The sequence below is a fragment of the Gossypium hirsutum genome, chromosome D11 (assembly GCF_007990345.1).
Source record: "Gossypium hirsutum isolate 1008001.06 chromosome D11, Gossypium_hirsutum_v2.1, whole genome shotgun sequence".
NCBI lineage: Eukaryota > Viridiplantae > Streptophyta > Magnoliopsida > Malvales > Malvaceae > Gossypium > Gossypium hirsutum.
In genome coordinates, this window is record NC_053447.1 from 26,759,264 (window position 1) to 26,824,101 (window position 64,838).

Genomic DNA, 64,838 nt, shown 5'->3' on the forward strand with positions numbered 1-64,838 from the left:
AAAGGCTTTTCTTTTATATTTCGCCACAAAGACTTTTCTTTCATATTTTTCCACAAAGGCTTTTCTTTTATGACATGTTTATGATATGGATTTGCCTAAACTCACGTTATGTGAAGTTTTCCTATCAAGGTTATGGGACACGCAGAGAACCCCATTAGATAATCATCACCCTTAGTTCATTTTTGATTTCGTGTTTAAAGTCTTGACTATAACAATCCATTTTTCAATGGTGTCGAAAACGATGGTTTCAGGACCACAAATTCGACGAGCGAATTCGTATAATTAGTATTTAAATTATATAAGTCAATAATTCTTTTTGTATTGAATTTTGATTTAAGGAATTTTAACCGATTGAATTAAAATTTAGTATAAATGGTTCGGTTCAAAAGTCAAGTGGTTATTGAAAATGAGGTATTAATTTTGATGATTTATTGCTTAATTACGGTAAAATGATTAAATTGTAAAAGAGGTAAAAGTTAATTGCTATAGATTTAAAATAGTAAAGGAACCACAATTGTAATTTAACCATGGTCAAAAAGTCCAAGCGGTGGTGGATATGATTAATCTACTAACTTTTGTGTTATTTATTTATTTAGTCCTAATTATTTTAGGGTTAAATTGAAATAAAGTTTAATTAACTAATAAATTAAAACAATTGATGGACCAATTTTGCAATTAAACCCTCCTTGAATGGTAAATATACCATAGGTGATGATTGTGGACGGTAATGGGATTGAAATTGTTAAAATTGAATAGAAATTGAAAGGGTAAAATGGTAATTTGATAATTAAACATAATGTAAATAAAATAAAAGCTAAAATAACTATTATATTTTTAACTTTCTTCTTTCAAAAACTGAGTAGTCATGGGACGAGAGGAGCAAGCTTTTGGCCAAGCTTAGGGTTTCTCTTTTGATAGGTAAACCTTGCTCGTTTTTAGTAATTTTTATGTTATTGAGCTCGTTTTAGCTCTATTTAGCTAACTCGAGGACTAATTTGTAAAATTGTCAAATTTTTTGGATTATGCCATTTATGAGTTGTGAAATTTCTTGGAATTTTATGATAGATCATTGAGTTTGATTATTAAATAAGACTATTTTGTAAAGTAGTTTTTAGTAATTTTAAGGTTGTAGGACTAAAATGTTAAAGTGATTAAATTATAAGGACTTGATGTGAAATAAAAGCAACTATGTGCTGAAATGGGGTAGAATATATAGTTCTATTGAACTTAAATTTGATTAAAATTGGTTAAATTGCAAGTTTTGAGCTTAGGGACTAAATTACATAAAAGTAAAATGTTATGGGTAATTTTGTAAAAATGTCAAAAAAATTATTTGCATAAAGTAGTTAATTATGTTTTTGGAAATTGATAATTGAATGAAATAATTATTTAAATTAAGGACGAGCTGATAATCGAGAAAAAAATAAAATTTCTAAATAGTCCCTGAACTTTCATTATTGCTGCAATTAGTTTGGTAAATTCATTCGGTTTAATTTTATTACATTTTTAAAGATATTATATGAACCTAATTACATAATGTTGGATTATATTGATGTGTGTAAATGAAATTGGAAATAATGAATTGATGCAGCATCGATCACTGATTGATATACTCTGAACTGTTATCGCAAATCAGTCCTGTAAGTTTGCACAATAAAGTAATTGATTTAGTTGCTGTTCTGTGAATTATTGAATAATTTAAGTATATTGTATTTAAATTTGCTTGTATAGTAAATATTAAATTGTAAAATTGAATCAAATTGAAATGAAATTATAGTTGAGGGTCATGATTGGAAGTGAGGAAAGAATATAATTGAATTCATGTGACAAAGAAACGCTTAAATGATTATATGATATGATAGTTATTATTTATGTTACGAATGAATCAAATTGATTGATATATGACAATTAGTAAATTGAACTAAATTGCATTATTAGCTAATTCGATGTTATGTTTGATAAATAAGAACTATATGGATGTGTGCTCGTAATGGTATAATGTAAAGAAAGTTAATTGAAATGGACATGGTATATGACCCGTATGAACCTCGTAAATACTTGGAACACAAAGGACAGGTCATTAGGGGTTATACAGTTTCGGGTGCTGTCTTTAGATGTTCTACCGATGGATAGTTCTTGTATTTGAGCCGTTATTGCAAATTGGTTCTGTAAGTTCGATGTTCGTATTATATATATATGGTTATATTTTATTTTTTATTATTGGATTTACTCTTTTAGCTTCAGTATTATAAAGTTGAATGTTAATTGTCGGGAATATATAATAGAATTGAGTTGTTATGGCGGAATGTTGTATTGGGCCTTGGGCCTAGCAGGCTTTATGTTGGTGTATTATATCGGGCCTTGAGCCTAGCAAGCCTCGTGTCGGTGACTTATCGGGCTTTGAGCCTAGCAGGCCTCGTGCCGGTGTTTATCGGGCTTGATGCTTAGCAGGCTTCGTGCCGCTTTAACAATTCGTATTGGATATTGTTGACCTGAGATCTTACTAAACGATTACTTGGAATATGAAATAAACTAATGTACTGTACAATACTCACTTATTGTGGGCTGTGATTGACTTTAACTTAGTTATTTAATCATATAATTTGATCTGTTATGTTTAAATTTAGTAAGACTATCATTTGATTTAACGAACTTACTAAGCTTCAAGCAAGCTTACTCCTGTTTTGCGTTTGTTTCGTAGATTGGATTTTGTAGTTGGGAGATAGAATCGACTTGAAGAATCACATTATCCCGGGGACTCTTTGTAGTAGATTTTGTAAACATCTTGACTTATATGGCATGTAATAGGGTAAATGAATATATGAAATGTTTCTAGATATGTGTTGGATTGGGATGACTTGGTCTGGGTTCCTATGCAGTTGCAAAAAAATGAGATAGCGTGATTTTGGTCATTTTTGGGTGCATATGGCCCGGGACACGGGCTGTCACACAACCGTGAGTCACACATGGGAGTGTGCCCTGAACTTGTTAGTGCAGTTGTCACATGGGCTGGCATACAACCTATGACACGGCCGTATGACCTAACATTAAGTTGAACACGGTCTAGCACACGGCCTAAGATACGATCGTGTGAGGGTATTTTGAATGTTACACGGGCTAGCACACGGTCTGTGATACGATCACGTGAAATTATTTTGGAGGGTACATGGCCCGTCACACGGTTGGCCACACGACGATGTTTGGAACCATGGTCTGGGCTGTGTCACATGGTTGTGTGACCCCTATTTTGAAACTTTTAAATTTTTCTTTAAACTTTTTGATTTATTTCGAATTGGTCCCTAATTGTTCCTAAACTAATTTTAAGGCCTCGTAGGCTCGTTTTAAGGCCCATAAATGTACATATTACTCTGATTCGAATTATCATTAAATTCTGTTAATTAAATAGGCAACTTGATGCTATCTGTTATTGATTATTTTGGATTGCATGGTAATATGTAGTAACCTTAATCCAGTGACAGGTACGGGTTATGGGTGTTACACTGATGGACCCATTTAAATAATACAGTGGAGACAGACACAAACTCTTAACAGAACATACTACATAGCATACATCTGAGACACACATTCACGATCATACTTCCCATCACATTACTTGAACTCGTTGGATCTATACAAGATATATCCATCATCCGCAGCAAACAAACGCACAACCATAGATATCCTTAAATAATCTCTTATATAGTCACATACATATCATACCATAACTTTCAATGTTTCAACATCACCATTTTAACTAGTTTTCTGCAAATATTCTGTTAAGTATAGTACACAAACAAGATTCAGCACAAAGACTCACTTGGCAACCACAAATAGCTTCTTGAACTCTAGATCCAATAAGGAACTGTAACATCTATTGCTTATAAAATAGAAAAACTCTATTAAAACTCATTCGTGACCTTTACCACTAGCACAACCTAGATAACCCTTATATAAAGCCTTACTTCTTCATCTTACTATTCATACACTTATTTAGACTTAATCTTTCATAACTTTAACATATGAAGCCACAATACTTACCTTGACATGGAATATTGAGTAAGAAAGATCCCGATTTGTAGCTCCAACTTAGAGGTAATACTTTAGGTTTTTCTTAAGACTAAGATAATAGTGGTTATTGAAGAAGAAAGAAGAAAACTCCCTCTTTCATTAACCTGATTATCCATTAATGTAATCTAAGTCCTTGTTGGAACTTGATAAGTGCCACATCCCTATTGCATAGTCTTTTCCAAAAGTTTACGACTTTTCGAGAAACCTAATTGAGTACCCTTTATTCTAACTATCCAGATGTATATTCAATTGGTTCCTAACCAACTTATCTTGCAACTCAACTTGCACAATGCGATAGACAAAAATGGCGCGTATCCCTTCCTCAGACGTGAAATCAAAGCACAAAACCTTTTTATTTATCTGACACCCTACTCTAATCAACATAGGTATTCTGATATTAGACTACCATTAACTTACACTCGTAAGGGATACGCCCACTCTGTAAGCCAGAAGATGGTCATAGGCGGATACCACTTTGCCAATTAAAATATTTCAAGCTAAACACCAAACCTTGTACTCACCAGAATTGGGTTGTTATAGTCTATGTATGAAGCCTGAGACAGTGCTATAACTTTGTTATTTCAATCCCTCTTCATGCTAAAATGTTTGGTAATAACATGCTTTCATAAGAACATTCACTTCCATTTAGTAATAAAATTTATCAATCATTCAGTTTCACCATCAATACAGTGACATTCCAACATGCCATAGTTCCATTATCATTCATAAACAATTTTCTAGTGCATGTGTAGCAATCCTTCATTCAGTATATCTCACAGCATTTTACCCAAACATACATTTCATTTTCATTATAATACATGCTCAGACAGCTAACATACATTATATTACAAAAAAATTCATATTAATTCATACCAATACGAGACATTCAAACATTCAATCACTCATGCAACCTTGCAAACATGCCATTTAACTAGGGCTTGAAACGTACTTGATTCGACCACCTTAAAATCACTTACTTAGCCATTTAAATAAGTTTGACCAACAAGCTTAACCATCATTCTGAGTATTAAATATTATTTAACATTTAAATTTTATAGGTTAGAACTCACACCTTATTTTTGCACAATCGTAGCACTACTTGCAAAACCCGCAATTCCTCATTTAGACTTAAACTGAACCTAAATTAAAATAAAATATTTATCAAGCCAAAACACTACCAAATCATCCCTAAAACACCCTCTTAAAGTTTTAATCAATTCAGCGTTACCGTAATAATTTTCAGATCCAAATTAGCTAACTACTAATACTGATTTGATGTGAAACGTACGCGCGAACGAGATCTCTAAGCACTGCATATCTGGGAAGTTTAAATCAACACCAAAACATAATTAATCCCCAAAAATCAATAACCAAAAATCCCCATTTAGACTTTAAAGGAATTAGCTAAAGCAGAAATTATTAACAAAGCGAAACAAGGCAAAATCTCGCATAAGTTTGCACTACCCATTACACAGATTTGAGTTGTCGGATGAAAGTTTTAGTTAATTACTCAATTAGGAATGCCTAAATAAAATACAATTAGAGGTAAAAATCCAAAAAATTAAAATAGTATGGCAGCAGTTGAAGAGAAATGGTAGTACTAAAATAATGGTGTTTTAAGGGGGTGGCAACACCACTTGAAGTGACAGAAAGGACAAATCTAGGGCGACACAAAGAGGGAACTTTGTACAGCCAAAAAGAAAAATTTTAAGGGTTGGAATGATGATATATTGGCTTTATAAACAGTAGCAAAAAATTGGCACACATAGAACAACAACATAGAAAGAAAAATAGGACTTATCGACACTGATACGAACAAAGGGAGAGAGGGTGAGAATGGACAATAAAAGAGGCTGTTAGGAGCGGGAACAAAGGGAATTTTAGGATAGGAAATAGGGCTGGTTTAGGAGTTTTAGACATTCAATAGGCGACACAACTGTGATGAAATCCTAGAGAAATTAAGAAACTTTGAGAGAAAAAATAAGATAGGAGAGAAGAGCGGCTAGGGTAGGAGAAAAATTGAATTAAAAATTAAAAAAAAAACTGAAAAAGTGATATTTATACCTAGGTTAAAAGGCATGGGCATCACAAAAATAGGGGGAAGGCAAAAAATTAACAAAATTAAGCTATTTTACAAGGGAAGGGAATTGAACTTAGGTTTCTAAGTGAATTACGCTTTCTCCTTGTTTTCTTTTATCCACTAGGCCAATTACTAATTATTGAAATAATTTTATCAAATGTAAACAAAAAATTTAGGATGTTATAGGTTTGAAGCAACATTTGCAAAATAATAAAAAATGGTGTAAATGAAGGAGTTTGAACTTGGGTATCAAGGACAATTTCAGCAACACTTAACCAATAGACTAGTCACTCATTTTTTCCCTAAAAATGCATGGATAATCTAAAAAATTAAGGTTTGACCTCTCTCTCGGTTCACAAACCTGATTCTACTAATCCCTGATTTTTGAGATGTGACACCAGGGATGTCTCGGTATCGCAATACCCATTACTCGATGTCGTATGACCGCCTCTGGATTTACTAACATAGAGTGTGAATAATGCAACTAAAGATATGGAATTAAGGTGGTGTCTGCAAGTATACGAGTCAGGTTATAATATAGTTACAACAAAGTAGGTGAGTACTTCAAGGATCGTACCCAAGGGACGCAAGTACTAGATTAATTCTAACATAAACGCCAATAGATCTAATTAGTATTTTAAATAAACTATATTACGAATAAACATAAATAAAAGGGTTTTTGGTTTTTATAATTAGAGAACTAAAAATAACATAAATAAAAGGAGTTTTCAGAAAACTAGATTATAAACTGAATCAAATGTAAACATGGGTGATTAGCTCGCTTTGGTAGTCATAATCAACTGTCATCTGAGTTTTCTTATTCAATCAACTAGTCAATACCCCATCAGGATCTTTTGATACGTCCATTAAAATACTGAGTTGGTGATCTGCCGTAATTTGGTGTAGCATATTAAACTAGTTTTCATATTTAAAGAGCTTGAATACAAGCATTTTATGATGTTTTAGTTAAGTTTTCTTAGTTTTATTTCTATTCAGTAAAATGTTCAAATTGAGTCTTTAATTGATGTTTGGGACCGAATGAGGTTTGAGGGTAAGCTTACGCACTTTGTGAGTTTGCATGAAACCATTAGAAGGTGTACTAATCAAATACTGGTCACTATAATGCAACACGGATGACTCAATGTTGCAACATAGAGAGCAGAATGGAGAAAGCTCAAGACTGCCTTTGATGTTGCGACACAGACTAAGGGTGTCGCGACATACCTTTGAAGATAGATGAAGAGGAGTATACTGATTGCTATGTCACAACACAGGTCATGGTGTGTTGTGACATCGACTCTGTGACAGAAATTAAACACAAAGCAGACACGTTTTGGTCTGCACAATAAAACTAAAGCCTGAGAACATCAACTAACCTAGGGTTAAGGACGACGACCACTTGAAGGTTATAAATAGGCTCATTTGTCACTTGTTATGGACATCATTCCTTTAGCCTAGATTCTCTATGTAAAATTTAGTTTAGTCTTTTTCTTATTCTTAGGTTTTAGATTTAATTCAGTTGTTCTTGTTGATTTCAAGAGATTTGAATTGTGGAAGCATTCAAAATTTTTGGATTTACGATTAATCTCAATACAATCAGGCTCTTTCATTTACTATATCTTGTCGGTTTAATTAGCATGCTTTCTCTTTACATCAATTCTATATTTTCTATGAAAGCCATGAGGAACTAATCTCTCTATGGGGGATTAGCAAGTGGAGGTATGATCTATTAACTACTTTGTAGGGTTACTCTATAGATCAACTGCTTGCAAAAGGAAGAATGTGGAACAAACCCTAGGCCTAACAACCCTGAAAATTCATCAAGGTGGGAATTAAGCCAAAATTGGTATGACACGTCCATGAACACCTTCATCCCAAGCTAGTCTGGACTGTGACGTCAAAAGATAAGTAGTTCTTGCTGACTCGTTATGTTAGTAGAAGATCGGAAGATCTTGCTAGGGTAACGACTTGTTGATTGATGAGAAACCAAAAACGACAGTTGATGAAAATTATCGAAGTGAGCTAATCACCCATAATCAAGATTTTATTTATTCTCCCTTTCTATCTCTTGAAGTCTATTTCTTTTATGTTATTTTGTCTTTATTATTATAAAACCTAAAAAACCCTTTATTTTATATTTTCGTACTATAACTAATTTAAAAGTACTAATTAAATATTTTAGTGTTTAGGTTAGAATTGATCTGTCACTCACCTCTCTTGGTTACGATCCTTAGAGTACTCACTTACTTCGTTGTAAAACTATATTACAACTCGACCCGTATACTTGCAGATATTGCCTTGTCTTTCTATATTTTATTACAGTTTTCACATTCTGGACGTTATTACATCCGGAGGCGGTTAGTTGGAAAGAACTACTTTTATTCTGACCTCACAGTCCAGACTGCTTCATGGTTAAGGTGTTCACAGATAAGCCATACCAAATTTGGGTTGATTCCCACCTTGATGACTTCCTAGGGTTTTTAGGCTTAGGGTTTAGGTTCTTCCTTTCCTGAATAGCTGATCCGTTAAGAAATCCCTACAAAATAGTTAATTATTCATACCTTCACTTATTAATCCTCCATAAGAGGATTAATTCCCCATTGAATTAATAAACATTATAAACTTGATATTGAATATATCCATAAAAGCTACAACAAGAGTAGAGTTTAAAGAATCCTATTTTTATTTGATATATGAAGTGCTGAAATCCTTAAACGTTTGATTGTGTTTACAAATCAAGTTCTCCGAAGAACACGAATGAAAAGAACTGAAAAGAAGTCTAAACCCTAAGAGAAAGAAAAATAAACTGAAAACTAAATTTTACAAAGGAAACTAATAATATGAAAAACTGTCCTTTAACAAGTGTTTAAGACACTATTTGTAGAGCTGAGGTTGCTGTCGTCCTCAACCCTAGGTCAGCTAACATTCTTGTATTTAACTTTTGATTGTATGGACCAAAACAACTTTGGCTTGTAAGTGTTTCTTGTATAGGATCGATGTCACGACACCCCAGTGCCTGTGTCGCGACATCAAAGGCAGTATGCTCAAGTTCAGGGTAGCATTAAGGGTGTGTCGCGACACCCAATGATTATATCATGGCACCAAAGGTAGTCTCAAGATTTTTGGATTTTGCTTCCTATGTTGCGACATTGAGCTTCCTGTGTTGCAACACATCGATCAATATTGAGTTTGTATGCCCTCTAATGGTCTCATGCACACTCACTAAGTACATTAGCTCACCTTTAGGCCTCATTCAACCACTAAGGTCAATAAAATACTCCAAATACACTTTTTATTTGATTTAAACTAAACAATAAAACTTAACTAAAACATAATGAAAATGCTTATATTAAAGCCCCTCAAGTGCGAAAACTAGTTTAGTCTACTACACCAAATTACGACAGATCAAACTCTCCCACACTTAAGTCATAACTTGTCCTCAAGAGAAGAAAACAAAGACATTAAGTTAAAAGATGACCCTTGAGCAAGTGTAGTACAAACATTGGTTTCAGAGTACGTAACTAGGCATTTCATATTTACACATAATCTTGACTTAATATATGGTTGACTAACCACTTTTGATATCAAAATCTAAGTTCAGTATATTACAAGGTACACAAACATTAATGTTTTCAAATGTATAGATCCATCAATAAATTATACATGTAATTTGATTATCCTAGTAGAATACAAATTGTCGTAAATGTAATTATTTAATATGATGTCAATTCATGTGCTTTTTTATAAATTATACTGGGAAATGAACATTAGTTTCAGAGTACTAACTAGCATTCTTGTTCCCTGTATTCTCTATATCCTTTGGTACATTCAATTGTTCAATTCCTATTTACAGTGTAATATATAGAAATTAGTAGTCTAATAATAAAAAATTTATAATCATCTACTATCATGTCAAATTTATAGTAAATACAATCAACCTATATGCATGCTCCTAACCAATCACTTGTATTTCTACAAGTTCAAGCACACATTTGACAATAGAAATTAAAAGAAAAACGTAAAAAAAATTTAAAACATATTTCCTATGTTACCCCCCACACTTTAGATAACACATTATCCCTAATGCGCTCCACTATAGATAAGGAAAGAAGTTACCCGATTGATTGTGACATTGCCGCAGTGTAATGGTGGGTGCTTCCTTTGTTTGTTAAAAGCTTGTAAATGTCGTGCTTCTTTCATGTTAGGTTCTTGCAAAGAAAACTTGAAACAACAAAGAATATATATATAAATTTACTGTTAACCTACTCTTAAAATAAAAATTATCCAAAATTAATTACAATCCAAAAATAAATATAAAAATTTTGGTCAATCATCCTTCTTGAAATCCATCTCATTCCCTTTCTCTTCACCTTCGTCAACTTCTTGATCCTCTCTTTCCTCACTTCTTTGCTCTTCTGGTTCATGATGGGATTGTCTTGGGCTAAACATGTCTGGCGAATAGTTTGATACTTTCATATTGTTCTGTCACGTATTTTTTTGTTGAAGAACTGGGCCTATTTCTTGCATCTATCTTATTATCCATTAATTTGTGGAATTTACTCTCGTCAATTTCTTTCTTTCTTTCTTTTAGATCTCCATTTTTCTTTTTATTTGAACGAGGCCGAGACGTCCATCTTTTCTTTTTGGTGTTTGTTCTAATCCCTTATTTGTTTTCATTGAAGCTTTGTATATTGCATATATAGTGTATCCTCTATGATAATTTTGAATGGCTTCATGAATTATTCAGTAGTTTTCATTGGATCTACAACTATTTTGCCCAAATTCGACACTAAGTGGGGAAAGAAAACTTCCACTTTTTGGCCGCTAATACATATTTTCATGTAGTGGTAGATCCAAGTCCCTATGCATACATGTTTCTTCTGCAAAGCAGCATATAACAAAACTGCTCGAAAAGTGTTGACGTTAGAGGCATTTCCAATAGTATTCTAACTAAAATAACTAGCCTAGATCAAGCAATATGTTTCAAGGTAAACAAGAACCAATGCAATGGAACATTAAAATTCTAGTTGGAACCCTTAAAATTGTTGAAAAGCTCGTGATTTCATGTGAAGATTCGTTGCAATTCCTTGTTGATGTGGAGAATTTTTCCTATACCAAGTGAAAATAAAAGAAAAAGAAGCAAAATAAGATGAAAAAGAAAATAGGGGTTTTTCAGGATTTTTAGGGTTTAGGAGGTTTTAAAAAGAGTTTAAGGTTAAGGAGTGTTTAAAAACAGGTTAACAGTGTTTTGGGTTTAAATTTTTGGTATTTTAAGGTTAAAAATCAAGTTAAATAAGGTTAAAAATTGATGGATTGAGCGACAGATCAGGTTGACCCTTGCAGAAATTTGCAACAATATCGCGACATCGGGGGTCGATGTCGCGACACACTTTGAACTGTTTGGATTTTGGGGTAAATTGATCTCTTTGTCGCGACACAAAGGTGTGTTTTTGTGACATCAGCTGAGTTGCTCGATTCTCGAATTTGCGAAATGTGCTGCAACACGGAGATTTTATGTTGCGACCCTGACTCTATTTTGGCCCCCTCTTGACTTTCAAAGTGCTCGGTACATACATATCCTACTTTTAAACAATTCAAATTAAAAATAAATCCTAATATAAATGAGTCCTGACGTACTACCCCTCACACTTTAGAGCATACATTGCCCTTATTGTAAAATGATTACAGCTCAAACAAGAAAACTTCCGTGAGAAAGTTGAATCTTTGTTGATGTATTAACCTCGGGGTTTGTTTGCTCCAATTGGATAGGAAGAACCTATAAGAAAATTCTATGATAAGAAATATGAAATATGAAATTTAATATTGAGGAAAATAAATTAATAAATAAAATAAAATGAAATAAACACTACAGTAATATAATAAATAAAACAAAAAATTATAACAAGAAATGAAAGTTGTTAAAAAACTGGGATGATCTGTGTTGCCACCATAGAAGAACTTCCAGCTGGTTCTTGAAACTTTGACTTGACATTTGTTCCTCTGTCGATGTATATGAACCAGTCTCTCTGGTTGATTCCATTGATAGTGCCTTATTTTCAATCGACGTAACATCCAAATTGTGAGCCATTATTACCAAATCCGAGCCAACCCCAAATTATTTTCTGTGGTATTATTGCTTTGAGCTTCCTCCTCTCTCTATTGTATGAGGCTTTAGTTACTTGAGCCTTGTTGCCGTTGTCGAATGATAATGAATCAAATTGCTCAACCTCATCGGTTGTCACATTCTCTACTATAGCCAGAAAGGGTATTGGCTCTTCTACACTTTCATTCAATATCGGTTTAGGCTCCATGTTAGTGGTTAGTTTATCTTTCACTTCTAAATTTACGGTTATTTCTACTACTATGTCAATTGGACCATTAACCATTACAAGCTACAGTTAGTTCAACTCATCCACATGACCTTCAATTATAAGCTTCGGTTGAATCTCTCCATAAATCTCATCATGGTCATCGATGATACCAGGCTTCTCATGATCCGAGTTATGAGCGTCAGACATGTCCTCTTTCCTTAGAGGCAGTGCGTTGGATATTTCTTGCATTATTTTTATCATTTGCGCCATCATATCTGACATGTTTGCTAATACATCAGAGTTGGTCGTCTTGGTGGTTTCACATGAAGGCATTTTATACGAATCATGTAACACCCCTAACCCGTATACGTCGCCGTATTAGGGTTACGAGGCATTACCGAACAAACACAACCATTATTATTATTATTATTTTTACTATGTTTTAAACTTACTAATACAAACTAATTCATAATTTATTCTTGATGTAACCAATCAAGACATATAATCAAGTTTCAATCATACTAATTATCATTTATACAAATAGACTTATACTATGGTTGAATCATTTAAATCAATTACATTGAACATTCAACCTAGAATATATAAAACTAAGTTTAAACATAATGATCAAGCCATGTTTAACTAAACCGAATTTAAGCATAGGAAATAAACCATTAAAACATATTCGTTAATACCAAATTCAAAACAAAAAGAGATAAGCCATTTTCGCATGGCTCATATTCACATATCCCAAAAATTTAAACATATTAACTAGACTATACATGCCATAGGTTTGAGTTCAAAATATATAAAATACCAAAGACGGTCGATAGTGTGATAGATTATGCTGATGATCCCCGAGCTCGTAACGAGTCTCCAAAATCTATAAGAATAGATAGACAAAGATAACCAAAGTAAGCTTTTATAGCTTAGTAAGTCTATAGCGTATATAAAAATACATATAAAAGAATCACATAATTATTTAAGTAAATTTATCGAAATCACAAATATCTAATATAATTACTAACCAAACATTTCTATATTAAGTCATTTTGTTTAAATCTAAAAGAATGTATATTTAACTAATATACATAAACGGACTAAGGTATATACATTATATGCATAAAATCATATTACTAACATAATCATTATCTGCATATACAGATTTTTAGAGTACTTGTTATTCATACTTCATCGGATCCATTTATATATTTGTTCAATTACATATACCAAAAGCATAATTTTTATACTTATAAACTATAAAGGCCGAATACACATATTCACTTATACCCACCTATGCCGAATGCATACATATATACACTCATAAATATCCAACAATTTTCATGACATCCGATATATATATATACATACTCACTAATCACAAAGATTCGAACAATTATATACTCATCAACATCTTGAAACAATATTCATACATTCATCCATTTCATATAAAATCATATCTATATTTATACCAAATGCTTAGAATCACTTAATTCATCATATTCGGATCACCGGCACTTAGCCTGCTAGGCTTATAGCCTGATTCAGATCACCGGCACTTAGCCTGCTAGGTTTATAACCTGATTCATATCACCGGCACTTAGCCTGCTAGGCTTATAGCCTGATTTAGATCACCGGCACTTAGCCTGCTAGGTTTATAACCTGATTCATATCACCAATTCCAAACTTGAAAATACAATGATTCAACCGAATACATTTATATATATTTTTGAGTCTATCATAAACATATATAATTACGTACTCATAATCAAAGCATGAATTTATATTTGTATACTCGTACATATTCGAATCTAATATATATACATCCATAATTTCATTCCTAAATCCATATAAGGTATCATGCATGTATATGCAAACTTGTTCGATCCACACATATATATATATTACACACATATACATATATTCGCACATTAATATAAACACAACCATAACATTTGAACTTTTAATTGAGTCTAAAAATTTATACTTTTATATACATACCTATTCGAACATCACATGTATATGTATGAAATTCACACATCAACTAACATAAATTTTATACTTGTAATTATAACTCATTAATTATAAAATAAATATACTTATATATATATTGATTTGATAACATGAATTTTTGCTAACAGACTTACCTCGGACAGTGAAAAATTGAAATCGGATAATTAGCCGACGATTTTGGTTTTTCCCCGGTCTAGCTCCGATTTCTTTGGTTCTTGATCTAAACATATTCAAAATGAGCTAGTTTAAATATTATTAACTTCAATTTAATCCAAAAACACATAAATGGGAAATTACAAATTTGCCCCTAACATTTTACATTTTTCACAATTTAGTCCGAATTACACAAAACACAAAACATTCAAATTTTGACTATACTATGGTTAGGCCGAAACTTCATTATACTCATACAAGTCCATGCATTTCATTTATTTCGTATTTTAGTCCCTCAAAAATTTATTTTCACAATTTAGCCCTAAATACTCAAATTCATCAAAAATCCCAAGACAAAATATGTTAATCTAACACATATATTTCATATTTCATCAACTAACATCATAAAACTCAAACATCCATCAATGACACATTTCAAAATCATCATCAATTCACAAAATTTAAGCATGGGTTTTGAAGAACACAAAACAACGATATTAAAAACGTAAAAATTATCAAAAACCGAACAAATAACTAACCTTAATCAACATTCAAAATGGCCGAATGTAGCTAGGTTCTTCTTTCTTTTTCTTTTGTTTAGTTTCGGTCATAAAGATGAAGAAGAAATAAAATAAAATGATGATGGCTTATAATATTTTTTATTATAACATAATAATATAATATACATAATCATAACCTTTATAATTAATATTAATAATATAAAAACTATATGCCATCACTTAATGCCGTCCACTAGCATTTAAATGAATTAATTGCCACATAAGACCTCCATATTAAAAGAACATCCACTATTCAGCCCTTTTAAAAATGACTACAAAATTTTTATTTTACGCAATTTAATCCTTTTTTTTAATCGGACACTCAAACGACGAAATTAAATCATGAAATTTTCACACAAGTAAATTCACACATAAAAATTATAGAAAATAATATTAAAATATTTTTAGGACTCGGATTTGTGGTCCCGAAACCACTATTCCGATTAGGGTCAAAATCGGGTTGTTACAACTCTCCCCCTCTTTAGGGATTTTCGTCCCCGAAAATTCTTACCGTTGAATAGGTTTGGATAACGCTCTTTCATCGTATCTTCTGACTCCCAAGTTGCTTCTTCAACTCCGTGTTTATGCCATAATACTTTAACTAACAGAATTATCTTGTTTCGTAATTCTTTGATCTCATGAGCCAGAATGCTAATCGGTTCTTCTTCATATGACATATCTGAGTTAATTTCAATCTCCGTCGGACTAATCACATGTGAAGGATCAGATCGGTATCTACGGAGCATCGAAACATGGAATACATTATGAATCTTTTCTAACTTCGGCGGTAACATCAATCTATAAGCAACCGGTCCAACACGCTCTATAATCTCATACGGTCCAATGAATCTCGGACTCAATTTGCCTTTACAACCGAATCTGAGTATTTTCTTCCATGGTGAGACTTTCAAAAACACTTTATCCCCGATCTGAAATTCTATATCCTTTCTTTTCAAATCCGCATAAGATTTTTGACGATCCGATGCTGATTTCAGACTATCCCAAATCACTTTCACTTTCTGTTCAGTCTCTTTAATCAAATCAACCCTGTGTATCTTATTATCACTGAGCTCGGTCCAATACAATGGTGTACGACATTTACGACCGTACAAAGCTTCGTAAGGTGCCATTTTGATACTAGATTGAAAGCTATTGTTATAAGCAAATTCAATCAAAGGTAAGTATCGTTCCCACGTACCTTCAAACTCGAGAATGCAACATCTCAACATATCCTCAAGTATCTGAATGATTCGTTCGGATTGACCATCTGTCTGCGGATGGAAAGCTATGCTAAAATGTAGTTTTGTACCTAAAGCATCTTGTAGTTTCTTCCAAAATCGTGATGTGAATCTCGGGTCTCTGTCTGAAACAATAGAAATAGGCACACCATGCAATCTCACAATTTGAGAAACATACAATTCAGCAAGTTTATCGAGTGGGAAATCTGTGCGAATCGGAATAAAGTGTGCCGATTTTGTCAACCTATCAACAATAACCCAGATTGCATCTTTCTTGCTCGGTGTCAACGGTAAAACGGATACAAAATCCATTGTGACTCGGTCCCATTTCCATTCAGGTATCATGATTGGCTGAAGCAATCCAAATGGTACCTGATGCTCGGCTTTTACTTGCTGACATATTAAACATTTCGAAACAAAGTCAGAAATGTCTCGTTCATACCATGCCACCAATAATGCTGTTTCAGATCATTATACATTTTCGTGCTACCCGGATGAACAGAAAATCTACTATTATGGGATTCATTCAAAATCATCTGAATTAACTCTGGATTTTTCGGAACACATAATCAGTTTCTGAATCTCAAACACTTCTCAGCATCAACTAGAAACTCTGAATCAACATTTAAGTCACACTGAGCTCGTTTTGCAATTAAATCATCATCGACTTTCTGAGCTTCACAAATCTGTTGAACAAATAACAGTTTTGCTTTCAACTCAGCTACTATCGCACCATCATCAGACATAGCCATATGCGCGTTCATTGCACGCAAAGCAAATAGTGATTTTCGACTTAGGGCATCAGCAACAACATTAGCCTTTCCCGGATGATAGTCAATCATAAGCTCGTAATCTTTTAGCAATTCTAACCATCGACGCTGTCTCAAATTCAAATCTTTCTGAGCCATCAAATATTTCAGGCTTTTGTGATCGGAATAAACATGACATTTTTCTCCAAACAGATAGTGGCGCCATATTTTTAATGCAAATACAATAGCGGCCAATTCCAGATCGTGAGTCGGGTAATTCTTTTCATGCGGCTTTAACTGTCTCGAGGCATAGGCTACAACTTTGCCTTCCTGCATCAAAACACAGCCCAAACCATTTAAGGATGCATCACCATAAATAACAAACTCTTTACCCGATTCTGGCTGAACTAAGACTGGAGCTTCGGTCAAAAGAACTTTCAATTGATCAAAACTTTTCTGACACTTTTCTGACCACTCGAACTTAACATCTTTTTGTAGTAACTTTGTCATCAGGGTCGCAATCACAGAGAACCTTTTCACGAACCGTCTATAATAACCAACGAGCCCCAGAAAGCTTCAAACTTCCGAAACATTCCTCGGAGGTTTCCAATCAAGTATAGCTGAAATTTTACTCGGATCAACCCGAATACCCGATGCTGATACAACATGGCCCAGAAAACTGACTTCACGTAACCAGAACTCACATTTACTAAACTTTGCATACAACTGCTTATCTCGCAAAGTTTGTAACACAAGTCTCAGATGTTTGGCATGCTCATTTTCGTCACGAAAGTAGATCAAAATGTCATCAATAAATACTACCACAAACCGATCCAGATACTTTCTAAAGATCCGATTCATCAAATCCATGAAAATAGCAGGTGCAATAGTAAGTCCGAAAGGCATAACAAGAAACTCATAATGTCCGTACCTCGTTCGGAAAGCAGTCTTTGGCACATCAGAGTCTTTAACTCGCAACTGATAGTAGCCTGATCTCAGATCTATCTTTGAAAACACAGTAGCCCTTTCAACTGATCGAACAAATCATCAATCTGTGGTAACGGATACTTATTCTTTATAGTCACCTTATTGAGTTGCCGGTAATCAATGCACATTCTCATCGTTCCGTCTTTCTTTCTCACAAATAGAACTGGTGCACCCCAAGGAGAGAAACTCGGTCGTGCAAAACCTTTATCAGTCAACTCTTGCAACTGTACTTTCAATTCTTTTAATTCGGTCGGTGCCATACGGTACGGAGCTATCGAGATTGGAGTCGTCCCTGGTACTAACTCAATACCAAACTCTACTTCTCGAATAGGTGGCAAACCCGGTAATTCTTCAGGAAACACGTCTGAATACTCACACACTACTGGCACAGATTCAATCTTCTTTTCGGTCACTTTGCTATCAAGAACAAATGCAAGGTAAGCTTCACAACCTTTTCTCATATACTTCTGAGCCAACATCGAGGATATTATTGCTGGTAAACCATTCAGGTCATTAGATTCAATGCGAATAATCTCATCATTCTGACACCGTAGATCAATAGTTTTCCGTTTGCAGTTTACTATAGCATCATGCAGAGTTAACCAATCCATACCCAGAATTATATCAAACTCATCGAATGGTAACAACATCAAATCAGCTGGAAAACATAAATCTCGAATCATCAACGGACAATTCTTACACACTTTGTCAACCAACACACACCGACCCAGGGGGTTTGATACTTTAATTACAAACTCAGTAGACTTAACAGGTAGAGTCTTATTGAATACTAAGGTCTCACACACATAAGAATGAGTCAAACCAGGATCAATCAACGCAATAACATTAGTATCATAAAGAGTGAAAGTACCAGTAATAACATCTGGAGAAGAAGCCTCCTCTCGAGCTCGGATAGCATATGCTCTGACAGGTGCATGAGCCTCAGATCGAACTGCTGTGTCCTTTGTTCCTCTCTGACTACCACTTACATTACTCAAATGCCCTGGCTGTTTACCCCGTACTGACACATTACTCGGTCTGGTATTCTGCACAGTATTTTGATCAGCTACCATCAGACACTCTCGAATGAAATGATCCTTTGAACCACACTTGAAGCAAGACCGATCATGAAATCTACAATCTCCAGGATGCCATTTCCCACAATGCTTGCACTCTGATCTATTTTGTCAAACACTACCAACGCTAGCAACTGAAGTAGCTCGTGAACTCACAGGGGGTCGATCTCGATCATACTTAAGAAACCCTGCAGTAACTTTAGATCGACTATGATCCTCTCTGAATTTCCTTGAGGTCGACTGGAAGGATTTACTAAATGATCTTTTATGAGAATCTCGAGCTTCATAGTCAGCTTTCCTTTTCTCTTTCCCAAGCTCCTCAGCTTTACAAGCTCGCTCAACAAGTACTACGAACTCTTTTATCTCAAGTATACCAACTAACAGTTTAATTTATTCATTCAGCCATCTTCAAATCTTTTACACATGATAGCTTCAGTCGAAACACACTCTCGAGCATATCTACTGAGTCTCACAAATTTCTGCTCATATTCTGTCACTGTCATACGACCCTGTTTCAATTCAAGAAATTCCTTACGTTTCTGATCAATGAATCTCTGGCTGATGTATTTCTTACAGAACTCAGTCTGAAAGAATTCCCAGGTCACTCGCTCTTTCGGAACTACCGATACTAGTGTATTCCATCAGTGATATGCAGTGTCCCGTAGCAAGGATATGACACATTTCAAGCACTCATCAGGGGTGCAAGATAACTCATCAAACACTCGAATGGTATTATCAAGCCAGAATTCAGCTCGCTCAGCATCATCATCATCGGTAGCTCTGAACTCTTCGGCCCCGTGTTTTCGAATTTTATCAACAGGAGGCTTAAGTAATCTCATTGGATCACTTACTTGAGGTATAATAGGAACCGAAGATAGATTAGTCGGGGGTGGAGGTTGTTGTGCAACCGGATTAGTTCGGACATATTGAGTAAACCAGTCATTCATCATTTGGTAAAAGGCTTGTTTAACCTCTCCCTCCTGGTTACTCGATATCGGTTGAGAATCTACCGGCTCTGTCCCTTGTGCGGGAGCAGGCGCTATACTCTCAACGTCATCAGCTACGGCTCGATCGGGATCCATTACTATACGAAACATATTTTTAGATATCAGCAATCATCACACTATCTCGGTATAAAAATTATGGCATGTATAGCTAGACTCATACACACTACGTTAGTCCAAGAATCGACTAAACCGTAGCTCTGATACCAATAAAATGTAACACCCCTAACCCGTATACGTCGCCGTATTAGGGTTACGAGGCATTACCGAACAAACACAACCATTATTATTATTATTTTTTTACTATGTTTTAAACTTACTAATACAAACTAATTCATAATTTATTCTTGATGTAACCAATCAAGACATATAATCAAGTTTCAATCATACTAATTATCATTTATACAAATAGACTTATACTATGGTTGAATCATTTAAATCAATTACATTGAACATTCAACCTAGAATATATAAAACTAAGTTTAAACATAATGATCAAGCCATGTTTAACTAAACCGAATTTAAGCATAGGAAATAAACCATTAAAACATATTCGTTAATACCAAATTCAAAACAAAAAGAGATAAGCCATTTTCGCATGGCTCATATTCACATATCCCAAAAATTTAAACATATTAACTAGACTATACATGCCATAGGTTTGAGTTCAAAATATATAAAATACCAAAGACGGTCGATAGTGTGATAGATTATACTGATGATCCCCGAGCTCGTAACGAGTCTCCAAAATCTATAAGAATAGATAGACAAAGATAACCAAAGTAAGCTTTTATAGCTTAGTAAGTCTATAGCGTATATAAAAATACATATAAAAGAATCACATAATTATTTAAGTAAATTTATCGAAATCACAAATATCAAATATAATTACTAACCAAACATTTCTATATTAAGTCATTTTGTTTAAATCTAAAAGAATGTATATTTAACTAATATACATAAACGGACTAAGGTATATACATTATATGCATAAAATCATATTACTAACATAATCATTATCTGCATATACAGATTTTTAGAGTACTTGTTATTCATACTTCATCGGATCCATTTATATATTTGTTCAATTACATATACCAAAAGCATAATTTTTATACTTATAAACTATAAAGGCCGAATACACATATTCACTTATACCCACCTATGCCGAATGCATACATATATACACTCATAAATATCCAACAATTTTCATGACATCCGATATATATATATACATACTCACTAATCACAAAGATTCGAACAATTATATACTCATCAACATCTTGAAACAATATTCATACATTCATCCATTTCATATAAAATCATATCTATATTTATACCAAATGCTTAGAATCACTTAATTCATCATATTCGGATCACCGGCACTTAGCCTGCTAGGCTTATAGCCTGATTCAGATCACCGGCACTTAGCCTGCTAGGTTTATAACCTGATTCATATCACCGGCACTTAGCCTGCTAGGCTTATAGCCTGATTTAGATCACCGGCACTTAGCCTGCTAGGTTTATAACCTGATTCATATCACCAATTCCAAACTTGAAAATACAATGATTCAACCGAATACATTTATATATATTTTTGAGTCTATCATAAACATATATAATTACGTACTCATAATCAAAGCATGAATTTATATTTGTATACTCGTACATATTCGAATCTAATATATATACATCCATAATTTCATTCCTAAATCCATATAAGGTATCATGCATGTATATGCAAACTTGTTCGATCCACACATATATATATATTACACACATATACATATATTCGCACATTAATATAAACACAACCATAACATTTGAACTTTTAATTGAGTCTAAAAATTTATACTTTTATATACATACCTATTCGAACATCACATGTATATGTATGAAATTCACACATCAACTAACATAAATTTTATACTTGTAATTATAACTCATTAATTATAAAATAAATATACTTATATATATATTGATTTGATAACATGAATTTTTGCTAACAGACTTACCTCGGACAGTGAAAAATTGAAATCGGATAATTAGCCGACGATTTTGGTTTTTCCCCGGTCTAGCTCCGATTTCTTTGGTTCTTGATCTAAACATATTCAAAATGAGCTAGTTTAAATATTATTAACTTCAATTTAATCCAAAAACACATAAATGGGAAATTACAAATTTGCCCCTAACATTTTACATTTTTCACAATTTAGTCCGAATTACACAAAACACAAAACATTCAAATTTTGACTATACTATGGTTAGGCCGAAACTTCATTATACTCATACAAGTCCATGCATTTCATTTATTTCGTATTTTAGTCCCTCAAAAATTTATTTTCACAATTTAGCCCTAAATACTCAAATTCATCAAAAATCCCAAGACAAAATATGTTAATCTAACACATATATTTCATATTTCATCAACTAACATCATAAAACTCAAACATCCATCAATGAAACATTTCAAAATCATCATCAATTCACAAAATTTAAGCATGGGTTTTGAAGAACACAAAACAACGATATTAAAAACGTAAAAATTATCAAAAACCGAACAAATAACTAACCTTAATCAACATTCAAAATGGCCGAATGTAGCTAGGTTCTTCTTTCTTTTTCTTTTGTTTAGTTTCGGTCATAAAGATGAAGAAGAAATAAAATAAAATGATGATGGCTTATAATATTTTTTATTATAACATAATAATATAATATACATAATCATAACCTTTATAATTAATATTAATAATATAAAAACTATATGCCATCACTTAATGCCGTCCACTAGCATTTAAATGAATTAATTGCCACATAAGACCTCCATATTAAAAGAACATCCACTATTCAGCCCTTTTAAAAATGACTACAAAATTTTTATTTTACGCAATTTAATCCTTTTTTTAATCGGACACTCAAACGACGAAATTAAATCATGAAATTTTCACACAAGTAAATTCACACATAAAAATTATAGAAAATAATATTAAAATATTTTTAGGACTCGGATTTGTGGTCCCGAAACCACTATTTCGATTAGGGTCAAAATCGGGTTGTTACAACTCTCCCCCTCTTTAGGGATTTTCGTCCCCGAAAATTCTTACCGTTGAATAGGTTTGGATAACGCTCTTTCATCGTATCTTCTGACTCCCAAGTTGCTTCTTCAACTCCGTGTTTATGCCATAATACTTTAACTAACAGAATTTTCTTGTTTCGTAATTCTTTGATCTCATGAGCCAGAATGCTAATCGGTTCTTCTTCATATGACATATCTGAGTTAATTTCAATCTCCGTCGGACTAATCACATGTGAAGGATCAGATCGGTATCTACGGAGCATCGAAACATGGAATACATTATGAATCTTTTCTAACTTCGGCAGTAACATCAATCTATAAGCAACCGGTCCAACACGCTCTATAATCTCATACGGTCCAATGAATCTCGGACTCAATTTGCCTTTACGACCGAATCTGAGTATTTTCTTCCATGGTGAGACTTTCAAAAACACTTTATCCCCGATCTGAAATTCTATATCCTTTCTTTTCAAATCCGCATAAGATTTTTGACGATCCGATGCTGATTTCAGACTATCCCAAATCACTTTCACTTTCTGTTCAGTCTCTTTAATCAAATCAACCCTGTGTATCTTATTATCACTGAGCTCGGTCCAATACAATGGTGTACGACATTTACGACCGTACAAAGCTTCGTAAGGTGCCATTTTGATACTAGATTGAAAGCTATTGTTATAAGCAAATTCAATCAAAGGTAAGTATCGTTCCCACGTACCTTCAAACTCGAGAATGCAACATCTCAACATATCCTCAAGTATCTTAATGATTCGTTCGGATTGACCATCTGTCTGCGGATGGAAAGCTATGCTAAAATGTAGTTTCGTACCTAAAGCATCTTGTAGTTTCTTCCAAAATCGTGATGTGAATCTCGGGTCTCTGTCTGAAACAATAGAAATAGGCACACCATGCAATCTCACAATTTGAGAAACATACAATTCAGCAAGTTTATCGAGTGGGAAATCTGTGCGAATCGGAATAAAGTGTGCCGATTTTGTCAACCTATCAACAATAACCCAGATTGCATCTTTCTTGCTCGGTGTCAACGGTAAAACGGATACAAAATCCATCGTGACTCGGTCCCATTTCCATTCAGGTATCATGATTGGCTGAAGCAATCCAAATGGTACCTGATGCTCGGCTTTTACTTGCTGACATATTAAACATTTCGAAACAAAGTCAGAAATGTCTCGTTCATACCATGCCACCAATAATGCTGTTTCAGATCATTATACATTTTCGTGCTACCCGGATGAACAGAAAATCTACTATTATGGGCTTCATTCAAAATCATCTGAATTAACTCTGGATTTTTTGGAACACATAATCAGTTTCTGAATCTCAAACACTTCTCAGCATCAACTAGAAACTCTGAATCAACATTTAAGTCACACTGAGCTCGTTTTGCAATTAAATCATCATCGACTTTCTGAGCTTCACAAATCTGTTGAACAAATAACAGTTTTGCTTTCAACTCAGCTACTATCGCACCATCATCAGACATAGCCATATGCGCGTTCATTGCACGCAAAGCAAATAGTGATTTTCGACTTAGGGCATCAGCAACAACATTAGCCTTTCCCGGATGATAGTCAATCATAAGCTCGTAATCTTTTAGCAATTCTAACCATCGACACTGTCTCAAATTCAAATCTTTCTGAGCCATCAAATATTTCAGGCTTTTGTGATCGGAATAAACATGACATTTTTCTCCAAACAGATAGTGGCGCCATATTTTCAATGCAAATACAATAGCGGCCAATTCCAGATCGTGAGTCGGGTAATTCTTTTCATGCGGCTTTAACTGTCTCGAGGCATAGGCTACAACTTTGCCTTCCTGCATCAAAACACAGCCCAAACCATTTAAGGATGCATCACCATAAATAACAAACTCTTTACCCGATTCTGGCTGAACTAAGACTGGAGCTTCGGTCAAAAGAACTTTCAATTGATCAAAACTTTTCTGACACTTTTCTGACCACTCGAACTTAACATCTTTTTGTAGTAACTTTGTCATCAGGGTCGCAATCACAGAGAACCTTTTCACGAACCGTCTATAATAACCAGCGAGCCCCAGAAAGCTTCAAACTTCTGAAACATTCCTCGGAGGTTTCCAATCAAGTATAGCTGAAATTTTACTCGGATCAACCCGAATACCCGATGCTGATACAACATGGCCCAGAAAACTGACTTCACGTAACCAGAACTCACATTTACTAAACTTTGCATACAACTGCTTATCTCGCAAAGTTTGTAACACAAGTCTCAGATGTTTGGCATGCTCATTTTCGTCACGAAAGTAGATCAAAATGTCATCAATAAATACTACCACAAACCGATCTAGATACTTTCTAAAGATCCGATTCATCAAATCCATGAAAATAGCAGGTGCAATAGTAAGTCCGAAAGGCATAACAAGAAACTCATAATGTCCGTACCTCGTTCGGAAAGCAGTCTTTGGCACATCAGAGTCTTTAACTCGCAACTGATAGTAGCCTGATCTCAGATCTATCTTTGAAAACACAGTAGCCCCTTTCAACTGATCGAACAAATCATCAATCTGTGGTAACGGATACTTATTCTTTATAGTCACCTTATTGAGTTGCCGGTAATCAATGCACATTCTCATCGTTCCGTCTTTCTTTCTCACAAATAGAACTGGTGCACCCCAAGGAGAGAAACTCGGTCGTGCAAAACCTTTATCAGTCAACTCTTGCAACTGTACTTTCAATTCTTTTAATTCGGTCGGTGCCATACGGTACGGAGCTATCGAGATTGGAGTCGTCCCTGGTACTAACTCAATACCAAACTCTACTTCTCGAATAGGTGGCAAACCCGGTAATTCTTCAGGAAACACGTCTGAATACTCACACACTACTGGCACAGATTTAATCTTCTTTTCAGTCACTTTGCTATCAAGAACAAATGCAAGGTAAGCTTCACAACCTTTTCTCATATACTTCTGAGCCAACATCGAGGATATTATTGCTGGTAAACCATTCAGGTCATTAGATTCAATGCGAATAATCTCATCATTCTGACACCGTAGATCAATAGTTTTCCGTTTCCAGTTTACTATAGCATCATGCAGAGTTAACCAATCCATACTCACTAAGTACATTAGCTCACATTTATGTCTCATTCGGCCCCTAAGGTCAATAAAAAACTTATATTAGCACACATTAGCTCACTTTTTATTGGATTTAAACTAAACTATAAAAACTTAACTAAAAAATAATGAAAATGCTTATATTCAAGCTCCTTAAGTGCGTAAACTAGTTTAATCTGCTACACTGAATTACGACAGATCGTCATGATATCACTGTAGATGGCCTCAATTTTCCTTGTTTTAGCACTATTGTCCACGTTTGAACGCTTGCATAAAACAAATGGTTTTATAAAACAATTTTATAAGCAAGACTTCACCGCAAGTGTACAAGTCAGTTGTAATATTTGTAGTGTTACAATGGAACAGCTGAGTATTCTAAGGATCGAACCCAAATGAGATGATGATTGAGTGGAATATAGCATACACGATAGAGTCTAAGTGGCTATTGATATGATTTTATAGTACGAAAATTCATAACAAGATAATTTTGCAAGAAAATTAAATATGCTAATTTAGGGATTAAATGGTAAAGAGTATAAAACTAAAAAATTAACCAAATAAATGACCAACGGTGGTCGGTTGGTTTCGATGTGGTTCATCGGTCCTCAAACAAGGGACTTAAATTGCTTAAATTACTAAGTGGCTCTATTTTATCTTTCGATCTCAATTTTATCGACTTAGATGAATTAATTCGATTTATCTCTCGATCTCATCGGTCAATTTAAGACTAATGAACGAGTGCGCAACAAGATTACCTCGATCTCACTTGCCTAGATATTCTCTTAAAGGCACCACTTCTTAAGATTTTAGGTTTCTTCGATTTACTTCAATTTATTATGATTTAGTCATTTGTCCAAAAATTAGCTTACCCACATCTCCATCAACCAACCCCTCTTTTAGGTTTAGCTACTCATGCTGAAAATAAAGAGAATGAACATGGAAATGAAAAGTAAAGAAACCATTAAAGTAAAGCTTAAGAAAATATAAAATTTTGGATTTTTATAAAATAAAACTTTAAGAACATGAAACTTAAAGAATTCAACAAAAAAAATCTAAAATAATAAACATAAAAGGAATAAATTTTATCTGAAGGAAAGTAAAAGAAACTAAAATACATTAAACTAAAAGATAAAAGTGTCTTACAACCAAGGTACAGTGACTGAAAGTGTAAATAAACCTAAGCTACGATGATAACTAACTTAACTAACACTAAGAACATCAAGAATAAGAAGTAAATGTAGAAAAATAAACTCCAAAACTAAGGAGGAAGAAGAGAAAATATAAACCCTAAAAAGTTCAAAAAAACTAATAGGAAACCTAGAGAAAACTAAGGCTAAACTAAGTTAATGTGTGCCTCTCTCCTCCTTAGCCAAATTTGGCTATTTTAGGTTGCAATTTGATGGATTCTCATTGCCAAAATTTTCCCTACACTGGCCTTCGGTGATTGGTAGATTGGGTGGAAAAAGACTACCCTTTTTGTCCAATTTTGTCCCACCTCACGATACCCAAAAGAGGATATCGCGACACCTCGGAAAATTTCGAGCCTTGGGGTCTTCTTTGAAGGGTGGGTATCACAATAACCAATGTGGACATCACGATACCATGGAAGGGTGGTCTCCAATCTTCTATATTGTTGGAGGTATCGCGATCCTAAGTTATGGATATCGCGATACACTTTCCTTTGGTGTCACTCTTACTCGTTTTCAACCTTCAACACGTCCCTACACCATTCAACCACATGTTAGGACCCCAGTGACAATATTGGCCAAATTGGGTTACAAAATTAGTAAAAACGAGATATTTTCACTTATTTACTTAAAATCTAAAAATTACGAAAAACTATGTGAAAGATGCTGCTTTGCTCAATTATAAGCTCTTTAAGTATACCGAAAAATCCTAATTTGTCATATCAAATTATGGCAAATCAACTGTTAGGGGTATCATGACTTTCATGCTTCGATATCATGATACCCTCATTCTAGATGATGTTTTTTTCACGTTCGGGCCACTATCGACTCTTTACAACACTTAGTCACGGTGTTAGGTTCCCCGTGACACCGTTTGGCCATTTCGGTTCTCCAAAGTAGTAAAAACACAACATTTCATTTATTAAATCCAAAAAATAGAAACGAAATAAAAACATGAGATAAACGTATAAATTACTTGGAAACAAGCTCGTAAAGTGTAATGAGAAGCCTAATTTAACACGTCAAATCATGACAAATCATGTGGCATACCTAAATCTTGAGTTGATGGCGAACTCTGTATGCGTGACTAGTAGAATTTGATGTAAGTAAAAAATTGAGTTTGAATAGATAAGGAATCCAAACCTAATGCGTTCGGTGTACGACTTCTGAAGTATGTAGCGTCATTCACAATAGTGAAATTCATAGCCCGAGACATGGGTAAATGATAACCTCTCATTGGCATTACATGGTTGATGAAAAGTAAACGTGGGCACGAGTCGTTCGTCTTTGTGATAAATGACTTGATTACTATTTGATGGTGATTGACTTTTCATGAGATAAAATAGGATCATACTGGGAGAGCGGATATCATCGTAAATAGATCAAGGATATCCTATGAGGGCAACACACTTATGATAAGGTCATTGGACGAGCACTGAGTAGTTGCTTTCATAAAGGTCTGTCGTTAGGGAGAGCTCAGTTACAATACTATAGTGGAATAAATTCGTGACTAAATAAGTTTATAATTAATAGGTGAAAAGTTAGAACTTAATTATGAATCATTTGAGCCTTAACTACATAAGTCCAATTTGGTCCCTCCTTTAGCTCGTTGAAACCATAAATGAATTACGTGTTTGAATCGAAATGAATGGAATGAATAGAAATAGAGAAATGGTAAACATTCAGGAATGATTATGGTTTTCTCTAAAATGGAGAAATAGAATCATTTGGAAATTATTGTAGGTTTCTCAAAGGAAATAAAAATGAAAATGAGAAATGATACATTTGCAAATGTACATGGATTACTCAGAAATGATCGAAAGAATGAGTTTATGTTTTTGATCTATTTTAGAACTCAAAAATGAAAGTAAATCATTCGGTCATAATGAACATGTTGAGTGGTGAAATATTAAACATATTTTCTTGAAATTTGACTAAAGGAAAAATTGTCATAATTTTATTGGGGGTAAAATTGGGATGAGAAAATTATTTAATATAAAATATTAAAGTTATTTTGGGAAATAGAATAATAGAATCGGGTTTGATAAAATTAGAAAGTACTGGTCAAAAATCCCAGGTTGTACTCGTAATTGGACTCGATGTGAGAGAGGCCTAAATTCCCCTCATGGTATATGTATGGGGCAACAACTATAGAGGAATACTAGGGATGTCGTCCACCTTACTCCTATTCTACGTAAGAAGTTCTTTTTCTCTTTAAAATAAACCTCTCAAATTCAACAAGGGTTCTACCTTTCCTTCTTATAAATAGATGACACCGATAGGGCATTAAACACAACTTTAAGAGATTGTTACTTTGCTGAAAAATAGAGAGAATTTATTCCCAACTATTAAATATATTTTTCCAGAATAAAAATTCTACCATTTTCTATTAAAGAAGAGAGAATTTTCGTTTTCACCCCAAAAAGAAAGTAACTTTTTCTAGTTTTGTATTTTGATTTAATTAGTTTGAGCCCACACTCAAAGCAGTTTGTGGTATGAGAATAGTTGAGAAGATTGTTTGGTTGAAAGCTAGAAAGCATCAAGGATTTGCTTATCCAAAAATATATGTATGATTTCGATTTAAGGTTTATTGCTATAAATATCACAAACTAGGCCGGTTTTAAAAATTTTAATTTTTCGCTGTTTAAGAAAACCACATTCAAGCTGGATTTTTTCCAACACTAACTAGTGTTCATATTGGAGGAGAGAGAAACTTGAAGTTAGGGTTTTGGATAAAATTTAAAGGTAAGAATAATAAGATCTATTAAGAATTTCATGTTTATTTTTTTAAAAGTGCATGGATGTCATATGCGATTATTATTTTGATATTAAATATTGTATATGTGTGATATGTTAATGAAGAGAAACACAAGAGAAGTGATTAACAGGTTTTGATAAGGGGAAAGAAGTAGCAAAAGAGTGAAGGAAGAATAAAGAAGCTCATTCAAGCAATTGATTATAAGTACTTCAAGAATTTTATTTTACCTAATTTAACATATGTGTAAGTCATATTAAAATGGTTATATGATTAATTTATATCTCAATATGTCAATATTATATATGAAAATTGATTCATCAATAGTGAAAATATGAATTTAATTCTAATTGCAAAGTGAATAGAGTAAGTGTATTGAAGTAGTAGAAAGGGGACACTAAATTGCAAATAGTGAAAAAGTAGATATGTGAAATAAAATATTCATATATAGAGCTTGAATGAAGTGTGATGTAATATTTAATTAATGAAAAGTGATATTATAGTGAGGTTATAGAGTATAGTGAATTTTCATCTTAATAAGGACTAAATTGTAAAAAGTGTAATGTTTGAATTATCTTTAATTGTTGAGTGAATGTAATGAATGTAATGTATTAAATTTTCATGTAGACAAGATGTGAACTAATATGATATAGAAGGCATGCCATTAGGAAATTTTCATGTGTGTTTAGTCATAGTCGTACTACAGTGCAATCCAGTGATTTTTCACTTTGGTGCTAGTGACAATGGCCCTTCGGTTAAAAGCCAAGAACGACAATGATCTGTCTAGCTGAAAACACATTTGTGATATCAGTGAAGGGTTTGTTACTATAAATATCACAAATCGACTTGGTTTTCAAATTTTTTATTTTTGGCTATGCAAGAAAATGATTTTTCGAACCAGATTTTTTCCAACACCAACATCTATAATTTTCGATAGAGATCGAAGATTTACTTCAAGATTTGGGAGAAGTTACATTAAAATTTGGTTATACAATTGAATTTCAGTATTGCATTTCATCCTCAAACTAATGGATAATCAGAGCGAGTAATTTAGATTCTGGAAGATATGTTGAGAAGTTGTACCATTGAATTTGAAGAAATTTGGGAAAGATACTTGCCGTTGGTTAAGTTCACTTATAATAACAACTATTAGTCCAATATTAAAATGGCACGATATGAAGCATTGTATGGAAGGAAGTGTAGAACTCATGTTTGTTTGATAAAGTTGAGACAAAACAAGCTCGTGGGATCGAACTTGTTTAGGGAAATAAAAGAAAAAGTGAAGTTAATTAGAGATCGATTGAAAGTAGCCTTTGATAGACAAAAATCCTATTTTGATCTTAAGTTGAAATATATTGAATATAGTGTAGGGTAGAAAGTATTCTTAAACATGTCTCCACGAAAAAAGGTTCTTCAATTTGGAAAGAAAGGAAAATTGAGTTCGAGGTTTAAAGGACCATAGGAGATAGCGTGTTGTCTAGCGGCTTATTGGTTAGCTTTACCACCAAAGTTGGATAAGGTCCATAATGTCTTTCATGTGTCAATTTTGTGAATATATTGATTTGATTCATCACATGTTATTACATAAAAAACTATTGAAATTCAACAAGATCTGATGTACGATGAATAACCAGCTAAGATTCTTCCTTGAGAAGTACAAGAATTAAGAAATAAGCAAGTTCCTTTAGTGAAAATATTATGGAGACATCATAATATGGAGAAAGAAACTTAGGAAAGTGAGGAAGTAATGAAGCAAAAATATCCATTGCTATTTGAGTCAAGTAAATTTCAACGATGAAATTTTAATTTAAACGGAGGGGGGAGAAATGTAATATCCTTAACACCCCAGAGGTGAGAATAATGTTATTTTTGGATTTACACGTGTTAGAACTTTCGAAGTAAATAAAATAGGAGTTATTATTGTTAGTAGAGAAGGTAGATGTAACACCCTACCAAACGTCTAGCCAGACGATCGACCAATGGGGAGGTTACACGAAACTAAATTCTGGCTTGAAGCATTAACAAGTGCATACAAACAACTTGTAGAATATCATACATTATCCGAAATTCAATAAAACTACTGGGCAGAGATGTAGGAAGTCACGGTAGTGCTAGATCATCCTGTGTTTGAGGGGTTGCTAGTGGTGGTGGCTCGAAACCCATGAAACAATTAAATTATTATCCCATCATTGCTAGTAGAGCTTCCCGTATATTAAACTCGATTACTTCGTGACTTTGTGCAACACCAGGACTACTAGATTGGGGATGAGGGGTGTTACTTACTATCTCCTCATCACCTATCTCTCTAGAACTACTTAAAAACATGGAGAAGCTACACATCACATATTAAATTTAGTAAATACAAGAAGGACCGAGCCATAATTATGTAACATGCATATTGGTGCTAATTTTTGAAATCTTCTCTTCCGAGAATTGACTAAACCTTGCTCTGATACTACTAACTATAACACCTCACCCAATGCCTAGTCAGACGACTGACCAATAGAGAGGTTGCACGAAACTAAATTCTGACTTGAAGCATTAACGCATGCATAGAAAAAGATTGTAAAATATCATACATTATCTGAAATTCGATAAAGGCTAGGAAAAATAAACTACATATACTAAAGAGAGATACGTTCATAAAAAATATCCATCTTTTACATTATCCAGGACATTAAAATTAATACATCATTTTCTTAGTTCAAAAACATAACAAGTATGAGCATAAAAACTCGATGTTACAGGTTGCCCCAATATGTACATGCTTCAAGCGAAAGAAAATAGGCTCATAACAGGTCTGAAGATTCTGGCTTAATCCCTTTCCAATTTCTTACAAATAGAGTTTTTTCTGAAGACAAGATAAAGGAACGAGGTAAGTTCGTGTTAAACTTTTTGAATCTAACATTGTATCCTACTCTATTTATGATTATATATCTTTTTTTTAATAACATAATAATCTTTCGTTAAAGAACATGAGATGAACAACTTGATAGTGAGTATAAAATTAAATCGGCCAACATATATGCAACTTTAGCTAATTTGATACTTCCATTTACATTGACTAACTTGTGTGCTTGTCACAGTTCTGACTTAGACAAAGCATGCGCATTCACATAGCATGCACATCTACACAGATCATGCCTTGGAACAACTCATATATTGGCATCGCACTCACATTGGCACAACACGTGCATCTGCAGATCTTGCGCATATATGCAGATTTGTACGATGAACAACTTGCACATGAGCCTTCGAGACATATACATTTTGTCCCTAAATAGAGCCTTCAAGACCCTAAAAATAGCTTGGAAGCAAATCGGGACTAATTTGAAACAAAACGGAAGTTTTAAGAAAAAGTTGCAAAAATGTGAAAACAGGGGTCACACAGTCGTGTGGCAAGGCCGTGTAACATAGCCTAGGTTGTGTAACATTCGAACAAAGGGACACACGGTCATGTCCCAGCCCGTGCCTTCACCCGTGTAACTTACTGAGTAGGGTCACACGACCGTGTAGCAGGACTTGTGCCAGGTTGTGTAACTCTCTGAGTTGCCAAACAATACCGTGTGCCAGGCTGTGTGCTAGGTCGTGTAACTCACTGACTTGAAACACTAAGAAATTTCAAATGACACACGATCGTGTAGCCAGGCCATGTGTGTCACACAGTCATGTGACAGCCCATGTGGTCCTAAAAATTGACCTAAAATCAAGCCATTTGAAGGCCGAATCATGTTTAACTAACCATACTATTTGGGCACATATTCAAGGAATTTAAACATCATTCAAACACAGATAAACATGCCATTTCAAACATCTTAATTCATCTAACCAATATGCCATTCAAATGTACCACATTTGTACCAAAACATCCTTAACCAAAACATGCCAATATTGCCATATTCCAAGCATAATAACCTAGTTCAATTACCTATCAAAGGATATCTCATATGACCAATTACAAGCCGTTTCAAACATATCAAAAAGGACCTTATATACAAGAACTTAAAGATGACCAAAATGACACAACTTGGCAAGGCATTAAGGTTCACCAAACCAAACATAAACTTCAAAGCATATGCATATCAAAACATCCATTACACATCCATGAACTAGCACTATAAAAGAACTATAGATGCCATTATTAACCTTGTCCAAAATACTAAAAAACTACCGAAATGGTTTCTAAATAGTGTTATAGGTCTCCGACGAGCTTCCAATCTATCGAGTTTCCAATTAACTATAAAACAAAGGAAAGTAACTACATAAGCAACGACTGCTTAGTAAGCTCGTATAAACTTTAAACATAACTTACCATTTCATTAGCACAATCCATAGATTAAGCATAATTCATTACCAATGCCATATACTTAGTATAAGCCTATACAACATCATCAACTCACAAGTTAGTAAGCTCATCCATGATACATATGAACTTAACCATAACATAAGTAGACTACCATATGCACATTATTTATTACATTTGCCTTTTCATAGATTATGAATCATTCTATTTACTTACTTACCATGCCATTCGTTTTCTTACCCGTTGAACAATCTAGAATTACATCGGATACTCGGGAATGCTCACACATAGTGTGCTTTTACATATAACCGTAACATTTCCTTTATATCAATGTTCACACAAGCTATGAAATGGGCCTGCTCACACGAGCTATGGAGAATCCACAAAAAATGCAGGACCTCAGCCACTGGTAGGACATTCAAGACCAGCACCCGAAACATGAAATCCCTAATGACATGTCATTAGTATCCTAAGAATTCTTAAAGTTCAAACGGGATTCATTATCCGTCAATTGTTCATAACATTGATACATTTATATTCAAATTCATTTACATTAATACAACATAACAAATAGACAATTTAGCTAAATTTAAAAACGATAATAGTTCATATGAACGTACCTCGACCACAAGGGTCGTAGTAGAAGACTCAAACTAATTCGAAGCTTTAGTTTTTCCTATATTTAAGTCTGGTTATGGTTTATCTTGACCTAAATAGATAATTTCATTCAATTAAGTACTTCTAGCATTCAATTTAATCCATAATTCATATTTATGCAAAATTACAAAATCACCCCTAACATTTTAACTTTTTACAATTTAGTCCTTAAGCTCATAAATTGGATATAAATCATTTTAACCAAAACCCAATGTAACCAATGTTACAAGGGACCTTGAAACAACCCACTATTACCGACATTTCAAAATAAAACCCATAGATTTACACTTTTAACAATTTAATCCCTATTTTAAAATTTATCAAAAATAACTTAATAAAACATGTTTATTTAACAACTAATATTAATAATCTATCATTTAAATTCAAAACACATTCAAAAAAATCTAAGGTAAGTCCCTCAACCTTTAATAGTTTTGTAAATTAACCCCCGAGCTAGCTAGACTAAGCTAAAATGAACTTAAAAACATAAAAATCATTAAAAACGGGACACAAAATCATACCATGCAAGGTAGAAGAAGAAATTGAATGCCCCCCTTCAAAAATGGTGATTTCAGCCAACCAAAGAGAAAATGGGAAAGATGATAAGATTTTTCATAGTTTATTTTAGATTTAATTATCAATTTACCATTTTACCCTTAATAATAATAAAAAATTTCAATAAAACCTTGTCCATGCACATCCACTATCTCATTAAATGGTATAATTACTACCTTAGTCCATTGGTTTAATATTTCATAGCCATTTGACACTTTTAACTAATAGAACTAAACTTTTTCACCTTTTATGATTTAGTCCCTTTCACCTAATTAACCATTTAAACATCAAAATTTCTCAATGAAACTTTAATACAACCTTAATATAATCCCGAAGATATTGAATAAATATTAAAATAATAACTCGTTGGCATTGTGGTCCCAAAACCACTGTTTTGACACCACTAAAAATAAGCTATTACATACATACCTATGGACTCATACTTGGTGGATACATACCTACGGACTCATACTTGGAGGAATGTCCCTGTGAGCTATCTTAACTTTTAACTTGAGCATGCTTGGCCATTCTCCGTACCATCCATCCAAACCTTCATAAAGCCAAATAACATGTGGCACAAAGTGCACAATATGACATCTTATTATTCTTTCATCTCTAATCATCACATACCTCCTATGCTCCCCATGCAAATCATTATCATCAAAATAACTCGTTTCAACAATCAACAAGTTCACACATTCAACTAATCATACGACTTAGTAACACAAAACAGAGCATACCAAGCATTTTACCACAAATATTAGTACACATTACAATCAGTGGATGGTTTAACAAAACTACATGATTAGAAATATTTGACCTAGCATACAATTCATCAATACCACAAACCTATGCTTGTAACTAGTCATGTGTTTGCACTTCAACACTTAAAATAAATAAAAATTTCAGTAAAAAATCCTACAATAAAGTAACATCTCATCATCAGCAGAAATGCAATAGAATTTTCCAAGGACCATAATCCAAATCACCACATTGAAACATGTAAGACAAAAACTGAAAGTCTAAGTTCAAGAACTCATCAGTAGAATACCAGGAAGTTGAGTCATCCTCCATCCAATTAACTTTTCCTTTGATGCTTGGACTAATCCCCCTACTTAGCCTATGCTTATCCTCCGGCATATTGTATATTCCTACATTAGAATCTATCCAATAATTTATCAAAAATCAATCCTCTCTTCCACAACCATGATCAATGCAAATAATTTAAGTGAAAATGAATAAGTGTTCAAATACTCAGTTCAATCAATAAGTGTCTATAAAATTAAAACATGTAAATTCAATCATTTCACTAAATTGAAATTGAACCAAAATTTGCAAGGTATTTATTCTCAATTAGTCATGCAGTAAATTTGGGACATAGTTAAACCTTTTTACGCGAAGTGAGATGACAACCCAAGCACCTTACCTCGGTTACTCAATTTGAGATGTCTCCAAATGAACTATTTTTCCCTACTCATGGTAGCTCGGTTAGTAGAGTGTTTGTAAGTTTTTGATTCGTCACTCGAACCTTTTTACAAAAAATAAGATGACAACCCAAGCACCTCATTCCAGTTACTAAATTAGATCACATTCCCAAAATCTTTACTCATATATTAAGCCATCAACGAAGTAGAATTAATTACTCTCTTTCCATCAACGAAGTAGAATTAATTATTCTCTTTCTTTTTCTTTTTTTTTTCCTTTTTAATATATTTAAAATCAAATAACTAAGAATGATATACTTACCAAGCAAATTTATAAAGAATCAATTTTCATGAAACAATCTAATTACAATATTTCAACTTTATAACACACACGTTGATTAAACTAGATAATAAATGCTTTAATTCAAGAACCGCGCAACTATCTAAATTGACTAAGCATTGGAATTAGAGGCTTATTAATAAATAATCCAAGCATAAGAATTAACAATTGCGAAAGACGACCAATCATGCACTTACTAATCTAACACGCCCCCTACTTAGCCTATATTACCCTCAATGTGCAATTTTAAAAGAACAAATAATAAAGAGAAGGGTCAAGTGTACTCCTTGTGTATGTTTAATTCGAAAGAGGGTGGTTTGGGCAGTTTGGATTGGTTTTGGTCGGTTTGGTCCTGGGTGTATGTTTCAACAAATGGTAGCACTGAAATTTCATAAGGCATGCCCATGCCACAAAATAGATTCAATTCTGATTTATTTTTGGATGAAAAGGGATAGCCTCCACCATTTTTCCTGGAAAACAACACATTAAAATAGATTAAATAATAATATTTTTTTATTTTTAACATAAACTAAACTTATTCCAAAATTAAATAAATTAAAATAAATAAATATGGGTTGCCTCCTAAAAAGTGCTTTTTTTTAACATCGTTAGCTTGACGACCTGAGTGTTATTCGTTTGGTTTCTTGAGAATAAATTCTTCCATTACGTGCATTTGGAAGTACTTACAGAAAGATTTCAACCATTTCCTATCATCCTTGAAATACTTCTTGGATTCCTTCATCATCGGTAAATTGCGGCGTCTTTGAGCTTCTCTATTTGGGTTTGCCTTTTCCTCTATCGGAATCCTTAAATGTTTTGGTAACGATTTGAGCTCTAATTTCGGGGCCTCTATACGAATGAAAACTTCACGAATTAGCTCTTCCAACGTCATTAATTCCTCCTGTTTATCCATAGTATCGAGGTCTAAACTCTTACAAAGCACAGTTTGTAACCCATCCGCTTGATGACATTCAAAATGTAACTTTGTTAATAGCTCAATAATATCAATACTAGAGATATTTGTAATAATTTTGGAATGGCCGATGGCCTCAGAAACATTAAATTTCACCACTTCACCATTAAACTCCATAGTGAGTATTCCACTCTGCACGTCAATCTTTGTTTGTGCAGTACTCAAAAATGGTCTCCCAAGTAGTATATCAGAAGAATTGGCCAAGTTTTCATCCTCCATGTCGATAACGTAGAAATTTGCAGGAAAAATTAATTCATTTACCTTGACAAGAACATTCTCCAGCACTCCTTCTAGATACACTACAGACCTATCTACAAGTTGAATGATTACACATGTTTCTTTCAAAGGACCGGTGTTTAGTGGTTTATAAATGGACAAATGCATAATGTTAACAGTTGTACCTAAGTTGCACATGGCTTTTTTTAATTTCAACACTACCTATTTTACGGTATATAGAGAACATAACTTGGTCCTTACATTTAGGTGATATTTTCTTTTGCAAAACAGTGGAGACGTTTTATTCGATAGTCATATTTTCATTACCTCAGGAGCTTATTCTTACTCGTGCATATTTCTTTTAAAAATTTTGCATATCATTGAATCTGCTTAATCGTATTAAGAAGAGGAATGTTGATTTCTACCTTCTGAAAAATGTCAAAGACCTCCTTCTCTTCTCTCTATTTCCTAAGTTGGATGAGTCTTCTAGGAAATGGAGGTGGTACAACAAATGGTTTCTTTGGTGACAATTCCGTTAGAGCCTCTGAGTCAAGTTTATTTTCTTCTCGTCTAGCATTGTGGGCACGACTCGTACCAGGTACGGGTTCCAAAATTGCTCCAGTTCTCAATGTCATAGTGCTTGCATTATGTCGAGGATTAAGTTTAGTTTGAGATGGCAACTTACCTTGAGACTCTAAATGGCTAACCGTGAGTGCAAGCTTGCTCACTTTCTTATCTAATTCCTGCAAATGCATGTTAGTTTTCTGTTGAAACTTTTCAATACTATTGGCTAGCCTTTCCACTATGGCTTCCAAAGATGATTTGGAGGTGGTAATTTTCGGCTTTTGTTGGTATGGCTGATTGAATGGAGGATTCGACTCATAACTTAGATTTGGACGATCTTTCCACCCCACATTATAGGAGTTTGAATAGGGATCATATCGCCTTTGGGGTGGCCCTGGAAAGTTTCCAACAACACTCACTTGCTCTATTGAACCCTCGTGTAAAATATGACATGAGTCCGTCGGATGATCTGGCATAGCACAAATTACATACAACTGTGCTGGGCTTGTTTTTATATGTAAGTAAATTTTGAACAACATTAGTAAGCTTATCAATTTTATCTTCTAAAGATAGAGAACTTAACCCATGAACTAATCTCGTGGGTTCTGTAGTTTGCCGGAATTGTTGAGAATTTACATCCATGGTCGAAATCAATTCTCTTACACTCTGAGGTGTCATATTTACAAGTGCTCCTCCACTAGCAGTATCTATCATCTTCATTTCTATTGGGAGTAATCCCTCCTAGAAATACTATAAAAGCAATTGTTTAGTCAGGTCATGTTGAGGGTAACTTGCACACAACTTTTTGTACCATTCCCAATAATCATAGAGTGATTTAGTCTCCTTTTGCCAAAATCCTATAATGTCTCGTCTCAATTCGGTTGCCCGAGCTGCTGGAAAAAATCTTTCAAGGATAAACAAAACATATCAGACCATGTATTAACTGAACTAGGAGGTAAATAAAATAACCACTCTCTAGTAGAGTCGACTAATAAGAAAGGAAAAGCAAAAAGTTTAATTTGATCTTCAATCACTCCTTGAGGTTTCATGCTTGTGCAAACCATGTGAAATTCTTTAAGATAGGTATGCGGATTTTCATTTTTCATTCCGCGAAAGGTAGGAAAAATATGAATTAAGCCCGACTTCAACTCGAATGGCGTTCTTCCTATCGGATAAATAATGCACAGTGGTTGTTGTTCATCTGGTGCTGCTATGAGTTGGCGTATAGTTTGATCTACCATTTTGTCTAATTCGTTGAATGAGAAAATGTGCTCGGTATAAGATCCTATTTCGAACTCGGGATGTGGTTGTTTATCGCGTCTAATAACTTCCCTATTTCTGGTTCAAATTCTAGAGTCTCTGATTCTGATCTAGTTATAAGGAAAACAAACAGAAATTAGAAAAAAATTTTCCAATCCCCGACAGCGGTAGCCAAAATTTATGGGCGTCGAAACCACCAAATAAAAATTCCTACGATGAAATTATATGAAGTAGCATAATAAAGTAGTAGGATCGAATCCACAGGGATTAGTTGTCTAATTTTGCCTTTTCTTATGAACAAAATTACTATCACGGCAATAGTCGTGCCCACGACTCGTGACGTGCTTGCTAAAAGAAAAGAAATAAAATAAATAAAGGGGGATTGAGAATGTTTGGAAAGTAAATAAAATGTAATAGTAGAAAATAACAATTATATTAATCGAAAATAAATAAAGGGGGAATGAGAATGTAATAGTTGAACTTCGTAAGCAATACTATAAAGTCTTAGCCTTAGACTCAGTTAATTTTGGTTCTGAATCGATCCTTGAAAATGAGTTTTCTCCTACAAATCATAAGCTGGTTATAGCGGCTAAGAACGTCTTAACCAACAATTCTTCTTTTCTTAGTTAATTTCGGTGTGACTTGCAAACCAACCATTACTGATTGTCTAACCGCGATACATGCATTCGCAATTTAAGATCCTGATAGCCTTGTGTTCTGAAGAACCCAACTCGGATCAAAGGCCTCAATCGTGTGGATTGTTTAAATTCGATCATTATCTCTCTTGACGAAAATCCTACTAGTATGACCCTGACATGATATGCCAATTTGTTCATGGGAATCCAAATACAGCACGATTGACTCGACTTCCCAACTATACGCCAAACAACTCCAACCCAACGCGTGCTTTTTGAATTGAAATTGAATTGACTTTAAGGGACGAATTTGTACTATCCCATATTTCGGAGAGATGTTGAATATCATTATGAAAGATTTTTAGTATGGATTCATTTCCCACGATTCTTGACCGGAAAGAATACCAACCAAAAGCTAAGTAGAAGTTTAGTGAAGCATAAAATTAATCATGCTTTGTTGGTGTATGTAATTGGTTTTAATGGAAATGGCAGAAGGTGGAAAAGGAAAGGACTTAGGAAGCAATTAAACAAAATAAGTAAATGGAAAGAAGAGTGAAACGAAAATGGCAGAATGCTTAAAAGAAATTGCTACAGATGCATGAAATAGAAAGGAATAAAAATAATTTGAATCAATTTCCAATTTATTCAAGTGAGTCTTTTAAAGGCCACCACACACCCTATTTATATACATATCATATACTAAAATTAGTCTAACTTACCTAACAACCAATTACATGAAATCACATTCATATTAGATTTTTTTTCTAAATATGGCTTTTACAACGTAAAAAATCTGATCAGCCCTTAAATGTCTCCAAATTTCTAATTTGACCCTCTCTTTTATTGCTTGTCTCCAATTTAGTCATTTTCTACTTGTTTTTGAATTAAAGCATCTGAATTTTATTCCTAATAGAATTTAAACATAAAATCACCAATTTAGCAGGATTTAATTCAAGAATTAATTGATTTGAACACGTAAAATATGCAAAATAAACATTCTATCACTCCTCTTTCTGCTTTAATAATTGTTCACGAATTCCACAATTATCCAGCTAAATCATAAATTCCTGCCCACATGCAAGCCAATTTTTTCCCTTCTCTTCTTACAGTTCAAGAGCAAAGAACCAAGAAAGGAATGAAAGACGAAAATGAATTTCTAGCACATTGTCTAGCCCCGATTAACTACTTTCCGTATACCCCTCATTACTGTTTCCCACAATCTCAAAATAACATTATAAAATTTAAGGACATCATCTTTTTGTCCTTAACTTATCTAATCTTATAGTTACAATTAAACTAATTTAGATCTTATAGTTACAATTAAACTAATTTAGGTGAACCCCAAATATCTCTCCATCGACCATACAAGGACTTTCCAATTTACTGTAATGCTAAAATTAAACCAAAATCATTATAATTTGGTACAAAGTAATGCCATAGGATCAACTTGAAAGAAAATTAAATAAGCTAAAGCTACGATTCAGGTGTGACAATAGTTGGATACCATAGCAAAAAATGGCTTTTGAATTAAGAGAAATTAATTTGAGGTATTGACTAAATCGCAATAGTGTGAAAAATTTTGGGGCAAATGTGTGAGAATTAAAAATAAAAATGTTTAAATTGAAGTTAAAGGAAAAAAGAAAGATTAGAAATGCAATTTAACTAAAGAGTGTTATGAATTGTGGATAAGAATTAAAATTAATTGTGGGCCACTAGATGTATATGATGATGTTTAGATTTTCTTAAGTTAGATATTTTTTAATATTTTAAATGTTAAATCCAACAGATTTTTGTTATAGATAATTGAGGAACCTTCTCCATCTTCATCCCTTTTCATGTCACCCTCATTTCCCATTTCAACCAATTTTCATTTTATTTCATTTTAGTCATTTCCGCCATTTCTAGTCATCTTAAGCTTAAAAACTTCAAATTATTTTATGGATTTTTAGTGAAATCAATAGAGAAACCTCATAACATTCTTAGTTTCTTGTAAAGTTAACTAGTGTTCATATTGGAGGAGAGAGAAAAGTAAAGATAAGGTTTTGGATAAAAGTTTAAGGTAAGAATGATAAGATTTATTTAAGAATTTCATGTTTATTTCATTAAAAGTGCATAGAAGTGATATGTGATTATTGTTTTGATATTAAACCTTATATATGTGTGATATGTTAATGAACAGAAGGAGAAAAGAGGTGATCAACAAGGTTTTATAAGGTGAAAGACGTAGCAAAATAGTCAAGGAAAAAGAAAAAAATCATCCAAACCCTTGATTGTAAGTACTTTAAGAATCTTACTTTACCTAATTTAACATAAGTGTAAGTCATATTAAAATGGTTATATGATTAATTTATCTGTGAATATGCCAATATTATATATTAAAATTGATTAATGATTAATGAAAATATGAATTTAATTCTAGTTACAAAGTGAATAGATTAAGTGTATTGAAAAAATAGAAATGAGGGACTAAATTGTAAAGAGTAAAAAAATAGACATGTGAACTAAAATATTGATAAATAGGGATTGAATGAGGTGTGATGTAATAGTGAATTAATGAAAAGTGATATTATAGTGGAGATATAGAGTATAGTGAATTTTCTTATTAACAAGGACTAAATTGTAAAAGTATAATGTTTGATTTATCTTTAATTGTTAAGTGAATGTAATGAATTTAATGTATTAAATGCACATGTATATAAGATGTGAATTAATAGGATATAGAGGGCATGCCATTAGAAAATTTTCATGTGCGTTAGTGATAGTGGCCTTATGGTGTAATCGAATGATTTCGTACTTTGGTGCTAGCAATAATGGCACTTCAGTGTAATTCGTTAACTCTACAGTTCAATGTAAGATAGTGTATGCACGTTAGTGTTAATGATGCATTGTTTATTCCGCATATCCTATGTCACTACAGCAAAACAGGCTTTTAGCGGCGTTTTTTTAGGCTAAATATATTTGCGGCGCTTCCACAAGCATCACAAAAATGGCTGCTATCCAAAAAGCACTGCTAATGCTTGACTTCTGCGGCGTTTTTCTAAAATTGCCACTAATGTGTCTAAAGCTCAACAAAAAAACGTCATCGTTTGCTTAAAAAGTTCTGCGGCGCTATCCAAAAAGCGCCGCTAATGCTTGACTTTTGCGGCGTTTCTAGAAAACGCCACTAATGTCTCTAAAGCTCAAAAGCGCCGCTAATACTTGACTTTTTGCGGCATTTTCTAAAAAGTGCCACTAATGTCTCTAAAGCGAAAAACAAACCGAGCGGCACTTTTGAGAAACGCCACTAATGCTTGACTTTTGCGGCATTTTTAAAAGTGCCATTAATGTCTTTGAAGCTCAACAAGAAAACGACATCGTTTGGCTTAACTCTTTTGCGGCGCTTTTGGGGAAACGCCGCTATTGCTTACATTTTGTGGTGTTCATTTAAATTCGTCGCGAATGCTCAATTTGTTGCGTCATTTTTGTTTAGAACACCGCTATGAACGCCGCTAAAAGCCTGTTTTGCTGTAGTGTGTGTTTTATTGAGTCTACAATTGGGCTAAAAATTTAAACGGTTGACACTGTGAGTAATCTGCCCTCAGTGTCGCGACACCACAAGTTAGTGTCTCGACATTGGAGTCATTTTGCCTTCAGAGTTGCGACACCCATTTTCCAGTGTCGTGACATTGACTCTATTTACCCAATTATGACCCAAAAAGGCTCTGAATGGTCCCCAGTTGTAACCAAACTTTAAGGGTAACCTTGAAATGACTAAAATAGCTTTAAATGGGCTTAAATGTGTTAAAATGAAGTTTTGAAATTGGTGTTCAAGTTAATAAGTCTTAGGGCCAGTTCTTCATTACTTTTGAGAAGTGCTTTTGAGAATTACTTTTGAAAATTTTTAATGTTTGGTATTACTGTCAAAAAGTGCTTTTGAAGAATAAAATGTCCATTTTAGACATGATATTATAAAGTAACAAATATGTATTTAAATAATGTTCAAATTAGTTAATATTATGATATTTTAGCAAAAATATAAAAATAATTTATTATAACTTATTGTTAATATTTTAATATATAATATTAATTTTAAATATTTCTAATTAACTAATATTAATTATTTATAAAATTTAATTAGAATATATAAACTATATTTAAATATTTAAATATAAAAATTAAATATTTGTAATTATATATTGACACAATTGTATTATTATAAAAATTATTTTTTATTTTTAATTAATGTTTTTAACACATTTGTATTATTTTATTTTAAAATGTATTTGAATATATAACTCATATTATATATTAACATAACATAGAAAACATAAACCTAACAAATTAAAATATTACATATATTTGGATTAAAGTTTTAAAAAGGGATAATATTTATATACCAAATATAAATACTAAAAATTTTACAATAGCATTTACAATTTAAAATGAATTAATTAAACTAGAAGCTATAGCATCTCTTGTTAATTCCATTTCAAAACCACTTGAATTGTTTGATTCACCGTCATCATCACCATCATCATTGTCGTCTTCATCAGCATCACTTTAAACTTGCAAAAGAAAAAAAGGAGAAAATCCCCAAGGGTTGCAAAAAAATAAACTGCCATTCAAACTTACTTTGAAGAAAGTTGCCTCTCTGTAAAGCAATCAGTAAAGAATTTATTATGACCATGAAAAGAGTTTCCCTAGCATATCTCACCCAAAATATTGAATGCACAAATAGAAAAGGGGATAGAAATGACATCTATATTTAGACACGAGTAAAAGTGTACAAGCTGCAGTGTTTGCAAAAGCCAATCATGAAAATATTGGTCAACAGATTGTTGCAGCACATCAAAATCTTGTTGTAAAAGATTGTTGATATTAGGAAGAAGTAAAATTTGGCCTCTAGCCTTAACAAGTAATGTGATAAGAGAAGTTTCCAACCTAAGTTAAGTGTTAAAAAAATCATATAAAACAAAAAAGAAAATATGGGAAGCAAATGTTTTAGTCATTCACATCTGAGCCTAAGAATCAAAAGAAGTTTATAAGAAGAAACTCATTAACAGACATTACAAAAAATAGGCTAAAAACAAACAGATCTGATAATATGGGTCAAACCATCTAGCCAATGGAACTGATTGGTCAAGAAATTTACATTAGACGTTTCTAACTTTATGAACTTTGAACAATGGATGAGGACCAGCATTTGCAACTCCATGACACCATGATATTTTACCATTAAAATGAGGTTTAAAATTTTAATCAATATCTTGTGAAGTGCATTGATTCAATTATGTTAACCATTGTATCAAATATCTACTACATGAATGAACTAATCCACCCAGTACTAACAAATTCAAGAACAAAACAAACATTTTCAAGCCCAGTCCAAATACAAGAAGAAATGATCACTTTGGATCTCATCATATGAAACGGGGATCAAATAATCAAAAAGCTAAGTTTCAGTTGAAATTTATTTTCTTTCCTTAAATGAACGAGAAAAACAAGAACCCAAAAAATCTTAGTAACAAACAATCCCACATTTCTTAAGAAAAAAGAAGCAAGAAATGGAATTGATTGGGGAATTTCAACAAACAGAAGGAGAGCAAAATAAGACAATGAGAGAAAGGAAGATTGAAACAAGAAAAGAAGCCATAGTTGAAATCATTTGTCTCAACAAATACCAGCTTAAATCAACACTTTCAAACTCTTAAGAAGATCATAGATGAGCAGAGGAAATTAAGAAGCTGCTACCCTACGTATTATATCCCTGTTTAGGACCTTTATTCCAGTTCTTCCATAAACGCATTCCTCAAAACTGAGAAATTTGTGAACCCATGATATATTATTTTGTCAAAATGGGATGGTAATGGCATATACAAATCATGCACTATGCTTTCCACTTTCAATTATTATTAAAACCAAACGTGTTTATTTAATTATTTTATCATACATTCAATCAATACAGTAATTTATTATTATGGTTTTTTTTTCTGGTTCTTCTGAAATAGGTGTGTGCTGGGGTCATCTCTTTGATCCCAGCTACTGTATAAGTATGATAAAACAAATAAAATAAATCCTAAAGCCAAACACGTGTATGCCTTGTGAAAGCTACGGCTGCTATTTTATTAGGTGATGAAAGAATAGAGTAGTTAGCTACTATCATAAAAGAATCTAATTCACAAATGAGGCAGATAAATGGTCATAAACTCACATAGTAGAAGCAATTTATGTCCAACCTAGGTTTCATCCCTAAGAGTATTTTATAACAATGAAGCATAAGATGGCAATCAAATTCATGGGAAGGACATATTAAACACCTGCACTAACTGATTGGTGGGGATCTAGTAATATCTAAAGCAAAAAGCAGACCAAAGCAGTAGAGGCACAAAGCAGAGCAAAGTAGTAAAGAAAAAGAGGCATAATAGAAAAAAGGAACACTAATTCTAAAAGAATTACAACACCATAACCTGTTTCACCGCCATTAACAACGCTCATACAATTAGCAACATGATGTGCATAAATAAACATAAATTCCAAAATCTAGTTTGATGGGGAGGGGAGAAACCTGCTCTTTTCAAAGCCTGCCTTAGAGAGGTCACTCTGCTCTAGTGCATATCTGTCGGGACGTAGGCGAGAATCAGATGCCAATAGCTTCTTTAAAGCAGTATCAAAGCTGTTAATCTTATGCACAAAATGTGTGTACTGGAATTTATCATTTTTTGGAGCATCAACAAGTTTCCATGCCTGCATAACAGCAACAGAGTAATGACAAGCACTTCAGTATTGGGGGCATAATCTTTTCTGTACTTCTTAAAGCGTCACAAATTATTAGCAAATGTAAGCATATTAGTCATCGACTGCTTCAAATTTGAAATCAAAGCACTCATCATGTCAATAGAGAAAACGTTATAATATGTAAACAAAACTTTCAACATCGCAGATAAAATACTACTGAAACCAGGCACCAGGGCTCTCTTGTTCATTGTTAGAAGCAGCACCATTTATTTAGCATATCTGAAGCTATTGAGAAAAGTAATACATATGATACTTGGAAAACAAATCTGTTTTCACCATTCTGACAGGAAATCTTGTCTCAAAAGTCCAAAGTTAATAACTATGGGGGAAGGCTCAGCATGAATAAATTACTTTCTGATTAAGAATCCCATGTAAAGAAACATCATTCTTTGTTCCGGTAATTTTTTGACAGGAAAAAAAAGAATATTCCAGAATACAAGCATCAAAAGAACTAAGAGAGTGTTTCCGAGAAGAATAAAAGATTAAAACAACTCAGAGATGCTGAAAAAGACGAACCTCCTTTAGTTCAGTGCCTGGAAGTGGTTCCCCTTAAATATCACAAGGTTGATAACTCATTGACTCATTCCATTTCCCAGTCATCAATATCTTTGGCTCCTCAGCGGAATTATACACGTATCCATCAATCTCATACCGGTCAGCTCTGTGAACAATCAAGACCTAATGTTAAATTGTGAAGTGAAATCCTTTCAAGATTTTGATGAACCCTTTTTTTTTCTTTTTCGATCTTCAAAGAATATAGAGAGAAAAAGACACTGGCAATTTGTGCCTACATATGCAGATGAATAGTAATTTCTCGTAACAGAACTATACCCAAACTATTTAAAGAGAAGAAAAAGAAAAGAAACTCTCACCTACGGAAGAGGAACAAAGAACAGGAAAGAGCTTTGAAAGCCGAAAATGTGAAAAAAAAGGGTATACAGCTCCAAAGAACCAGCAGGGGGAAAGGACGTTTGGGGGAGAAGACAAGTTAATTTGGTCAATTATCAGCCAAAAGCACTTCAAGCTGAAGAAAATGAGAAATTTTTAGCTTCTTCATCTGGAGAAAAGCCCTTTTCTGATGGTGAAATTTTTAGGTGAAAGGAGGCCATTCTTTATTACTTTTAAGAGAAAAAGGACTTTTTTCTGAAAAAGTCCGTCTAAAATGTGCAGAAGAGCGGGCCCTTAATGTCCAAATGTGACATCTCATTCCCGTGATATATCAATTCAATCTAGGTAAGGGGTGTTACATATATAACTAGTTTTCTTACTTGTGTTGTGCATGGATTGATTGTATGTATTAATAAAATATATTTTAATTTGTTTTGAAAGTTTACCACTAAACTTTAAAAGTACATTTTATATGCAATATTGTCATTAGGTAAAACTGAAATTTGCCAATATATTTAACTGTAATTGATATTTATCATTGTGGTTATAAATAAAGGTAAATTTACAACTATGCTTTAACTCTATATTAAAGTTTGCCATTTTACATTTACTTAATTGAATTTTATCTCCAAAATTTAATTTTTTTATTGAAATTTTCTATTCAATTTTAGTTTAAAATAATTTGAAAAGATTTAATAAATTCTTTTATCTTAATATTCAACATCAATAATTAAAACAATATAATGTCAAAATTAATAAAAACAATTATTTTATAAAATAAATTTACTTTATATATATTATTTTTCAACTATTTATTTTATTAATTTTAGAATTCTAAGCTAATTTGTTAATTTTTGATGTTTTATAAATTAACTTATTATTAACTATTGAAATAAAATATTTGAAAGAAGAGTTATTATTAAAATTTGTTTTCAAATCTTCTAAATTAATATTGAGCGATAGAATTTAATTAAAAAGATTGAAAGTTGGTGGCGGATCAACCAAATTTAAAGTTTAGTGGTAAAATTTAAAAACATAAAAATTGAGTTTCAAATTTACTCATATTTAAAAAAAAAACAACGAAAAATATCTATAAAGATAAAGTATAGTAGCGAATTTCAATATTTATTTGTAATATGATGTTAAATTTTCTTTTTAACCATTTTTTTATAAAAAATTACATTTGAAAATTTTAAAATAGTATGGTAAAATATTGTAAAAAAATAGTATTTTAAATGATAATTATCGTACCTGTTATTTTAAAATTTTTACCAAACATAATTTTTAATATTTTTAGATAATTTTGTAAAAAAATTAACTTTATTTTAATTATTAAATGGTATTTTAATTTGAAATCGTTTTAGTAAAAAAACCATATATATATATTTAATAAGTAATTGAAATTAAAAAATTTTAAGCATAGTATTAATTAATAAATAGAAATTCTTTTATTAACATTGTCAATATTATAACAGATAATTTTATATTTTAATATTATTAAACTAATTTATATAATAATCACATATTCATATATGTTAATCAATTTAATATACATTAATGTTTATTATATATATACGTACTAATTAAATTTATTAATGTTTATTATGAGCTAATTTATTATATATATTTGGACTATATGTTTATTTACGTTGTGTAATTGTATTTTAATTATTTTTCTAATATTTATGTAAGATGAGAGTTTATTATAACACTTTAATTATGATGGATGGGCTGGATTCCGATTTTAGCATTTATCCGAACTCGACCCAACCTGATCTATTATAGATATAGATAATAGTATAGGTTTTGGGAAGGAATCGAAGTCAGACAAGGCAATTTGTCCCCATGTTTGAAACGAAATCAAAACCCTTCTGTTCTTTTTGGTGAATATTTTGTAATAAGTTGGCCATGACGTGAGCGATGATCTCAGCAGCTTCACAACAAATAATATGGTGGGATGCTGAGCTCATAGAAAATTAAAAATGTTATGGGATTTCCAACTTTATATTTGAGATATGCTCTGATAAACAAAGTTATGGAATGTCGGAACAATGTCTTTCTCAATTATTTGCAGTCTCTTCAACTTTATTTTGCTTAATTTGTTAGTTGTAACAAAATTAAAAATTTGATCTATACCCAAAAAGACCAGCTCAGCTTGTAATCAGGTCCTAGAAGGTGAAACAAAGGATAAGCGAAAACATAGCTCAGTATTATCTTTCTCGCTGATTTCATTTTCTTTGTGACGGATTTAATATGGTGACAGAAGAATTTTTTAAGCCTAATCTCTTCGTCAAATGGTCCCAACAACAATATTTTTAATCCTTTCTTCGTAAAAGCCGCCTCAAGTGCCGAGTCAGTAGACCGAATATTTCACATCAACATTATTTAGTTCAATATAATAAGGCCGGCGAATTGAATTGTGGAGTAACAGTTGAAAAACAAAGCAACCGCAACCATAAATGAACTTGGGCAAGAAGCAATGATAACGACGTTTTTTGTGGATATAAAGTCCCAAAGAACCGCACTGCATTTCCGTCAGTCTCTTGTTAAAGTAATCCTCAAGTCTACTACTACAGGAATCGGTTGAAGCAGAGAATGGAGGGAAGAAGGGTCATTGGATGGGCTGCCAGAGATGTATCAGCACATCTTTCACCTTATTCATTCACTCTCAGGTTTCTAATTTCTTTCTCTTTTTCTCCCTCTCATCTTGCATCTCAAGTCTAAAAAATGATGAATGCTAATTGATGTTTCAATGCCATTATTGATAGGAAAACAGGTCCAGAAGATGTGGTGTTGAAGGTATTGTATTGTGGAGTAGATCACACTGATCTACACCAGATGAGGGGTGAGCTTATGCCCATCAACTACCCATTGGTTCCAGGGTAGGCCCCATGCAATCCTGTGTCGTTCATGATTCTTTATCCACCTTGTTTTCCCTATGTTTGTTCTCGGTTTTACTTTACCGGTCTTTGATATAGGCATGAAGTGGTGGGCGAGGTCGTGGAAGTGGGTTCAGAAGTAAACAAATTCAAGCTTGGAGACAAGGTTGGAGTTGGGTGCCTGGTAAGCTCTTGTGGGAAATGCTTGTCTTGCAACTCCAATAATGAACAGTACTGCAACCAGAGGGTCTTTACATATGGTGCCGTCAACAAAGATGGAACTCCCACTCATGGTGGCTTTTCTTCTGCCATGGTGGTTCATCAAAAGTAAGCAAGAATAAACCAGCACAAAGAGTACTAACTTTTGGAAGTACAATCCCTGGTAATTAACATTAGAGTGGATGCAGGTTTGTGGTGCAGATACCCGAGAAACTAGCACCAGAGCAGGCAGCACCGCTCTTATGTGCTGGAGTGACGGCTTATAGTCCCTTGAAGCAGTTCAATAACTCTGATAAGGCTATCAAGGCCGGAATTTTGGGGCTCGGCGGAGTCGGGCATTTGGCAGTGCTGATAGCAAAGGCAATGGGGCATCACGTAACCGTGATAAGTTCTTCAGAAAAGAAGAAAGTGGAGGCTTTAGAGCATTTGCACGCCGATGCTTTCCTTGTGAGCTCTAATGCGGCAGAGATGGAGGGAGCAGCAGCCAGCCTCGATTACATTCTCGACACTGTCCCCGCTTTCCATTCTCTGGAGCCTTACATTTCGCTTCTCAAAGCTGGTGGGAAGCTGATTTTTGTTGGGGTTTCCACTAAGCCCCTGCATTTCAACAATGATGAATTGATTTTAGGTATGCCAGCCAGATTTTCTGTTTAAGATCAAAAGAAAACTAACCAAACTTTTTTGTTCATTCGTTTATATATATAATTTGCAAGTAATTTGATTTACATTACTGTCATGCAATGCAGGGAATAAATCATTGACAGGGAGTTTCATAGGAAGCATGGAAGAAACACAGGAAATACTGGATTTTTGGGCAGAGAAGGGACTGAGTACAATGATAGAGGTGGTGAAGATGGATTATATAAACAAGGCTTTTGAGAGATTGGAGAGGAATGATGTGAGGTATAGATTTGTGCTGGAAGTTGCTGGAAGCAACCTTGAATGATAAGGACGCCATTCTCCAGAAATACCATATAACTTAATAATGTGGTTTTCACTGTAATTATCAATAATATAATAGGATTAAGTTCCAGTTCTTCATTGCTTAAAAAAAAACACTTTTGACTCCAAAAGCACTTTTGAAAGAAAAGCTATGAAAAACAAGCTGTTTTGGCTGAAATTTTTAGAAGCACTTCTGAAAAGAAGTTGAAAAGGAGAAGTTAAAAATTTTAGCTTTTCCTCTTCTAAAAGTACTTTTGATGCTTAATTACTTTTTCACCCCTTTAATAATATAGTATTTTTATTTTTTTTTCTTGGTGCTTAATTACAATTGTGTTAAAATCATTAATTAAAAAAAAAATATTTTTTAAAATACTAATTACAAATATTTAATGGTTATATTTAAATATTTAAAATATAGTTTATATATTCTAATTAAATTTTATAAATAATTAATATTTATTGCTTAAAAATATTTAATATTTATATTTCATATATTAAAATATTAACAACAAGTTATAATAATATTTTTATATTCTTATTAAAATATAATAATATTAACTAATTTAAATATTATTTAAATGCATATTTGTTACTTGATAATAAAATGTCTAAAATGAACATTTTATTTCTCAAAAGCACTTTTTGACAGCAATGTTAAACACTCAAATTTTAAATCAAACTTTTCAAAAACACTTTTCCACAGCACTTTTCAAAAGCAATGAAGAACTGGCCCTAAGTTTGTGTTTTATTTACCATATCGCCTCCAACAATACAAAACATGAGATTGAGTTCATAAGCAGGTCGCGACTCATATATATTATATAAACTTATTTGAGAAAAGAAGACTACATAACCAATTACTTTTAAGAAAATTATTGGAAAAAATAATGCACCATCGTGTATAAGGGTGGGTTTGGATGGGCGATTAGATGCGTACGGTGCGTTTAACTTACTTTTTGTCTCATTCTATAGTATCACTACAGTATCTAACCTCACCGTCACCGTTGTTTTTACACTAACCGCAGCTAAACGCACCGCCCATCCAAACTCACCCTAAGTATAGTGTATCATCATCTTAAAATAATAATATAAAATCTTATCAATAAATAAAATAAAAAATTATAGAGAATTTATAAATAAATACTAATAATTTTATTTTAAAACAATTAAATATTAATCAATTATAAATAAATATTAATAATTAATTATTGTTTAACAATTTTATTTATTAATATTTATTTATAATAGTTATAATTAATTATTGTTTAATTATGTTTAAATTGTTATAAAATAAATAGACAGAGAGTAAAGAACAAAGAAAATGGGAGAGCAAAAGAGAGTGTATTTTATCGATCAATTGGAATATTTACAAAGCTTCTTCAAATTCTCTATTTATAGGCATAAGAAGTATAAACGAAGTAGATATCTACTTCTAATGACTATTAGAATTTAAAATACATCAAAACTTATCTTGATCTTGGTGGACATCCACTTAATAAGATATTTATAACACTCCCCTTAGATGTCCATTGGTAGATAATGTACCTCATTAAAACCTTACTAAGATAAAAACCTTGTGGGAAAAAAAATCCTAGTCAAGGAAAAAGAGTACACGTATCTATACTACGCATGATATGTTGCCTCTGTAAAAACCTTACCAGGAAAACCCAATGGGATAAAACCTCAGTTAAGGGAAAAAAGTACAACGCGTATTTACTCCCCTCATGAAAATATCACATACTTTCTCATATTCTACGTATTCAATCTTGAATACTAGTTTTTCAAATGACTATTTGAATGTATTTGCTAAGCATTTATATCACCATTCTTTCGAAAGTCATGAGTGATGGAAAATTTGGGGGAAATATATTTTGATCTCTTTAGAAGTTTCAACAATAATCATAGCAAACTTTAATCATGACTTTTCTATAAAAACACAAATAGGTATTTTGGATCATTTTGTAATCCTCCTTTAACTACTATTTACCACATATATTCAAATTATTTCAATTCATATAAATGAACAATTTCTCAAGAATTTCAATATGCTTCTAGCATCCTAAATCCTTCAAGGATTTTAATATAAGCTTTACTATATAATGGTTCATAAAAGGTTGTAACAACAACCATTAGATGCAAGTTAAATCTTTTATGAATTGTTAAAATAATATATCTAAAAGTTATTGCATCCACCACAAAAGAATATTTTATCTTTTTATAACCAATGCTAGGACTTCGCGAAAAACTTCATATTTTTATTCCACTTTTGCAAAACTACTTCATTTGCACCCTTACTGGCTTTATACCTTTAGATATTTGGACTACTGGTGCAAAAAATCCACTAATTTAATTTTACTTGAGTTGTATCTTTCTATTTTGATCAATTTATTCCATATCTATATTTCTCAATAGATTTATTCAAGATCCTCCTTTTATTTCATTATTTCAATAATAATATTGCATGCAAAATCATTGTCGACTATTTTTATTATTTGATTCCACATTTTCTCGAATCGATATAACTTATCGAGATCTCTTATTTTAATTATTTTAATCCTCAGTTTCAGGTACCTAAATCTCCACTATATGATCATCTAGAAGAATTTTCATACTTGGAACTGATCAATCTATTATTTATTCTAACTGATTGTCCTACTGGGACTTTAATTTAAATTAAAATATTAGATGGTATATAACAATTGGTTATTCTTATTAATTTTGTAAATACATCTAACAGTTAACTTGTAACAGCCCGATTTTTGGGTCTAGTCGGAATAGTGGTTTCTGGACCACAAATCCGACAAGGAAAAAATTATTTTAAAATTATGACATGGGTTGCATTATAATAGGAAGGTTGCATGAAAATACTGATATGAAAATTTTATCGATTTAGTGATTAATTAAGGAAAGGACCTATTTGTATAAAATGTAGAAATTGAATTCTAGAAGCTAGAAGGGTTAAATAGTTATGAAATTCAAAACTAGATGTCCTTATATGGTAAATAGACTATTAATCAAAAGATGGTAGATTTTTATGGATGAATCATCCATGGAATTTGAAAAAAAGAAAAAGGACTAAATTAGAATTTGGGGAAATTAAAATATGATAATTAATTAGATGGACATATCATATTTTTCTATCATCTTCTTCCCCAAAATTTACATGGAAACCCTAGGAGAGAGAGAAGAGACTTTCTTGGCATAAATTGGTAAGTAATCATGTCTCGTTTTTAATAATTTTTATATTTTTGAGATCGAGATAACATGTTCTCTTTATTTTGAAGATTTATTTGAAAAGTTATCAAGGTATGGAAATTGTGTCATGGATGAACATGCTTAAAATTGAAAATTTATGGCAGAAAATGAAAGGTTGTTAGTAAATAAACAACTTTTACAAAGTGATTTTGGGTGAAATTGAGATTTAAGGACTAAATGGTAAACTTGTGAAATTCAAAGGAAAAATTTTGATTTTTGTGAAATCTATGAACTATTATAAATACATATGAATTTTTTTTAGGCTTGAAAAGGGAATTGAATTCCATGAATTTCATTTTTCGAGCCTAGGGACGAAATAGGAATTAATGAAAAGTTTAGGGGCAAAAATGTAATTTTTCCAAATAGTGATTTTTGAACTAAATTGAATAATGTGAGTGTTAAATAAGTTAAATGTATTGTTATAAATCAAGAAAGACGAGAAATTGACATTGATCGATAAAAAGAAAAGTTAGAAAAAGTGAAATTATGAAATAGTACATTTAGCAACAAAACAGTTTAGATAGCAACAGCTGTGTGAATTTGAAAATTCACCGAAAATGGTGGACATTGAATTAGAGGCTGAATAGTATTTGAAATTTAAGCTTAATGAGTCTATTTTTACATAAAAGAAACAGAGCAAGCAAGAGAGTTATATATTTTGAGATATTTGAAGTTTAGTTAGATAGAGTCAGAATGAGTTTGGAATCCCCTGTTCTGACTTTGGAAAATTTTAAAAAATTTTAAAAAAATAATTGTTGGATAAAGTTTATATGTTTAGAATACTCAGTGAATCTATTTTCAAGAGAAATAAATAGAAACAATATCTGAAATCTGTACAGTGAGATAATTAATTTTTAGTGAAGAGAGGTCAAAACTATCGAGTAGTGAAACAGGGGAAACTTTAAAGAATAAAATGCACTATTTAGCTAAACCAAAAATTCTAAAAATTTTATGGTAAGAAGATATGTGAATTTAGTTTTAGGTAAAATTAACGAATCTTAATTTGGAGCTCTGTAGCTCGAGATATAAATAAATTAGTGACTTTGACTCGGATAGACAACTTGAATTTACATACAGGAAAATAGTGATAGTATGGAAAATGTTGTTTAAATCTGTTATACACATTAAGGATGTGGAATGGAGAGGAGGAGGAGGAAAATTGGGAAAATATATGAATGATTTGTGTATAATTGGTCATATGCTTGATTATAATTGATAAATGATGAAATAGAAATGATGCTTATAATTGTGCATTATTGGTCATCGTTTAAACTCATGTGTGAAAATAAAGTTTCATAGTATGTATGTATGATATATTCGGTATATGATTTGACATGAAGTAATGTCATGAATGGTTTATGAATTAACACATGTTGATAAGCGTGATAAATGAATAAATGTTGTGCTCATCCATGCTTATAATGCCTATGCTATATGTGTATTTGGCAAACATATTTGGTGTACATGTTTAGGCTTTGGCCAAGTAGTGGCTGGATTATGCCACGTTAAATTTATAAGTTATATGTTGAAATGGTAAGTGCCTAATTGGAAATATGCTTGTGATAAAAAAAAGGGGGTGGTAAGGTTTAAATTATGTAATCTCTAGTGAAATGGTTTATCATGTGGTTAGTTCCAAAAAGAGTTATGTTTAAATACACTAGCTTGCAACTATGGTCGAATGATATGTTTATATCTTGTGTGATATGCATAGGAAACGAGTGTAGAAATGTAATAAAATATTAAGTTTATATGGTTGAAATTTAATGATTACATGTTAATTTCATGAATTATATATTGTATGAGGAGATATATTTGTTTATGAATTGAGAATAAAATAAAAATGGGAAAACCGAATAAATGATCAAATTGAGTGGAACGTCGGATTTGAGTACTTCTGATCAGTGACAAGTGATAAGTGGTAGTTCTAGCTACACTTATCTGATCAGTGATAAGTGACAAGTGATAAGTGGTAGCTTTAGCTACACTTATTTGATCGGTGACAAGTGACAAGTGATAAGTGGTAGCTTTAGCTACACTTATCTGATCAGTGACAAGTGACAAGTGATAAATGTGATCCATGTAAGACCATGGCAGGGCTATGGCTTCAGAAAGTGCTAAGTGGTCATACGCAAGACCATAGTTATACTATGGCAAAGTGGAAGTGAAGTACTCAATTTTCTGTAATCGTTCCCTACTTTGATTAAGGATGGTAAGTGACAAATGGGCCCAAAAGAATTATAGTAAATGGATAAGTGGTAGTGAATTTATACTAGGATGATGAGTTGAATTGATGTTGTTATTTAAGCTAAATTGATATTTTCATTGCAAAATTGAGAATTTCATAAATGTGTAAATGAATGGTACAATTGATAAAGGTTGAGTTAAATGGTAAATACGTATTAAAATTGAACTTAATGATTTGAATTGTGAACATGAGAAATTTGTGAATTGAATGAAATGGAAATGAAACATTGAATTATTAAGACTTGTAAACTACATGAATATGTATCGGGTCTTGTAGGTCCTATTTATTATGAATATAATATTTTGATGATATATTATGAAGAATTTTAAAAGCATGTTAATAATTTGAAAGTTTTAATTTAGATGAAGTTTTATAACTCGGCTAAATACGTTTACAAGTGTATGTGTTCTAGTAATGCCTCGTACCCTATTTCGGTGTTGAATACGGGTAAGGGGTGTTACATAACTTGTAATGAGTTATCCTTGTTGAACTTTTGGTTCAAATTACTCTCCCTCTAACTCATTACAAGTTATTATTTCTCTCCCTCTAATGTTAGGGAAACTATCGAATCAAAATTGTAATAACAAATCATGTCATAATTGAATCTCCAATATATTCAAAACATTTAATAATACAAATAAACTTGTAATTAATATATATTCCCAACTTTCTTTGAGGATTCACTCATCTTTATGCGTTGTGGTGGAGCAATTGGAACATATATGCACATACAAAAATTCAAAGATGAGAAATATTTAGCTCTTGATCAAAAACCAATTGTACAGGAGATCATTTATAATTTATTGGCTTGATGCGTACAACACGTAAATCAACATAATCTCATGTTAAAAAAGGAAGTTCAGTCCTCACAAGTAATGGTTTAGACATTAATCAGAGGTGTTCAATCAATAATTTCTCTAAATAATTATGTGCATAAATAACAAACTTTTACAAAAGTTTTTCAAACTCAGTCAATAAAAAACTTAGATATAAACTCATCAGTATTAGCAATATGAATTGTTTTAATTGCATGATCTGAAATTAATTATTTAAACAATCAATCTTGCAAATGACAGGTTGCAAGTTGATAACACATACGTGATTATTTTGTAGATGCATCTGCCAAAATCATATAATATCAAAACCATCCACATGGTGGATGAATGGGCCCATATTAATTTCAAAAATGTAAGACATTTAATATCAACTTTAGCTAGTGAGTTTCTAAGAATCGGTTTTTATTGAGGACAAGTGACAAATGAGAATTTTTTAAATTAAAGAATCTTATGGTTCTTTAATGAATGTCCATATGAATTCTCAATTAATTTTCGCATTGTATATGATCTAGGATGGTCTAACTGGTCACGCCAAGTAGTAAATGCATTTGTATTAGTAAACTTCTAGTTTACTTTAATATGCATTTTAATTGTACTAATAATGTCAATATAAATTGTGACAAATTGATAATTTTACTGTCATTCCTTTTATTTTGTATCCACATATAAGCATTATTGTGACATTTACTACTGAAAATGTCTAAATCAATGAGTATTTTATAATGTCACTAAGTCAACAAAATAAATATAATTGCCAAACAATTATATGCAATATTCGCTTGAGGGAATATGTCAAAATCTTCAAATATCCAAAAAAAAAAACTTGCAACTTTGGATGCATCCAACCATAATGAGCTTTAGATAGAATTAGCATATTCTATTGCTCATAAGTAGATCTCTCATAGTCAAATATTTTGTTTTCAAACCCTTAATGGGGATGATGAAAAAGGAAAATCACAAAGATAGTCACAATCAATTCAATTTTTAACAAGAGTAATAAATATAAATCAATAACCCAATCCTCTTTTTTATGCATATGAAACATAGTATTTTCCTCATTTACAATCTCAACTTGAGATCCATTATAAATATCTTTTAAAACCAATGGATTAACCATCACAAGATGTTAATATATTAACTCCTCTAGAGCTTTCAACTAATTTTGTCCTATTAAATATTGGAATAATATTTGTTTGTTTCAGTACCAAATAAGATAAATATTTTCTATCTGTAATGATAGAATTCATTACTACATTCTCATATCCTTCCTCAAAGAATATTAACAGAAACAAAATATTTGGGCATACGCCACATATGTGGCCAATAATCTTTCATATCACATTGATAACATAAGTTATCTTTACCCTTTGAAGAATTATCTTGAGAACTTTCATTGTTCCCACTTTTATTGGTCCATGATTATATCTTTTATTTTCTTTATATTTGCATTCACTTCGAGGAATGCAACAAATCTGGTAGAACAGACTTCTAAACACCTCTAGTGATGCTTTATTTCATAATTACAATTACAAAAAATGTGTGGATTTCAAATCAAAATTTATCTATTCATGTGTCATGATTAGCCTCCAATTATAATAAACATGATATAATAAAGAAATCATAGTAAAATATACCTGAGATTCTTTAACATCATTGTTATCACCCTGGCTATTATCACGAGCACTATTACAAGTAGTAAAATAACTTTGCTTTCGTAATAATATTTATAATCTAATAGTAAAAATATCATTTAATAAACAAAATCAAAATTTTCATATATGATGCTTGAAAGTTATCTGATACACATTGTACCAAATTTCAATACCACATATATGTTATAAAATTTTATGATTGTCTAATCAAATATTTATAAATTTAATTTAAAAGATATAATACAATAATTTCAAGCATATTTGATAAAAATAATTTAATCATAAAAAATTTTAATCATCCAAATATCATACACACTATAATTTAATAAAAGAATCTTAGTTTAAAAGAAACCGTAAAGTAGTAATAATTTAACAAAGGAGAAAAACATACCACATAAGAATTATATAAATTTCTTTGCATAATGATTACCCATAATGCGCAGGCCTCAATTGAAGATTGAAATAACAGACTGACAACAGCTTGAGTAACAAATTTGAGTGACCAACTATTGCATTGGTTGTTGCTTGAAAGGGGTAATATTTGGAAGGGGTAAGGATTGGTGAAAGGGAAAAAATTTTGTGACTTATGGAGAAAAATAATTAAAAGAAAATCTTGCTGATAACGTGTTATAAAATAAATAGACAGAAAGTAAAGAATAAAGAAAATGGGAGAGCAAAAAAGAGCATATTTTATTGATAAATCAGAATATTTACAAAGCTTCTTCAAAGTCTCTATTTATAGGCATAAGAAGTATAAATGAAGTAGAGATCTACTTTTAATAACTATTAGAATTTGAAGTACATCAAAACTTATCTTGATCTTGATGGACATCCATTTAATAATATATTCATAATATAAATAAAATTATTAGTATTTTTTTACAAATCTTTCACTATTTTTTTATTTTATTCAATAATGATTTGTCTTATTATTATCCACTAATGATGTATGAAGATTATGCAACTAATGGTACATCAAATATTCTCTCACAAATCAATTAAGAAATTGAATGGAAGAACTTATACTGCTATCAGTCTTTTGGATGTGGTTAAATACTACTATTACTCCTTGTATTTTACAAAAATTTTGGATTTAGTATTTATACTTTAATTTGATGCTTTTTAGTCTTGTACTTTTTGAATTAGTCAATTTTAGTCCCTATACTTTTTAAATTTTGAAATTTTAGTCCTAATTCAAATAGTAGCAATTAAATTTGTTTGGTAAAATTCAATTACTAGTTTTGTACTATGCGCACGATTGTAGATTTACTCCATATTTTTCAACTGGATCATGAAAAGCTTTCAATTTGCACTCGTTTCAAAATAGTTTAATTCTATCTTTTGTTATAATAGAGGTTGGGAAAAAAAATTTTAAAAAGGTAGAACAAGAAGCAAAATAAAGAGGGAAATGAACACAAGCTATTTGTTAACATAGTTCAGATTCACCAATCCTACCCTGTAGAGCCCCGCTTAGAGAATGATCTATTCAACAATTCCTCAAATACAACTATGGGCTAAAGCCCAAACTACTCTTACATCGACCAATATTTGTAGCACCTGTAACGCCCCAAAATTTTTAATTTCGTTATTGTGAAAATGTGACACAAATATCTGTCAGCTTCAGTGGTTAAGTGTTTTGGGTGTGTGTGAGTGGTCCCAAGTTCAAGCCTTACTTGGGCAGATTTTGGTATTTTTATAAAAAAAAAAGCCTTAACCTTGTGCAAAGGGCTTAAGTTTAATTGTTGGTAAGTTTATATTAGAATGAACCTGTTGGTCTAGTGGTTAAGTGAAGTGTTGGAGGTCCTGTGTTCAATTCTCTGTGATGGCGTGGAGATAGTATTTTTCCTCCAATTTCGGCTAAGAGTTGTGTTGAGGCAAAATTCTGAGTAGTTGTGTCTTAGTGGGTTAATAGGGAGTGATTTTAGAAGATAATTGGGGAGAGGTTATCAAAAAATAATCTGATTATCTTTTTGTTGCAAAAAAAATAGAGTCTTGATTTTCTCTCCAATTCCTCAAACTTTTTCTGACATTTTCTTATTCTTCTTCTTTTTTCTCTCCTCTACCGATTCTTTCCCCTAGTTGCTGCCGAAATTTCCATTATTTTTTCCCCTTTTGTTTCTTTCTTTTTTTCAAATTGATTCAATTGTTCATCATTGGTTGCGTGTGTTCAGTAAGCAACGGTTTTGTCTATTGTTAATCGTTCTTGGTTAATCTCTAAAAGGGGATTCCTTTTTGGTGTTTAGGAGTTAATCAAGGGGCTGGTGGTTTTGAATCGACGCTGTGATTGTGCGAAGTCGTGGTTACTCAAGCAAGGTAAGGGTTTTGTTAGGTTTTTAGTCGAGTTACTTCCAAAATTGGTTGATTAAAAATGAATTAAGTGATTAATCTAGAGATATGTTGGTCGATTTTTAGGTTTTGGAGGCTTAGGGGTGCTTACACATCAGAAACGATACCAGGTGTGTACTCAAAACGCAGAAAATGAGATTTGATGAAAAACTGAAATTGCTTACTGTCGAGTAATAAGAGAAATAAGAGAAAATGATACGAAGAAAATTGTAGAGAAAGGAAATAAGGGTGTTATAAACTTGGAAATCAACATTTTGCACTAAAATAGTTTTGGATAGTAGTAGTAGTCTAACTTTGAAAAATCATCAAAAATAGTGCAAATTGAGTTAGAGGTTGAATAAAATATGAAATTAAATTTTATTGAGTCTAGTTTCTCATGGAAGAAATAGTGTAAGCAATGGAATTGTAAATTATGATATATAATAAAGTTTGTGAGACAAGGCCAGAATGATTTCGGGTTCCCCTGTTCTGACTTTGGAAAATCATAAAAAAATTGTAAACAAATAATTAGGGGCTTAAATTTATACGTTTAAATATTTAATGAGTCTATTTTCAAGAGAAACAAACAGAAATATCATCCAAATTTCGTACTCAGAGATAAATATTTTTTAGTAAAGAAAGGTTGAAGCTATCAAACAGCAAAATAGGGATAACTTTGAAGATTTTACTGTACTTATTTGATAAGCTATAAATTCTGAAAATTTTATGGTAGAAAGATATTTGAGTCTAGTTTCGAAAACATCAAGCAGATCTTAATTTGGAATTCTGTAGCTGAAGATATAAATAATTTAGTGACAATGACTCAAGTAGACAACTCTAAATGAACATATAAGTAAATAGTGAAAACATATATGAATATTTAGCTAGCATGGGTTACGTTAAAAATGGATCACACGGAAAAGGCTAATTTGGGCTGAGTCGACTGTAAACCTACTGTAAGGTCGATAAGCGCTACTTAGACCCCTAAATGTGTGAAATTGACTGAATGATATCTTTACTGAGCATGTTAATATCTGAACTGAATATATGTACTGAAATTGCATAACAGTATATCATCCATTGTATGTTGCATTGCATTGGGTTGGGGGTTGTTATTCGAAGGAAGTGTACTGAAAGGCTTTAAGCCTAATTTACTGGCAGCTCAGCTGCAAACTACTGTTTTGTGCCGCATTCGGTACTACTTGGAGTGTAGGGATGGGTGAGTTGATTATATCCCCACATGGAGTGTAGGGTTGGACGGAGATGGTGTATAGAGGCTGATTGGGTAGGATTTTTCTACTGCATAATTGTTACTGCTACTGATACTGTGATGGGCTAAGGCCCTACTGCATTTTTGACACTGTACTAATATGGGCTAAGGCAAAAACTGTCACTGATACTGAAAAGGGCTTAGGCCCAAGGCTGTTCAACTGTGCACTGTGAATACTGATTGTTTGTTTGTTTCTGCGGGATTACACACTGAGTTTACGTAAACTCACCCTTTTTGTTTATTGTGCACAGGTAATCCCCAGA

At 32.5% G+C, this 64,838-nt stretch overlaps 1 protein-coding gene and 1 long non-coding RNA gene across 2 annotated transcripts; one reads left to right on the forward strand and one right to left on the reverse strand.

Annotated features, from left to right (window-relative positions):
* Positions 1 to 45,639: 45,639 nt before the first annotated feature.
* On the reverse strand, positions 45,640 to 49,243 carry LOC121223037 (uncharacterized). The gene is made up of 4 exons (XR_005920383.1): positions 48,937 to 49,243; positions 48,581 to 48,725; positions 47,835 to 48,013; positions 45,640 to 45,920 (listed from the first exon to the last, which is right to left on the reverse strand). It is a non-coding gene; the product is annotated as an uncharacterized lncRNA (long non-coding RNA).
* Positions 49,244 to 51,366: 2,123 nt separating this feature from the next.
* Positions 51,367 to 53,083, forward strand: LOC107959681 (cinnamyl alcohol dehydrogenase 1). Its single transcript, XM_041103965.1, has 5 exons — positions 51,367 to 51,624; positions 51,721 to 51,834; positions 51,931 to 52,158; positions 52,239 to 52,678; positions 52,797 to 53,083. Exons 1-5 carry the CDS (start codon positions 51,548 to 51,550, stop codon positions 52,994 to 52,996), a joined length of 1,059 nt encoding a protein of 352 aa, XP_040959899.1. The 5' UTR covers positions 51,367 to 51,547; the 3' UTR covers positions 52,997 to 53,083.
* The last annotated feature ends 11,755 nt before the right edge of the window (positions 53,084 to 64,838 follow it).

What these genes read in the sequence shown, in the direction of transcription:
- LOC107959681 (XM_041103965.1), top strand. Translation starts at nt 51,548, where the DNA reads ATGGAGGGAAGAAGGGTCATTGGATGGGCTGCCAGAGATGTATCAGCA. An exon ending in CCTTATTCATTCACTCTCAG is followed by an intron (nt 51,625 to 51,720) that starts GTTTCTAATTTC and finishes CATTATTGATAG; the next exon opens with GAAAACAGGTCCAGAAGATG. An exon ending in GCCATGGTGGTTCATCAAAA is followed by an intron (nt 52,159 to 52,238) that starts GTAAGCAAGAAT and finishes GAGTGGATGCAG; the next exon opens with GTTTGTGGTGCAGATACCCG.